Genomic DNA, 72,089 nt, shown 5'->3' with positions numbered 1-72,089 from the left:
AGCCTGCCCGAACAAGGATGGGAGGCAGCCTCGGCGGAAATTGTGACAAAGGTTCACACAGTCAAAGAGGAGACTGAAGAATTCTTTGTTGATTCTGTGGAAATATGCAATGCAGTAAAATCTGAATGGATTGTGCCATTGACTGTGAATGAAACTATAATACCATTCAAGCTCGATACTGGAGCTCAGGTAAACCTGTTGTCGCTGGATAACTACAAAACACTGAAAGTGAAGAACAAAATACACCCTGTGAAATCAAGGTTACTGGTTATACTGGGGAGAACGTACTTGATAGACTATAATGATTTAAAACAACAACATTTTGTTTAAATGGTGAGCCCTTTATGTCCCTACCAGCCTATTTTGTCGCACTCGCAAATGCTTCACAATGTATTTCTTTGTAGGCTATAGCCTTGAAATAATTGAAATAATATAGCCTAAATAATTCATTTTTGTTCCTTCTTCGGCTCCCTGTCTGGTTTCTGACCTATTTAGAGTGTTTATATGCTGTTTAATATGACATGTAACCTATTTGAAATTATGTTCGCTTCTTACATTCACCTTTTCTTGTTTATTCAAATGTTTTTCATTCAAATCCATATGGTTTGGTTTCAATACTTAAAAACCAATTGGTAGGTCCAGGTAGTCACAAAAATAGATGGGTGTTGGTTAAATTGTGATTTTAACGAATGGAGCTTTCTTTCCTGTGAGCGGGATTTCCAACCGCTCAACTCCGCTCAAATGCTCTGATCAGCACCCATAGTCTCTGTCCTGACCCAGTTCCTACCCTCTACATACCAACAGTCCTTGTGACCAATGCTGTAATCCCTGTTTTCCCTACTGCCTTCATGTGAGTCCTCTGCATGTGTTTGTGCCTGACAGCCAAGTCTCCTTCTACAGACTGGCTGGGAATGGCAGTGGAGCCTCTGGCCCTTGAGATCAGTCTGACCCGCATCTACGTGGTATTTTGGATGTTGCAGGGGCTAAATGACTCCCTGGGGAAGTCTCCTCCTGGTAGCTCTGACATCCTGCCTGCCTGCCTCCGTATCTGAGAAGAGACAGCACACATCCCAGGGGGATTCAGAGTCAGACACACAGCAAGAAACACGATACAAGGGGAAGCCGGCATTGATTTCTCAGCCCTTGACTGGCTGGTTGGAGCCTGACCTGGCTGCTGTCGAAGGGAACCTGTGTGTCGACAAGTAAGGTAATCACGTGTTGATAGCACAGAGCACAATGCAACACAAACAGAACAGGTTGACCTGACCCCACACCCTGACCTACACTGTACTCCGCCCTCTCTGTCTTGCTCCAAGGCAAACAATCTACAGAATAGATCGTCATTGTGAGAAGTAGAATAGACACTGCAGAAAGTCTTCACTACAGATAGTGGGCTAGTAAGAGGTGCTTACTGTAATAGGATTGACATGGGTTACACTTGAGTAAAGTTATCTGTGATTAGAGAGATTGAACTGTACATGCTTGCTGCTAATTGGTTAGAGATGTTCCAGACAGTTCCACCTCAACCTGGTTCTTGAGAAGCTAAGGACCCTTATTGTCGGCTGTCAGAGCATGAACTTTGTGACGAGTACTGAGGATACGAAGAGGCAGGATGCAGACAAAGGAATCAACAAGGTAAAGGTTTACTTAACAATGAGAAAGAGAATAACAAAGAGCGAGTAAATGACACGACACTTATAATTACACACAACAATGACCAAACAGTCCATGGCTATATAGTGGTGGTGATGAGATGATGAGGTGCAGGTGCGCTGGATGTGATTAGGGTGCGTTGGGTTTCCATTCCTGTGTTGCCGAGGTGGTGCGCTCAGACCGGTGGCTTAGTAGACCGGCAAATCAGAGCACCGGAGGGGAGCAAAGGGAGGAGACGTGACAAACTTGATTCAATCATACCAGAGCCTGCTACTGCACTATGAGTAGCTAGTACTGAATATATCCATCCCCTTGAAATTATTGCAACCATAGAGCCTGTGACTGCACTCTTAGTCTCTGAGTAGATAGTACTGTACTTTCTAGTAGTGCCTTCAGAAAGCATTCACATCCCTTGACTTTTTCCACATTTTGTTTTGTTACAGACTGAATTTAAAATGGATTCAATTGATATTTTTGGTCACTGGCTTACACACAATACCTCATAATGTCACGCCCTGGCTCTGGGGACTCTTTAATGTTGAGCCAGGGTGTTAGTTCCTATGTTTAGTTGTTCCTTGTTTTCTGTCTAGATCATTTAGATCTATGTTGGCCAGTGTGGTTCCCGATCAGAGGCAGCTGTTGCTCGTTGTCTCTGACTGGGAACCATACTTAGGCAGCCTGTTTTGCACAGTTGATTGTGGGATCTTGTTCCGGAAGGTTTGTGTTCAACCCAGGACTTCACGTATCGTTTGTTTTGTTGTTTTGGTTCGTGTTGTACATTTAATAAAGAATGTACGCATATCACGCTGCGCCTTGGTCCGCTGTTTATAACGATCGTGACAGAAGATCCCACCAGAATAGGACCAAGTAGCGTGTGCAGGAGCAAACGCCGGGTATGGAACAGGAGGTTACTCTGGTAGATGTCCTCCTCGGTTGGGGGAGAATCACGGAGGAGGAGGCCGTCCGCTACCGGAGGGCGATGAGGGAGGATGCCCAGGCAGGAGAGGAGAAGCGGCGCCAACCGGGCCGTCGTCGGACAGGCGAGAGGCAACCCCAAGTAATTTATTTGGGGGGGGGCACACGGCATGGACGACGGGGCTGCTGGAGGCAGCTACAGGGCGAGATTGTGGACTAGGAGAGGAGGCCACCAGGTTACGGGGGCCATTACTCATGAGGGGGAAGGAGAGTGTAGAGGCACGGCGAGAGGTACTGGGGTGTGTTACCAGTCCGGTCCGGCCCGTTCCTGATCCCCGCACAAGGCCAGTGGTGTGTGTTCCCAGTACGGTCCGGCCTGTTCCTGTCCCTTGCACCAAGCCTGTGGTGCGCGTCGCCAGCCCAGCCCGGCCTGTGCCTGCTCCCCGCACAAAGCCTGTGGTGCGTGTCGCCAGCCCTGTCCGGCTTGTTCCTGCCCCTCGCACCAAGCCTGTGGTGCGCGTCGCCAGCCCGGCCCGGCCTGTTCCTGCTCCCCGCACCAAGCCTGTGGTGCGCGTAGCCAGCCCGGCCCGGCCTGTTCCTGCTCCCCACACAAAGCCTGTGGTGCATGTCGCCAGCCCGGTCCGGCCTGTTCCTGCCCCTCGCACCAAGCCTGTGGTGCGCGTCGCCAGCCCGGCCCGGCCCATTCCTGCTCCCCGCACCAAGCCAGTGGTGCGCGTCGTCAGCCCGGTCCGGCCCGTTCCTGCTCCCCGCACCAAGCCTGTGGTGCGCGTCGCCAGCCCGGTCCGGCCTGTTCCTGCTCCCCGCACCAAGCCAGTGGTGCGCTTTGCCAGCCCGGTTCGGCCTGTTCCTGCTCCCCGCACCAAGCCAGTGGTGCGCGTCGTCAGCCCGGTCCGGCCCGTTCCTGCTACCCGCACCAAGCCAGGGGTGCGCGTCGTCAGCCCGGTCCGGCCCGTTCCCGCTCCCCGCACCAAGCCAGTGGTGCGCGTCGTCAGCCTGGTCCGGCCCGTTCCTGCTCCCCGCACCAAGCCAGGGGTGCGCGTCGTCAGCCCGGTCCGGCCCGTTCCCGCTCCCCGCACCAAGCCAGTGGTGCGCGTTGTCAGTCCGGCACGGTCCGTGCCTGTTCCACCTGTGCCTGGTCCGGCACCGGTCAGCTGCTCCACGCCGGAGCCAGAGCAATCCGTTCAGTCCAGATCCGGCCAGCAGGGCCAGACCACGAGGGCGAGAGAGAGAGTGGTGGTCACGCCCGGAGCCGGATCCGCCTCCGAGGCGGAATGCCCACCCGGCCCCTCCCCTGTGGTGTTTGGTTGGCGTGGTCGCAGTCCGCGCCTTTGGGGGGGGAAACTGTCACGCCCTGGCTCTGGGGACTCTTTAAGGTTGAGCCAGGGTGTTAGTTCCTATGTTTAGTTGTTCCTTGTTTTCTGTCTAGATCGTTTAGATCTATGTTGGCCAGGGTGGTTCCCGATCAGAGGCAGCTGTTGCTCGTTGTCTCTGATTGGGAACCATACTTAGGCAGCCTGTTTTGCACAGTTGATTGTGGGATCTTGTTCTGTATAGGTTTGTGTTGGTGAACCTTTAGACTTCACGTATCGTTTTGTTGTTGGTGTAAAGTACTCATTAAAAGATGTACGCCTATCACGTATGCGCCTTGGTCTGCCTCTTACAATGAGCGTGACACATAATGTCAAAGTGGAATTCTGTTTTTCAAAATTTTTACAAATAAATTACAAATGAAAAGCTGAAATGTCTTGAGTAAATAAGTATTCAACCCCTTTGATATGGCAAGCCGAAATAAGTTCAGGATAAAAATTTGCTAAACAAGTCACATAACAAGATGTCTCTTGTGAGACAATTCCTGCCCTATATGTGTAAATAATTTTGTGTCTACAGCTGTGCTTGCTACGGGGCGATAGTCAGGGCTCAATTAAAAGTCACCCAGTAAAATACTACTTGAGTAAAGGTCTAAAAGTATTTGGTTTTAAATATACTATCAAAGTAAATGTAATTGCTAAAATACCAAGAATACAGTGAATATGTCAGAGTGGCCAAGTTACAGTTTTGACTTAAATCTGCTTGAAAATCTATGGCAAGACCTAATGATAAAAAATCAATTTGACAGAGCTTGAAGAATTTTTAAAGAATAGTAGACAAATGCTGAACAATCCAGGTGTGGAAAGCTCTTAAAGACTTACCCAGAAAGACTCACAGATGTAATCTCTGCCAAATGTGATTCTAACATGTATATACTCAGGGGGTTGAATACTCATCTAAAGAAGATATATGAGTGTTTTATTTTTCATAAATGTTTTACCAATGTTAGAATTCTTCTTCCACTTTGACATTACAGAGTATTATGTGTAGATCGTTGACAAGAAATGTCAATTGAATCCATTTGAATCCCACTTTGTAACACAACAAAATGTGGTACAAGTCAAGGGGTGTGAATACTTTCTGAAGGCACTGTATACATCTCCTGAGTATATCCTATCACCATAGATAGGCCTTACCATTGTTTCAAAATGGATCACCAACTGCTTTCATTAATAATTTGAGAAACAATTAAGATTGACATGCATTTGTATTTGTAGGCAGCAGCTTCTCTTCCTGGGGTCCTGCAACATTAAGGCAGTTATATACAATTTAAAATATTACATGACATTATATTTCATAACACTTTACACAATACATTTAGTGTGTTCCCTCAGGCCACTACTCCACTATCACATATTTACAATACAACATCCATGTGTACGTGTGTGTAGAGTGAGTGTCGATATGTACAGTGGGGAGAACAAGTATTTGATACACTGCCGATTTTGCAGGTTTTCCTACTTACAAAGCATGTAGAGGTCTGCAATTTTTTATCATAGGTACACTTCAACTGTGAGAGACGGAATCTAAAACAAAAATCCAGAAAATCACATTGTATGATTTCTAAGTAATTAATTTGCATTATATTGCATGACATACGTATTTGATACATCAGAAAAGCAGAACTTAATATTTGGTACAGAAACCTTTGTTTGCAATTACAGAGATCATACGTTTCCTGTAGGTCTTGACCAGGTTTGCACACACTGCAGCAGGGATTTTGGCCCTCTCCTCCATACAGACCTTCTCCAGATCCTTCAGGTTTCGGGGCTGTCGCTGGGCAATACGGACTTTCAGCTCCCTCCAAAGATTTTCTATTGGGTTCAGGTCTGGAGACTGGCTAGGCCACTCCAGGACCTTGAGATGCTTCTTACGGAGCCACTCCTTAGTTGCCCTGGCTGTGTGTTTTGGGTCGTTGTCATGCTGGAAGACTCAGCCACGACCCATCTTCAATGCTCTTACTGAGGGAAGGAGGTTGTTGGCCAAGATCTCGCGATACATGGCCCCATCCATCCTCCCCTTAATACGGTGCAGTCGTCCTGTCCCCTTTGCAGAAAAGCATCCCCAAAGAATGATGTTTCCACCTCCACGGTTGGGATGGTGTTCTTGGGGTTGCACTCATCCTTCTTCTTCCTCCAAACATGGCGAGTGGAGTTTAGACCAAAAAGCTCTATTTTTGTCTCATCAGACCACATGACCTTCTCCCATTCCTCCTTTGGATCATCCAGATGGTCATTGGAAAACTTCAGATGGGCCTGGACATGCGTTGGCTTGAGCAGGGGAACCTTGCGTGCGCTGCAGGATTTTAATCATGACGGTGTAGTGTGTTACTAATGGTTTTCTTTGAGACTGTGGTCCCATCTCTCTTCAGGTCATTGACCAGGTCCTGCCGTGTAGTTCTGGGCTGATCCCTCACCTTCCTCATGATCATTGATGCCCCACGAGGTGAGATCTTGCATGGAGCCCCAGACCGAGGGTGATTGACCGTCATCTTGAACTTCTTCCATTTTCTAATAATTGCGCCAACAGTTGTTGCCTTCTCACCAAGCTGCTTGCCTATTGTCCTGTAGCCCATCCCAGCCTTGTGCAGGTCTACAATTTTATCTCTGATGTCCTTACACAGCTCTCTGGTCTTGGCCATTGTGGAGAGGTTGGAGTCTTTTTGATTGAGTGTGTGGACAGGTGTCTTTTATACAGGTAATGAGTGGAGAACAGGAGGGCTTCTTAAAGAAAAACTAACAGGTCTGTGAGAGCCGGAATTCTTACTGGTGATCAAATACTTATGTCATGCAATAAAATGCAAATTAAAAATTTGATTTTCTGGATTTTTGTTTTAGATTCCGTCTCTCACAGTTGAAGTGTACCTATGATAAAAATTACAGACCTCTACATGCTTGGTTAGTAGGAAAACCTGCAAAATCAGCAGTGTATCAAATACTTGTTCTCCCCACTGTACGTGTGTATGTGCCTGTGTGTGTGTCTCTTCACAGTCCCCGCTGTTCCACAAGGTGTATTTTAACCTCTGTCGTAGCCGGCCGCGACCGGGAGACCCATGGGGCGGCGCACAATTGGCCCAGCGTCGTCCAGGGTAGGGGAGGGAATGGCCGGCAGGGATGTAGCTCAGTTGGTAGAGTATGGCGTTTGCAACGCCAGGGTTGTGGGTTCAATTCCCAAGGGGGGCCAGTAAGAAAAATAAACTAACTGTAAGTCGCTCTGGATAAGAGCGTCTGCTAAATGACTAAAATGTAAATGTCAAAATGAATAGAGTTCCATGTAGTCTTGGCTCTATGTAGTACTGTGCCCCTCCCATAGTCCGTTCTAGACTTGGGGACTGTGAAGAGACCTCTGGTGGCATATCTTGTGGGGTATGCATGGATGTCCGAGCTGTGTGCCAGTATTCCAAACAGCTCGGTACATTCAGCTCGTCGACACCTTTCACAAAAACAAGCAGTGATAAAGTCAATCTCTCTTCCACTCTGAGCCAGGAGAGACTGACATGCAAGTCATCAATGTTAGCTCTCCGTGTACTTTTAAGGGCCAGCGGTGCTGCCCTGTTCTGAGCCAACTGCAATTTTCCCAAGTCCCTCTTTGTGGCACATGCCCACACTACTGAACAGTAGTCTAGGTGCGACAAAACTAGGGCCTGTAGGACCTGCCTTGTTTATAGTGTTGTTAAGAAGGCATAGCAGCGCTTAATTATGGACATACTTCTCCCCATCTTAGCTACTGTTGTATCAATATGCTTTGACCATGACAGTCTACAATCGAGGGTTACTCCAAGCAGTTTAGTCACCTCAACTTGCTCAATTTCCACATTATTCATTACGAGATGTAGTTGAGGTTTAGGGTTTAGTGAATGATTTGACCCAAATACAATGCTTTTAGTTTTGGAAATATTCAGGACTAACTTATTCCTCTTTGTTAATTGTTGCAGTTATTTCAGTTGCTGTAGTATCTGACGTGTAAAGTGTTGAGTCATCCGCATACATAGACACACTGGCTTTACTCAAAGCCAGTGGCATGTCGTTAGTAAAGATGGAAAAAAAGCAAGCATTCACCTGTTTCTAGGCGGATTGGATCCCAGTGGTTGGAATATTTTACCCATGGCAGCGTGAGTCACTGTGGAGAGGTACAGTACATATGGTTGTGGAACATAAAGACAGTTTTGTATTACATGGGGTTCTTTACAGTACAACTGCAGGTATAGGTAGGGATTAGGGTGCTGCATGTCTACTGCCTGCTGCCTGGAGGCTGTATGAGAATATTTCTAGAGCTACATTACCAGTGTGTCTAATGCACAATGTCAAATCCCTTTAATGATATCATATGAATCTGAATATTCATGTTTTGGCCATGTTTTGGCCTTTGGATTTAAACTGTATTGACTGTTTGGGCATGATCTCACAATACGCATTATAACATGCTGACCACACCGCTCGCGTTGCGTGCGCAAGCGTTGCAAAATAAATGTGCACATACATGTTATTCAGTAATTTCATCTAAACTGCTCGCGCGCGTCAACTAGTGTCTGCGTAGCCAGGTGCTAAAATAGAACTTGGTTCTATTATTCTATTAGAACTTGGTTCGCTTAACACGCTGCAAGTCCCGCCTCTCCCATCTCATTGGTTTTAAGGAGCATATACCCACGTAGGTGATTGAAAGATGAACTGAGGTCCACACTCCAGTCTAGCTGGTGGTGATAATGCACCTTAAAGTTGGTTGCCAACCGACATATAAAGTCCACAGAAGAAGAAGAAAACTACTACTACTACTACTACTACTACTACTACTACTGAAGGAGGAGTGATTACTAGAACCTTTTATTTTCCCCTTTTATCTGTGGATTAAATGTTGGAGTAGAGAACACACGATTTTGTGTGACTCAAAATGGGTCATAACTCTACAAAGATACAGAAAAAAAGGACCTTGTGCATTTAGTCAACAACCCAATGTTTATATCCCACGAGAAATGAGCTAGCAACAGCAAGCTAGCTAGCTAAATGGCCATGAATGTTTCATGTGTTTCGATCTGTCCCCAAATTAATAGAGTTGGTTCAGAGTTTGTTTTGATATTTCAACCTGCGTGTCTGGATCGTGTCTGGTGTGGATGTACAAAATCAACATGCGTGCCCAGTCTAGACAGCATGTTATGGTCAACAGGATGTTGGCTATGGTGTTGTGGCCATGGGGGCTCTGGCAAGTGGACTGGGCTGTGCCTCTGGGCGTCTTGGCCTTTCACCAAGATTCTGCTTGGAATCCAATGTCTAACTGAGCATGATGCACTTCAGCTCCCCACAGCAGTGGTCTGGTGCCAAACACCAATGGAGATTATGTTTATCATACACTTCCCTTGGCCATGTACAGTATGCATGATTATGACATGTCTACTCTAAACTTTCCTTTAGTCAAAGAGCCCCAAAGTTTCCAAACTAAAGCTTTGCGTGGGTGGAATAGCATGGCAATTTTAATACTTATGACATTTGGCACAAAATTATGATTTATATTAACATAATAGCTTTCGGACCAAATTTGTAATTCATTTCCAGGTCATTATTAATGATGTATTTCCTCCAGTGACAAACAATGAGGTAACCCCTCGTTCCTGGTTAATGAGACGGCTGTTGCGTGTGAGACAATTCCTGCCCTATATGTGTAAATAATTTCTAGAGACATTGTCAAAGTAATTAACCACACACAACTCCCATGCTCTTCATTTACATAACAAAAGCTAAATTAAATTACATTTTTATTGGTAAATGTTATTAGATGAAAACGTGTACAGGAGTACCAGGGGCAATTACAATATATCATCGTCACGCTATTGCAAAGTTTTGCCTCATGGAAAATAATGTATCTTTACAACGCATCTCTCTCAAAGCAAGTAGTGCCTTTGCCAATGTTGATATGACTTAGAGAAGTAACATTATGTGCACTGCATTTTTATCATTGTGCTGCTAAAGAGTGTATTTAAAGAGAACATGCTAAAGGAATTGTGTAATTATGTTAATTCAAAGGGATCATATTAACCATATCATATTGACCATTACCAGATATGAGGAGAAGCCTTTAGCCATTCTTCTATATAAGGTCTATTATATATTGTACAAGCATCTAAAGATATGGTTTCACAGGCTGTTAGCGACGGTATTTTTATGCTACTTACTTTTTATGAACACAAAAAACTCTACAACCCTTTTTTTCCAGGGAAGGTGAGTGGACCCAAAGGAAATGTAAAACATCAGAATCACAGTGTGAAATACTGCGTTCATTCTGTGAGACAAATATTTAATAAAACCCACAAGGGCACAAATAGTTCTCTCAAGTTGAAAATCATTTCTTTATTTTTTGGTCCAATCAATATTTAATGAGAGGTCTTTAATGCATATATTTCTCTTTCTACAAGATGAGAAAACGACACCGGCATCAAATCTCAACCTTTTAAAAAATATCCTAACAAATTATGCCAAGTATGGGCCCTTCAAAACACTATACTCTCCTTGGCACTTATTTTTTTCTCTTTTTTGTGATGATCCCCAATATGTTTATGTAAAACCGAATTTCACTGAATGACTAATCAAAAACATCTCAAGCTTACAAGCAAGCCAAGGTAGTGTGTATATTGGCAAGTGATAGTACACCTTCTGTAGTAGCACTGCTCTGACTCTGGTAGCATGTAACAGAATGTGGCTGGCTTCTCTCCTTCAACTGAGATAATGATAAGTGGGTGAAGTAGGCTGTAACACGTTTGATTAATAACTTAACACACCTCTTTTCATTTACCCTCACGCTCTATTTTCTGTTCTGTCTACCTTCCCTCCCTTTTACAATCTGTAGACCTCTCTCTCTCTCTCTCTCTCTCTCTCTCTCTCTCTCTCTCTCTCTCTCTCTCTCTCTCTCTCTCTCTCTCTCTCTCTCTCTCTCTCTCTCTCTCTCTCTCTCTCTCTCTCTCTCTCTCTCTCTCTCTCTCTCTCTCTCTCTCTCTCTCTCTCTCTCTCTCTCTCTCTCTCTCTCTCTCTCTCTCTCTCTCCCCCTTTCTCTCTTTCTCTCTCATTGTGGCTTGGCACAGTGTTTATTGGTTTACATGACTAAAGGCCTGCTCCTCTTTCATGTTGCACTCAGCATTGCACAGAGCTAGTGAGACTCTAAATCCCCTTTTCCACAGTGGGAGAGGCCCAGGCAGCCACCCCACTCACTGGACATGGTGCATGTTCCTCTGTGTGGAAAACCATGGCGTGTGGGTACGACCCTCTCCGGGTGCATTAGCAATGTCTTTGAAGGAATTGTGCAACGTCTTTGAAGGAATTGTGCTAGAGTTTATCGCTACAAGGAAGTGTGATGCATTGACAGAGCTCTCTGGCTCTGAGTTGACCTCCTCCCGCAGCAGGTAGGCTGAACAGCGCCCACACTCTCTCTCTCTCTCAGTAAGGGAGGGAGGGCGGGTGAGAGGGAGAGAGGGAGAGAGAGCCTCTCTACACGTGCTCTACTGAATACACCATTTCACTAGCCTGATACTGTAGTCTACTACAAGGCCAAATAGTTAATCATTTAAAAGGAGAAGCATGGTCCTATGTGAAAGGTGAGCACTACTGTATAAAGAAGTAGACACATGCATGAAATACAGTAATACTTTATTCATCCATGTGTAAACACACTTGAACATTTAGTCCAACTGGCATGTATGTGGACAATCACAAGTTGGGGCTGTTTCAGTGCTGTAGCATGATTCATTTCCTGTGATTTGAACATGGTGTCATCCTACCATCTGTGCTTCCTAACATTCTGTTCCACTAATGCATGTCCACAGTACAGTTGGCAAGTATTCTTTTATTCAACGCTAATGACATGATTAAAAGGACATGCGTTTATGTTATTTCCAGAAGAGTAGCTGTATCTCTGCCCTCCTTAAACAGTCTCTAAAAGTGATAGTAAACATGCTGCATAATTTAGTCCATAGCTCATTATGGACATGCGCACTGAGCCTGCTGACCTCTTGGGGGAGGGGTTTAATGCCTGACTGGGCCTGACAGAGCAGAGATAGAACCACAGAGCCTGCAGTCTCTCCCCCTCCCCCTCCCTCATCCTCCCATCATCCCCCTGGGTACCCAGAGCAAGGTCACTCTCAGAGGTGTGCTCCTCTCCTCTCTGCACTCACAGTTTACCTGGGGCTCAGAGGGCTTTGACCGCTAGGACCTGCTGCCTCCCGGGTTCACTTTGTGGCCGGGCAGGGATTAGTGTTTATGTCTACCCTGCACTCTGACGGAGCCCTCCCACCCATACCCCAGAGAGACAGGACACTAAGGTCAGTGTGGTGTATGAGCGGCAGAGCCATCCTAGTCCAAACACCTCATTATCCACCCAAACATATTAACTAATTGCCGCACCAAATTACTTCCATTTCTTTACTGAGCACAGAATTTTGTTTGTCCCTATTTAATTTATCATACCACTTTATGGTGATGCATCCACTAGAGAAGTTTAATTCCGGGAGCTATTTGGTCACAGGCCAGCCTAACCGCTAGACCTTGGCCACATGCTAATGACCATGGTGTTGAAAATGTCACAGTGCCTGTCCGTTCTATTGCAGTAGAAGGAAACAAGTCTCAAAATAGCAGATGAGAGAAAATGTTTATTCAACAATCTTTTTAAATTTAGAACAGAATGGATACAGTGGGGGAAAAAATGTATTTAGTCAGCCACCAATTGTGCAAGTTCTCCCACTTAAAAAGATGAGAGGGGCCTGTAATTTTCATCATAGGTACACGTCAACTATGACAGACAAATTGAGAAGAAAAAAATCCAGAAAATCACATTGTAGGATTTTTTATGAATTTATTTGCAATTATGGTGGAAAATAAGTATTTGGTCACCTACAAATAAGCAAGATTTCTGGCTAGCAAGATTTCTGGCTCTCACATACCTGTAACTTCTTCTTTAAGAGTCTCCTCTGTCCTCCACTCGTTACCTGTATTAATGGCACCTGTTTCAACTTGTTATCAGTATAAAAGACACCTGTCCACAACCTCAAACAGTCACACTCCAAACTCCACTATGGCCAAGACCAAAGAGCTGTCAAAGGACACCAGAAACAACATTGTAGACCTGCACCAGGCTGGGAAGACTGAATCTACAATAGGTAAGCAGCTTGGTTTGAAGAAATCAACTGTGGGAGCAATTATTAGGAAATGGAAGACATACAAGACCACTGATAATCTCCCTCAATCTGGGGCTCCACGCAAGATCTCACCCCGTGGGGTCAAAATGATCACAAGAACGGTGAGCAAAAATCCCAGAACCACACAGGGGGACCTAGTGAATGACCTGCAGAGAGCTGGGACCAAAGTAACAAAGCCTACCATCAGTAACACAATACGCCGCCAGGGACTCAAATCCTGCAGTGCCAGACGTGTCCCCCTGCTTAAGCCAGTACATGTCCAGGCCCGTCTGAAGTTTGCTAGAGTGCATTTGGATGATCCAGAAGAGGATTGGGAGAATGTCATATGGTCAGATGAAACCAAAATATAACTTTTTGGTAAAAACTCAACTCGTCGTGTTTGGAGGACAAAGAATGCTGAGTTGCATCCAAAGAACACCATACCTACTGTGAATCATGGGGGTGGAAACATCATGCTTTGGGGCTGTTTTTCTGCAAAGGGACCAGGACGACTGATCCATGTAAAGGAAAGAATGAATGGGGCCATGTATCGTGAGATTTTGAGTGAAAACCTCCTTCCATCAGCAAGGGCATTGAAGATGAAACGTGGCTGGGTCTTTCAGCATGACAATGATCCCAAACACACCGCCCGGGTAACAAAGGAGTGGCTTCGTAAGAAGCATTTCAAGGTCCTGGAGTGGCCTAGCCAGTCTCCAGATCTCAACCCCATAGAAAATCTTTGGAGGGAGTTGAAAGTCTGTGTTGCCCAGCGACAGCCCCAAAACATCACTGCTCTAGAGATCTGCATAGAGGAATGGGCCAAAATACCAGCAACAGTGTGTGAAAACCTTGTGAAGACTTACAGAAAACGTTTGACCTGTGTCATTGCCAATAAAGGGTATATAACAAAGTATTGAGAAACTTTTGTTATTGACCAAATACTTATTTTCCACCATAATTTGCAAATAAATTCATTAAAAATCCTACAATGTGATTTTCTGGATTTTTTTTCTCAATTTGTCTGTCATAGTTGACGTGTACCTATGATGAAAATTACAGGCCTCTCTCATCTTTTTAAGTGGGAGAACTTGCACAATTGGTGGCTGACTAAATACTGTTTTCCCCCACTGTATGTAAATTGAGCTTTCTAATCAAATGTGGGCCTATATAATACCAAAGACGGCTCGTGGCTTTTTAATTAAAAAAATCTCTCTTGTCACTTCCAGTTGTGGTAACATTATGTAGGCCTACTTACATAATAAATCATTATTAGCAATAACCTATTACTTATACAAGTTTTAACATGCTCCACCAGTCATGCCCCTCTCAATCCTTTATCGAGCAATGATGTCAGGTCAGGCTGGATCTTACGTCAATGCAGCTCTTCAGGCATTTAGGAGTGGGAGGTCAATTTGTGTGTGTGTGTGATATTTCATATTTCCATAAGCCTCCACAAACTTTATAAAGAAAGAAAGAAAATGATACGCTTTTAAAAATGCCTACAAAAAAGTTTGTATCTCAGGGTTCTTGTTGATGAAAATCGCTACAGTAAAAAGAAGTATACATTATTAAAATGCTAATTAGCTTGCGTGGTCCTTTAAACGGCAAAACTTTTGTTTACCACTAAATGGCAAATGTCTTGTGTTTTTATGTTCAAATCACCACCCACTGCTGCTTTGCAATTGCCTTTAAGGATCAAGAGTGCTACAATAACTGTTGTTATCTCTTGAATAATAGAAAATGTGAATTGTACAATTTGAGAGCAAGTTGAATGCACAAAGATGTCCTTTTTTTATTTTTCACTTTTGAAGTGAGCAGAGGTTCTCATCTGTATTGTTCAGTATACTGTACTTTAAGTTGAAAAAAATCGATCAAAGGCCTAAAAACACAGGAAGTCAGTTGGCATGGTTCCCATAAAATCATAACATTTTCTCCATTCTTTAACCCCTCAACCATATAATCAAAGGACTAAGGTGTTTAACGTACTCCTGTACCTCTCTCACTTTCGCTCTCTCTCTTGTTCTCTCTCTCTCGTTCTCTCGTTCTCTCTCTCTCTCGCTCTCTCTCTCTCTCTCTCTCTCTCTCTCTCTCTCTCTCTCTCTCTCTCTCTCTCTCTCTCTCTCTCGTTCTTTCTCTCTCTATTATACTTATTATTTATATTTGATATAAAATTATATAAACGGTAACCTCTGAAACTCACCAAATAGTTTAATTAAAGCATTCATGGACCAAATGTACAGTGCCTTCATAAAGTATTCATACCCCTTGACTTATTCCACATTTTGTTGTGTTACAGCCTGAATTCAAAATGGATTTAAAAAATAAAAAGATCTCACCAATATACACACAATACCCCATAATGACAAAGTGAAAACATATGTTTAGAAGTTATTGCAAATTTCTTGAAAATGAAATACATAAACATCTCATATACAGTGGGGAGAACAAGTATTTGATACACTGCCAATTTTGCAGGTTTTCCTACTTACAAAGCATGTAGAGGTCTGTAATTTTTTTATCATAGGTACACTTCAACTGTGAGAGACGGAATCTAAAACAAAAAAACAGAAAATCATATTGTATGATTTTAAAGTAATTAATTTGCATTTTATTGCATGACATAAGTATTTGATCACCTACCAACCAGTAAGAATTCCGGCTCTCACATACCTGTTAGTTTTTCTTTAAGAAGCCCTCCTGTTCTCCACTCATTATCTGTATTAACTGCACCTGTTTGAACTCGTTACCTGTATAAAAGACACCTGTCCACACACTAAATCAAACAGACTCCAACCTCTCCACAATGGCCAAGACAAGAGAGCTGTGTAAGGACATCAGGGATACAATTGTAGACCTGCACAAGGCTGGGATGGGCTACAGGACAATAGGCAAGCAGCTTGGTGAGAAGGCAACAACTGTTGGCGCAATTATTAGAAAATGGAAGAAGTTCAAGATGACGGTCAATCACCCTCGGTCTGGGGCTCCATAAAAGATCTCACCTCATGGGGCATCAATGATCATGAGGAAGGTGAGGGATCAGCCCAGAACTACACGGCAGGACCTGGTCAATGACCTGAAGAGAGCTGGGACCACAGTCTCAAAGTAAACCATTAGTAACACACTACGCCGTCATGGATTAAACTCCTGCAGCGCACGCAAGGTTCCCCTGCTCAAGCCAGCGCATGTCCCGTCTGAAGTTTGCCAATGACCATCTGGATGATCCAGAGGAGGAATGGGAGAAGGTAATGTGGTCTGATGAGACAAAAATAGAGGTTTTTGGTCTAAACTCCACTCGCCGTGTTTGGAGGAAGAAGAAGAATGAGGACAACCCCAAGAACACCATCCCAACCGTGAAGCATGGAGGTGGAAACATCATTCTTTGGGGATGCTTTTCTGCAAAGGGGACAGAACGACTGCACCGTATTGAGGGGAGGATGGATGGGGCCATGTATCGCGAGATCTTGGCCAACAACCTCCTTCCCTCAGTAAGAGCATTGAAGATGGGTCGTGGCTGGGTCTTCCAGCATGACAACGACCCAAAACACACAGCCAGGGCAACTAAGGAGTGGCTCCGTAAGAAGCATCTCAAGGTCCTGGAGTGGCCAAGCCAGTCTCCAGACCTGAACCCAATTGAAAATATTTGGAGGGAGCTGAAAGTCCGTATTGCCCAGCGACAGCCCCGAAACCTGAAGGATCTGGAGAAGGTCTGTATGGAGGAGTGGGCCAAAATCCCTGCTGCAGTGTGTGCAAACCTGGTCAAGACCTACAGGAAACGTATGATCTCTGTAATTGCAAACAAAGGTTTCTGTACCAAATATTAAGTTCTGCTTTTCTGATGTATCAAATACTTATGTCATGCAATAAAATGCAAATTAATTACTTAAAAATCATACAATGTGATTTTCTGGATGTTTGTTTTAGATTCCGTCTCTCACAGTTGAAGTGTACCTATGATAAAAATTACAGACCTCTACATGCTTTGTAAGTAGGAAAACATGCAAAATCGGCAGTGTATAAAATACTTCTTCTCCCCACTGTACATAAGTATTCAAACCCCTGAGTCAATACTTTGTAGATGCACCTTTGGCAGCGATTACAGCTGTGAGTCTTTCTGGGTACGTTTCTAAGCGCTTTCCACACCTGGATTGTGCAACATTTGCCCATTATTCTTTTCAAAATTCTTCAAGCTCTGTCAATTTGGTTGTTGATCATTGCTAGACTTTTTCAAGTAGATTTAAGTCAAAACTGTAACTCGGTCACTCAGAAACATTCACTGTCTTCCTGGTAAGAAACTCCAGTGTAGATTTGGCCTTGGGGTTTTAGGTATTGTCCTGCTGAAAGGTAAATTCATCTCCCAGTGTCTGGTAGAAAGCGGACTGAACAAGGTTTTCCTCTAGGATTTAGCCTTTTCTTAGCTCCATTCTTTTTCTTTTTTATCCTGAAAAACTCCCTAGTCCTTAACGATTACAAGCATAACCATAACATGATACAGCCACCACTATGCTTGAAAATATGGAGAGTGGTACTTCGTAATGTGTTATATTGGATTTGCTTGAAACATAACCATTTGCATTCAGGACAAAACGTGAATTGCTTTTCCAAATTTTTTGCAGTATTACTTTAGTGCCTTGTTGCAAACAGGGTGCATGTTTTGGAATATTTATATTCTGTACAGGCTTCCTTCTTTTCACTCTGTCAATTAGGTTAGTATTGTGGAGTACTATGTTGTTGATCCATCCTCAGTTTTCACCTATCACGGTCATTAAACTCTGTAACTGTTTTAAAGTCACCATTAGCATCATGGTGAAATCCCAGAGCTGTTTCCTTCCTCTTCGGCAACTGAGTTAGGAAGGATGCCTGTATCTTTGTTGTGACTGGGTGTATTGATACACCATCCAAAGTCTAATTAATAACTTCACCATGCTCAAAGAGATATTCAATGTCTGCTTCTTTTTTACATTGGAAAACCTCCCTGGTCTTTGTGATTGAATCTGTGTTAAGCTAATTTTTACTCCTGAACTTATTTAGGCTTGCCATAACAAATGAGTTGAATTCTTATTAACTCAAGCCATTTCAGCTTTTCATTTATAATTAATTTGTAAACATTTCAGAAAACATAATTTCACTTTGACATTATGGGGTATTTTGTGTAGGCCAGTGACCCAAAGAATATATTTAATCCATTTAAAATTCAGCCTGTAACACTGTCACTGATGCCGCCGAGGCTGCTCCTCCTCCTTGCTCGGGCAGGCTTCGGCGTTCGTCGTCCCCGGAGTACTAGCTACTGCCGATTTGATGTTTCAGTGTGTGTCTTGTGTTGTCTAGTTTGTACACCTGTTTCTTATTTTGTATTGATTATGTAACATATAAGTTCCCTTGTTTAATGTTTGCCTTTGTGTGTTATTGTCCTTTTGTCCTGTCGTATGTTTGGCATTGCTAGCTCGTTATTTTACGCACTCCGCGTGTTACTCCTCTAGTGTTGGAGACTTTTGTTTTTGTGCGTATTACTGGAAGTAAAGTAGTCATTCCTGATCCTCTGTGTCCTGCGCCTGACTTCACTGCCGCATACACATCACCCCAGTCTGACACACACAACAAAATGTGGAAAAGGTCAAAGGGTGTGAATACTTTCTGAAGGCATTGTACTTACAAGGCTTAATTGAGTAAGCGTTCTATGTCATAGTAATTTTGTTTGTAATTTACATAGAGCTTGCAATTATGTGTTGAATGCCACATTCACTCAGAGCGGCCTAAACTGCAATAAGGTTGTTAAAGCCTGTGATCTTTTTTCGTAGTGTATGTTATTAGCCACTTTCCTGTGTAGCCTGTGTGTGTAAGCTCTGGACCATTTGTTTACCCAAGATCACAATAATTCTGTTCTATCAATTACTGCGCTAGTCAGAGGTAACATGACACACATCTTATAAAGTGCGACTTTAAAATGTTTCATTGTGAAAGCTGTCCTACCTAATGTGTATGGTTTGAAGGGAGATCATCCATTGACTGCAATCAAACATTACTCCCTTAAAACGTAAACTCAGAGTGATGTATCAACAGTGTTCATGCTGCAACCATTTCGTCTCATTTAGCATAGCAAAATAAATCCAGTGTGTTAATTACTGCAAACATTATTCAGAATGTAAGTTGATGGTCTGTGTACAGGTGGATGGATGATATTCTGTAGGAGCAAGGACTGGATGGAGACTGATAACTATTTAGCGTCTTTAATGGTGAAACCACATTGAACACCATCAGCCACAACTCAAGACTGTCTGTCACTTCCTGTTTCAGTAAAGCTATTGCAACTTCATTCATGCATTGGCCAATCAGAAAATAGATAAAAAGTTACCAGGTAAATGACAAATAACAAATTCCACACATTTCAGAAATGCATAAAAGTTCCATATAAAATAACTGAGTTAGTTTAACAAAAGAATACACTTATAAAATAATCTTACAAGAACATTAATTCTCATCTAATGGGTAAAGATATTGTATAGAATAAAACATGCTTGATATCTTTATTACCAATCATCAGTACAGCTAAGAAGCTCTCAGCCATTTTCTGACAGCTTCATCTAATAAAATAGAGGCAAATCATTTCTCCTTGCTCATCATATCTGTTTGATAATGAAGGACAGCTTTGCATGGATTCCAACATGTAAATTTGGGATGAGAATGACATGAAAAGAGAGCAGAACATTTCATCCTGCTGTGTCTAAAAATAGGGGTGCCGCTGTAATCACACAGCACAGTGAGAAAGCTCATAAAGATGTGAATCAGGGAGACGGTAGGTAATGAGACAGAGGGGTAGGCCTGCCAGTCACATTGCTACAGCAACACTTCAACCTGTGAAACACCACAGTAAACAACACTACCATGGTTACTAGTGCCCATAGAGATGCTAATCGTGCCATAGCTCAGTTGAGCATGGCACTTGCAACGCCAGGGTTGTGGGTTCGTTTCCCACGGGGGGCCAGTATGAAAATGTATGCACTCACTAACTGTAAGTCGCTCTGGATAAGAGCGTCTGCTAAATGACTAAAATGTAAATAACCATTGTAACAGTTATCTACCATCATATCGGTGTGTTAGAGAACTCTTGAGAATCGAATTAAATGATTCAATGTTAACTTGGTAAAGCCACCCAACCAGGCACGCTAATACATGGTGATAGAACAAGGCCTACTGCATTAGTTACATGGTTTTGAAAGTAGTTCATCTACCACCAAGTTACTGGAGTTATATGTTGTGAAGTTACATGTACTGCAGCCTGAAATGAGTGCGTTGCATCACCAGGCAGACTTTCTGAAACTCCGATCTCTTGGTGTCTATATTGTGTGCGCTTACTCGTTTTAATTACAGAAATGTCAACAACAATGCATCTGATTGGATCACAGCTGCAGTCATTTATTGAATAAGGAAATCGCCCAATCTCCGCTTTGTACTCATTATTGAAATACTTTTCCAAGAATATTCACACATTCAGATATGCAGCGAGGCCAGAATGTAAGGCTTGAAAACAATAGAAGATTTGACTACAGAACATAAAGTATTGGGAGAACCTACCACAATGTGACGACAACAATAAAACTCTGCATAAACATGAATGTTCACTATGTGAATCCACAGGGACTGCCATACTCTCTTCTGCTTACGCATTTCGTATTTTTTTATGACTACACAATAGTGATGGAGGTGGTTTAGCGAGAACCTGTTGCCTGTGTTTTCATTCTCTCCTCAGCTAGCAGAGAGTGAGCTTGCTTTATGGGCAGTGTTCAGTATCCTCCACCGCACCCGTTCCATCTCTTCAGCTCAGCGCCCACAGACTGCTGTGGTGGTGGTTTCTATAGTGCAGGGCATGTGGGAGGAGGTGTGTGTGTGCATGCCTTTATATCACATCTCCCTCATTGCAGATCCATTGTGGAGCCAGAGCTGTGGCTGGGGTGGCGAACAGAGAGAGAGAGAGAGCCGCTGACAGGCAATGTGTTGGTGCTGTTGGTTTTCTCTCCGCTTTATTTTTGGCTGTTGCTGTGCGACTCCATCCAGGAGCTGCAGAATGAAGGATTGGCTTCCCCATCTTTTTCTGTTGTTCTGTGACAGAAACATACAGAGGAGAGGACAGACAATTACATTCTGCCTTGGGTGTAATGAGAACAGATAGCGTAGCGGACGTTCCTTGGTGATAATGGCCAGGTCTGCAATCCCTTATGTCTGTTGTTTGGGTTGATACCTCAGACCTTTAATTTTGAATAGGTTAATGTTGTTTAAAATACGCCTGCATTCTGAGTATGACAAAGCCTGTCATAATATAGGCCTCTTCTGATTACACAGATACATCACACATAGTCATAGCGGCAACCAGATACTGTATAGCAATCCAATAGATACATGAAGAATTAAATCATATAACATAGTTTATCAGTCAATTACATCTCAACAATCACCTATTTCCTCACTGTATGTATTTTTACCTGTATAGATCCATTCAGTACCACTGAGTGATGTGTTTATCATGGTGTCTTCATCTCTTCAGACAGAATATATTGAAGCTGTTGACAAGCTGCATAAAGGCAGGGTGAGCTCTCTGATTATCCGTCTGATCTGAATCCAGCATCAACTTTTCAGTCGGCACACCAGACTTTTGAATTTGTATTTATTATGGATCCCCATTAGCTGCTGCCAAGGCAGCAGCTACTCTTCCTGGGGTCCGGCAAAATTAAGGCAGTTATACAATTTTTAAAACATTATAATACATTCAAAACAGGTTTCCCAACACACTAAGTGTGTGCCCTCAGGCCCCTACTCCACTACCACATATCTACAACACAATATCCATGTGTACGTGTGTATAGTGTATGTTATCATGTGTGTGTATGCATGTGTCTGCGCCTATGTTTGTGTTGCTTCACAGTCCCCGCTGTTCCATACTAAAATGTCTACAAGCCTTGTTTACTTGTTAAAAATAAGTATAATTCTGTATTTGTATTGATTTACGTTATATTCTTGAGTCATCATCAGTAAGTGCTCAGCGCAATCAATGTTGAGGAACATACATATACTGAACAAAAATATAAACACAATATGCAACAATTTGTTGTTACAGTTCATATGATGAAATCAGTCAACTGAAATAAATTCATTAGGCCCTAATCTATGGATTTCACATGACTGGGAATACAGATATGCATCTGTTGGTCACAGCTACCTTAAAAAAATGGGCCTCACAATGGGCCTCAGGAGCTCGTCACAGTATTGGCAACAGCTCTGGTGGACATTCCTGCAGCCAGCATGCCAATTACACTCTCCCTCAAAACTTGAGACATCTGTGGCATTGTATTGTGTGACAAAACGGCACATTTTAGAGTGGCCTTTTATTGTCCCCAGCACAAGGTGGACCTGTGTAATGATCAAGCTTTTTGTGCGTATGGCAAATTTCTGGGATCTTTTATTTCAGCTCATGAAACATGGGACCAACACTTTACATGTTGCGTTTATATTTGTGTTAATTGTTCCTTCCTCCACTCCCACTAAAACTAATCCCATGCTCTGGAAAGTCAATTAAGACAACATCTAGCCACCCACACCAAGAAGAGCCCCAGTAGGCCAATCACTCTCAGATGTAACTCCTCAGGCCTGATATAACACTGTGCTGATATAATAATGCTAAACTCAGATTTAGTCTGTTTAGGCTATAAACATATTCAATTTTATTTTATCTACTTCAATTATGGCACTGTAGCATATATCCCACAAATTGGCCACCTTTTATTGGCCATCAATACAAGTTTGTTATTTTGTGAGCAATTATAATTAAATATGTTTATAGACCTAAACTGACTAAATTAAAAAGAGACATGAGGTGTGAAGCCAATTATATGAAATGCTGGAAGTCATCTCTACAAAAACTAAGCTGAAACTGAATTGCCATTTTAAATATGTTTTAGCAGTTTTGATTTAGTACATATAGTGTAGCAGGTAATACAGTGAATCTGGCCTAACACATGTGGGGTGTACTGAGCAAATAATGTATACTGAAGTTCTAAGCCATAAATCAAAGGACTATGCTATCAGGAGAGACAAAGGTAGAGCCATAAAATAGAGGACTTAATTATTCTTTAGGTACCCGATCTATAGCACTGTGTACATGTATGTCAATGGCACAGCAAATTGATCATCAAGTATACTTTTGGATGAATAAAGTAGACTTGTCTGCATGGCAAATCAAATCAGATCAAATGTTATTGGTCACATACACGTGTTTAGCAGATGTTATTGCGGGTGTAGCGAAATGCTTGTGATTCTAGCTCTGACAGTGCAGTAATATCTAATAATTTCACAACATATACCCAACACACACAAATCTAAGTAAGGAATGAATTAAGAATATATACACTACCAGTCAAAAGTTTGGACACACCTACTCATTCAAGGGATTTTCTTTATGTTTTGCAATTTTTTATATTGTAGAATAATAGTGAAGACATCAAAACTATGAAATTACACATATGGAATCATGTAGTAACCAAAAAAGTGTAAAACAAATCAAAATATATTATATATATTTTAGATTCTTCAAATAGCCACCCTTTACCTTGATGACAGCCTTGCACACGCTTGGCATTCTCTCAACCAGCTTCATGAGGTAGTCACCTGGAATGCATTTCAATTAACAGGTGTGCCTTGTTAAAAGTTAATTTGTGGAATTTCTATCCTTCTTAATGCGTTTGAGCCAATCAGTTGTGTTGTGACAAGGTAGGGGTGGTATACAGAAGATAGCCCTATTTGGTAAAAGACCAAGTCCATATTATGGCAAGAACAGCTCAAATAAGCAAAGAGAAACCACAGTCCATCATTACTTTAAGATATGAAGGTCAGTCAATACGGAACATTTCAAGAACTTTGAAAGTTTCAGAGGGGACTGTGTGAATCAGGCTTTCATGGTTGAATTGCTGCAAAGAAACCACTACTAAAGGACACCAATAATAAGAAGAGACTTGCTTGGGCCAAGAAACACGAGCAATGGACATTAGTCCGGTTTAAATTTGTCCTTTGGTCTGGAGTCCAAATTGCAGATTTTTGGTTCCAACCGCCGTGTCTTTGTTAGATGCAGTGTGGGTAAACGGATGATCTCCGCATGTGTAGTTCCCACCGTAAAGCATGGAGGAGGAGGTGTTATGGTGTGGGGTGCTTTGCTGGTGGCACTGTCTGTGATTTATTTAGAATTCAAGGCACACTTAACCAGCATGGCTACCACAGCATTCTGCAGCGATACGCCATCCCATCTGTTTTGGGCTTAGTTGGACTATCATTTGTTTTTCAACAGGACAATGACCCAACCTACCTCCAGGCTGTGTAAGGGCTATTTTACCAAGAAGGAGAGTGATGGAGTGCTGCTTCAGATGACCTGGCCTCCACAATCTCCCGACCTCAAACCAATTGAGATGGTTTGGGATGAGTCGGACGGCAGAGTTAAGGAAAAGCAGCTAACAAGTGCTCAGCATATGTGGGAACTCCTTCAAGACTGTTGGAAAAGCATTCCAGGTGAAGCTGGTTGAGAGAATGCCAAGAGTGTGCAAAGCTGTCATCAAAGCAAAGGGTGGCAATTTGAAGAATCTCAAATATAAAATATATTTTGATTTGTTTAACACTTTTTTGGTTACTACATGATTCCATATGTGTTATTTCATAGTTTTGATGTCTTCACTATTATTCTACAATGTAAAAATTAGTAAAAATAAAGAAAAACCCTTGAATGAGTAGGTGTGTCCAAACTTTTGACTGGCATATATGGACGAGCGATGTCAGAGTGGCATGGACTAAGATACAGTAGAATATTATAGAATACAGTATATACATATGATATGAGTAATGCAATATATGTAAAAATTATTAAAGTGACTAAGATACCGTATAATAGTATAGAATACAGTATATATGTCACGGTTTCGGCCGAGGCTGCCTCTCTCCCTTGTTCGGGCAGGTTTCGGCGTTCGTCGTCTCCGGAATTCTAGCTGCCACCGCTGTATGTTTCATGTTCGTTTGCTTTTGTCTGTTTGTTCCCACACCTGTTTCTGTTTTGGCGTAATTAGTGTCCTATACGTTTCTCGTTGTGTTTGTCTAGTGTTGTGTGTAATTATTTTCCGTCAGTTGTGTGTATTGCTCGGTTGAGCTTCTCTCCACTGCGCTGGAGTATTTTCGCACCTGTTTGTGCGCAGTTACCATTTGTCGCACCTGTTTGTGCGCTGTTACTTTTCGCCTTCGTGCGTATTTTTTGCCTTCGGGCAAAGTTGTCCTTTTGCCTTAGTTTGGGCAGTAATACAAGCCTTTGGAATATCGTTCTGAGTCCTGCGTTTGATTCCACCATTGCACCTACAGCACGCCCTGACAGAATTACACACCATCAATGGAATCAGCAGGAGCCGAAGCAGCCCAGACGAGACTGGAGGCCCAGGTTCGGGACCAACAAGATCAGATCCTGCAGATGGGGACCGCCCTGCAGGAGGTGATTTCCACCCTCCGAGGCTGGGGTACGCCTCCACCGCCTCCCTCCCTGCCAGCACCATCGGCCAGCCCGCCCATTCCAGCGCCGGAACCTCGAGGAGTCCGACTATCTCTCCCGAGGGCCTACGACGGAACCGCGGCTGGGTGTCAGGGATTCCTACTCCAGGTGGAGCTATACCTGGCCACAGTGCACCCGGCACCTTCGGGGCATGAGAGCGTGTCCGCCCTGATCTCCTGCCTGGCCGGAAAAGCGTTGGAGTGGGCCAACGCGGAGTGGAGGAAGATCGACGCCACGACGATTACCTACGACGAGTTCTCCCGCCGCTTCAGGGCGGTGTTTGACCATCCCCCAGAGGGGAAAGCGGCGGGGGAGCGTCTGGTCTTCCTCCGGCAGGGGAGGAGGAGTGCCCAGGAATTCGCTCTCGAATTCCGTACTCTAGCGGCAGATGCAGGGTGGAATGATCGGGCCCTCATCGATCTATACAGATGTAGCCTACGAGAGGACGTCCGTCGGGAGCTGGCTTGTAGGGACACCAGCCTCTCTTTCGACCAGCTGGTCGACATGTCCATCAGGCTGGATAACCTACTGGCTACCCGCGGACGTCCTGCGGAGGGTCCGTCCATTTCACCCTCCAGCGCCTCCGAGCCGTGTCCTATGGAGCTCGGGGGCGCTGGCGCTAGAGAGAGGAGGAGTCGGCAGGCTAGGGGGTCCATCCACTGCACCAACTGTGGTCGGGGAGGACACACCGCGGCTAGGTGCTGGGGATGGCCTCCTAGGGGAGATGACGACAGGTCCCGCACTGGGGATTCCCTCCAGGTGAGTAGGCGCCCCACTCACCCAGAGCTCACTGTTGCCCATTTTTGTATGCCTGTAAGTTTTCCACAGGTAGCACCTCATTCCCAGCATAAGGCGCTGGTAGATTCAGGCGCGGCTGGGAATTGTATTGATAAAAAGTTTTGTTTAGCGTTAGGGATTCCCCTTATTCCTGTTGATGTTCCTTTCCCCGTTCATGCCCTAGATAGTCGTCCGTTGGGTACGGGCTTAATCAGGGAAGTCACGGCGCCACTTAGGATGTGTGGGCAGGGGGATCATCAGGAGATGATTCAGCTGTTCCTGATTGACTCTCCTGCGTATCCGGTGGTGCTGGGCATGCCCTGGTTGAGTACCCATAACCCAGCTATTTCGTGGCAGGAGAGGGCTCTGATGGAGTGGTCTGCTCAGTGTGTGGGTAGATGTTTGGGCGTTTCCGTAGGGGCTACCTCGGTGGAGAGTCCAAACCAGGTGCCCGCATTGCACGTTCCACCTGAGTATGGGGATTTGGCTATTGCGTTTAGTAAGGCGAGGGCGACGCGGTTGCCACCCCATAGGCAGGGGGATTGTGCGATAGACCTCCAGGCAGGAGCTGCGCTCCCACGGAGCCATGTGTATCCTCTGTCTCAGGAGGAGAAGAAAGCTATGGAGATTTACATAGACGAATCTCTGAGACAAGGATACATACGGCCTTCCACTTCCCCTGCGTCCTCGAGTTTCTTTTTTGTGAAGAAAAAGGATGGTGGTTTGCGCCCGTGCATCGATTACCGTGGTCTCAATCAGATTACGGTGAAGTATAGTTATCCACTCCCGCTGATTGCGACCATGACTGAGTCGTTGCATGGGGCGCGTTTCTTCACGAAATTAGATCTCAGGAGCGCGTACAACTTGGTGCGCATCAGGGAGGGTGATGAATGGAAAACAGCCTTTAGTACCACCTCGGGCCATTACGAGTATCTGGTCATGCCATACGGGTTGATGAACGCTCCGTCAGTTTTCCAATCATTCGTGGATGAGATCTTCAGGGACATGCAGGGGCAGGGGGTGGTGGTGTACATTGATGACATTCTCATGTACTCGCCTACCCGTGTCGAGCATGTGGCCCTGGTGCGTAGAGTGTTGCGGAGGCTGGTGGAGCACGACCTGTATGTGAAGGCAGAGAAGTGTCTGTTTTTCCAGGAGTCGGTCTCCTTTTTGGGTTATCAGTTGTCTGCGTCAGGGGTGAAGATGGAGGTAGACCGGGTGTCGGCCGTGCGTAATTGGCAAACACCAACCACTGTGAAGGAGGTGCAGCAGTTTTTGGGGTTTGCAAATTACTACAGGAGGTTTATCCGGGGTTTTGGACAGGTGGCAGCTCCCATCACGTCTCTGTTGAAGGGGGGTCCGGTGCGTCTGCAGTGGTCGGCCGAGGCGGACAGGGCGTTTGGGAGGCTGAAGGACCTGTTTACCTCGGCCCCGGTGCTGGCACATCCGGATCCCTCTTTGCCGTTCCAGGTAGAGGTGGACGCGTCGGAGGCCGGTTTAGGAGCCGTGCTTTCACAACGGTCTGGCGCGCCACCTAAACTCCGCCCCTGTGCTTTTTATTCTAAGAAGCTCAGTCCGGCGGAGCGGAACTATGACGTAGGGGACAGGGAGCTGTTAGCCGTGGTACAGGCTCTAAAGGTGTTGAGGCACTGGCTTGAGGGGGCTCAACACCCTTTCCTCATTTTGACGGACCACCGTAACCTGGAGTACATCCGGGCGGCGAGGAGGCTGAACCCTCGCCAGGCAAGATGGAGTATGTTCTTGACCAGGTTTACTTTTAAGATCACGTACATCCCTGGGTCACAGAATGGCAAGGCAGATGCGCTGTCTCGGCGGTATGACACGGAGGAGAGGTCCGTGGAGCCCACTCCCATACTGCCTGAGTCGTGTCTGGTGGCACCGGTAGTGTGGGAGGTCGATGCTGAACTCGAGCGGGCGTTACGCACCGACCCTAGTCCACCACAGTGCCCGGAGGGTCGGAAGTACGTTCCGCTCGAGGTTCGGGATCGATTGATCTATTGGGCTCACACGTCACCCTCCTCTGGACATCCGGGTATCGGCCGGACAGTGCACTGTCTTAGTGCCAAGTACTGGTGGCCCACGTTGGCAAGGGATGTGAGGGTTTATGTTTCCTCCTGCTCGGTGTGCGCCCAGTGTAAGGCGCCTAGACATCTACCTAGGGGTAAGTTGCTACCCCTGCCCGTTCCACAACGACCATGGTCCCACCTCTCTGTGGACTTTATAACAGACCTTCCCCTCTCCCAAGGGAATACTACCATCCTGGTCGTTGTGGACCGGTTCTCTAAGGCCTGTCGTTTGCTCCCCATGCCGGGTCTTCCTACTGCCCTACAAACTGCCGAGGCACTGTTTACCCATGTGTTCCGGCACTACGGGGTACCCGAGGACATTGTGGCTGATCGGGGTCCCCAATTCACCTCCAGAGTCTGGAGAGCGTTTATGGAGCGGTTGGGGGTCTCGGTGAGCCTCACCTCGGGTTACCACCCGGAGAGTAATGGGCAGGTGGAACGCGTAAACCAGGATGTGGGTAGGTTTCTCAGAACATACTGCCAGGACCGGCCGGAGGAGTGGTCAAGGTACGTTCCCTGGGCCGAGATGGCCCAGAATTCCCTACGCCATTCCTCCACTAACCTAACTCCATTTCAATGTGTGTTGGGTTACCAGCCGGTTCTGGCACCCTGGCAGCAGAGCCAGATCGAGGCTCCTGCGGTGGATGAGTGGGCGCGGCGCTCGGAGGAGACGTGGAACGCTGCACACGTCCACCTGCAGCGGGCCCTCCGACGTCAGAAGGCGAGCGCTGATCTCCACCGCAGTGAGGGACCGGTGTACGCACCTGGTGATCGAGTCTGGCTCTCTACCAGAAACCTGCCCCTCCGCCTGCCCTGTCGGAAACTGGGTCGGCGGTTTGTGGGGCCGTTTAAAGTCCTGAGAAGGTTGAACGAGGTATGTTATAGATTACAGCTACCTGTGGAATATAAGTGTATTAACCCCTCGTTCCATGTGTCCCTTCTCAGGCCGGTGGTAGCGGGCCCACTCCAAGAAAATGAGATCTTGGAGACTCCTCCGCCCCCATTGGACATCGAGGGGGTACCGGCGTACTCCGTGAGGTCCATTTTGGATTCGAGACGTCGGATGGGGGGTCTCCAGTATCTAGTGGAGTGGGAGGGGTACGGTCCGGAGGAGCGGTGCTGGGTGCCGAGGAGAGACATTTTGGACCCGTCGCTCCTGACGGAATTCCATCGGGGGCATCCGACGCGCCCTGCTCCGCGTCCTCCTGGTCGTCCCCGAGGCGGGAGTCGGCGCACGTCTGGAGCCGCGCGTCAAGGGGGGGGTACTGTCACGGTTTCGGCCGAGGCTGCCTCTCTCCCTTGTTCGGGCAGGTTTCGGCGTTCGTCGTCTCCGGAATTCTAGCTGCCACCGCTGTATGTTTCATGTTCGTTTGCTTTTGTCTGTTTGTTCCCACACCTGTTTCTGTTTTGGCGTAATTAGTGTCCTATAAGTTTCTCGTTGTGTTTGTCTAGTGTTGTGTGTAATTATTTTCCGTCAGTTGTGTGTATTGCTCGGTTGAGCTTCTCTCCACTGCGCTGGAGTATTTTCGCACCTGTTTGTGCGCAGTTACCATTTGTCGCACCTGTTTGTGCGCTGTTACTTTTCGCCTTTGTGCGTATTTTTTGCCTTCGGGCAAAGTTGTCCTTTTGCCTTAGTTTGGGCAGTAATACAAGCCTTTGGAATATCGTTCTGAGTCCTGCGTTTGATTCCACCATTGCACCTACAGCACGCCCTGACAATATACATATAAGATGAGTAATGCAAGATGTGTAAACATTATTAAAGTCGCTAGTGATTTCTAGTTCTAGTCTATTGTGCTAGTGATGGCTGTTTAACAGTCTGATTGCCTTGAGATAGAAGCTGTTTTTCAGTCTCTTGGTCCCAACTTTGATGCACCTGTACTGACCTCGCCTTCTGGATGAACAGGCAGTGGCTCGGGTGGTTGATGTCCTTGATTATCTTTTTGGCCTTCCTGTGACATCGGGTGCTGTAGGTGTCCTCGAGGGTGGGTAGTTTGCCCCCTGTAATGCGTTGGGCAGACCACACCACCCTCTGGAGAGCCTTGCGGTTGTGGGCGGTGCAGTTGCTGTACCAGGCGGTGATACAGCCCGACAGGATGCTCTCAATTGTGCATGTGTAAAAGTTTGTGAGGGATTTAGGTGCCAAGCCAAATTTCTTTAGCCTCCTGAGGTTGAAGAGGCTCTGTTGCGCCTTCTTCACCACACATTATGTGTAGGTGGTCCATTTCAGTTTGTCAGTGATGTGTACGCCAAGGAACTTGAAGCTTTCCACCTTCTCCACTGTGGTCCCGTCGATGTGAATAGGGGGGTGGACCCTCTGCTGTTTCCTGAAGTCCATGATCATCTCCTTTGTTTTGTTGCCGTTGAGTGAGAGGTTATTTTGCTGGCACCACACTCCCAGAGCCCTCACCTCCTCCCTGCAGGCTGTCTCGTCACTGATGGTAATCAAGCCTACTACTGTTGTGTCGTCTGCAAACTTGATGATTGAGTTGGAAGCGTGCTTGGCCACGCATGTAATCCCAATGTCCATCAGGCTGCGAGTGTTTCCTGGCCACATGGAAATCTGTTGTCTATAAATATCCCCTAGAGTTGTTCCTGGTCATGTCAGGTTATAGGGAAAAACTCCTGGTCATGCACTACTAGGGCTGTTGCGGAGACCGTATTACTGCCACACCGGCGGTCACGAGTCATGAAGGCAGTCAAATTCTAGGTGACCGTTTAGTCACAGTAATTAGGCTTCTCCAATCTCGGATGCTGCTGATGGTCATTAGTAGCTTACGAAACTTGCTAACTGCCTGGTACTCAGCACTCTATTGTCCTTCTAATCACAACATTTCTATAGGCTATGCAATTGCTAAAAAAAACAGAGTGATGGCCTCTATTAAAAAGAGGAGGATCCCATCAGCTTTCTATAGGCTAGGCCTACTAAACTCAGCAAAAAAAGAAACATCCTCTCACTGTCAACTGCGTTTATTTTCAGCAAACTTAACATGTGTAAATATTTGTATGAGCATAACAAGACTCAACAACTGAGACATAAACTGAACAAGTTCCACAGACATGTGACTAACAGAAATTTAATAATGTGTTCCTGAATCAAAAGTTACAGTCAGTATCTGGTGTGGCCACCAGCTGCATTAAGTACTGCAGTGCATCTCCTCCTCATGGACTGCACCAGATTTGCCAGTTCTTGCTGTGAGATGTTACCCCACTCTTCCACCAAGGTACCTGCAAGTTCCCGGACATTTCTGGGGGGATGGCCCTAGCCCTCACCCTCCGATCCAATAGGTCCCAGATGTGCTAAATGGGATCGAGATCCGGGCTCTTCGCTGGCCATGGCAGAACACTGACATTCCTGTCTTGCAGGAAATCATGCACAGAACAAGCAGTTTGGCTGGTGGCATTGTCATGCTGGAGGTCATGTTAGGATAAGCCTGCAGGAAGGGTACCACATGAGGGAGGAAGAAGTCTTCCCGGTAACGCACAGCGTTGAGATTGCTTGCAATGACAACAAGCTCAGTCCGATGATGCTGTGACACACCGCCCCAGACCACGACGGACCCTCCACCTCCAAATCAATCCCGCTCCAGAGTACAGGCCTCGGTGTAACGCTCATTCCTTCGACAATAAACGCTCATTCGACCATCACCCCTGGTGAGACAAAACCGGGACTCGTCAGTGAAGAGCACTTTTTGCCAGTCCTGCCTGGTCCAGCGACGGTGGGTTTGTGCCCATAGGCGACGTTGTTGCTGGTGATGTCTGGTGAGGACCTGCCTTACAACAGGCCTACAAGCCCTCAGTCCAGCCTCTCTCAGCCTATTGCGGACAGTCTGAGCACTGATGGAGGGATTGTGCGTTCCTGGTGTAACTCAGGCAGTTGTTGTTGCCATCCTGTACCTGTCCCGCAGGTCTTATGTTCGGATGTACCGATCCTGTGCAGGTGTTGTTACACGTGGTCTGCCACTGCGAGGACGATCAGCTGTCCGTCCTGTCTCCCTGTAGCGCTGTCTTAGGCGTCTCACAGTACGGACATTGCAATTTATTACCCTGGCCACATCTGCAGTCCTCATGCCTCCATGCAGCATGCCTAAGGCACGTTCACGCACATGAGCAGGGATCCTGGGCATCTTTCTTTTGGTGTTTTTCAGAGTCAGTAGAAAGGCCTCTTTAGTGACCTAAGTTTTCATAACTGTGACCTTAATTGCCTACCGTCTGTAAACTGTTAGTGAAGATCTGTGAAGTTATTTGGATTTGTACGAATTATCTTTGAAAGACAGGGTCCTGAAAAAGGGATGTTTCTTTTTTTGCTGAGTTTATATTTATTTCTCTACTTTCCTAATATTAAGCACATTGCTTATCTTCACAGCTGTAGTATAGCCTACCTGTCTGGCATGAAAATGAACCTCGGGAAACGCGTCCTCCATTCACTATTTAAGTGCATAGATGACATGTATTTTTTCACCCTGCCCCTTTTTCGAGACATGTGCACTCCACACTGCCCTTTCCCACCTGGACAAAAGGAACACCTACGTGAGAATGCAATTCATTGACTACAGCTCAGCGTTCAACACCATAGTGCCCTCAAAGCTCATCACTAAGCTAAGGACCCTGGGACTAAACACCTCCCTCTACAACTGGATCCTGGTCTTCCTGACGGGCCGCCCCCAGGTGGTAAGGATAGGTAACAACACATCTGCCACGCTGATCCTCAACACGGGGGCCCCTCAGGGGTGCGTGCTCAGTCCCCTCCTGTACTCCCTGTTCACCCATGACTGCATGGCCAGACACGACTCCAACACCATCATTAAGTTTGCCGACGACACAACAGTGGTAGGCCTGATCACCGACAACGATGAGACAGCCTATAGGGAGGAGGTCAGAGACCTAGCCATGTAGTGCCAGGATAACAACCTCTCCCTCAACGTGATCAAGACAAAGGAGATGATTGTGGACTACAGGAAAAAGAGGACAAAGCACGCCCCCATTCTCATCGACAGGGCTGTAGTGGAGCAGGCTGAGAGCTTCATGTTCCTTGGTGTCCACATCACCAACAAACTATCATGGTCCAAACACACCAAGACAGTCATGAAGAGGGCATGACAAAGCCTATTCCCCCTCAGGAGACTGAAAAGATTTGGCATTGGTCCTCAGATCCTCAAAAAGTTATACAGCTGCACCATCGACTGACTGCCTGCATCAGTGCCTGTTATGGCAACTGCTCGGCCTCCAACCGCAAGGCACTACAGAGGGTAGTGCGTACGGCACAGTACATCACTGGGGCCAAGCTTCCTGCCATCCATAAAAATGTATCTTTATAATAAAAGCATTACATGCCTAATCGCATTTGCGGTCACTTTTGATAATGGTGTTTTCCCGCTAATGGAACATTCGCGCTTATAGCCTACTGCCGTGTGCGCAATGCTGCGCTTATAATGTGAAGAAATAGCCTAATAGTTTATCAACCGTTTAAGCTAAACGTTCTGATCTGTTGCGTCAGCCAAACTGGGTAAAAAAAATGTTGGGGATGCTAATGGTTGTATTAATTTGGGATCTAGCGCATCCCACAACTGTCCCAGACTATGTTTGGAATATGAATTTCTCGCACAGAATAGAATAGGTAAACTTTTGTACTATGGGGGATAGTAGATTGACATAGGCTAGTGCTTTGCTGTTTGTTAGGCCTACTCATCTTGTTGGCTGATGAAAAGTAAATGTTCTTCCAATATCTTCAATATGCACCTCGGAATTGGATAAGGACACGCACAGTTGCGTCCCCGATGTGTCTGTCTTCATTTGTAGCCTGTGAGAAAGACCCGATCATGTGACTGATCAGGTGATGGAGAGCGGCACTCAGGGAGAAGGGCTAAAACGCAACACTCTGGGCCAAGGGCACAATGGCCACGGGCCGCAAAAGGCATGGATTTTTCTTTGTGCATTACGGCCACACAGGGGATGCCGCCTGGAAATTCGAGGCATAAGCAAGTGCTTGTCAAATTGTGAAAGAGAGACTGATGAAGTGTGTACAGCCTGTGCAAAAAAACAAAGCAGGGCTCATGCCTTTCAAGCAACTTTTTTCAAATCATCATTACATTTACATTTTAGTCATTTAGCAGACGCTCTTATCCAGAGCGACTTACAGTTAGTGAACAAATTTTTTTTTTAATACTGGCCCCCCGTGGGAATCGAACCCACAACCCTGGCGTTGCAAACTCCATGCTCTATCAACTGAGCTACATCCCTGCCGGCCATTCCCTCCCCTACCCTGGACGATGCTGGGCCAATTGTGCGCCGCCCATGAGTCTCCCGGTCGCGGCCGGCGGCGACAGAGCCTGGATACGAACCAGGATCTCTAGTGGCACAGTTAGCACTGCGATGCAGTGCCTTAGACCACTGTGCCACTCATTAGAGTCGCATCATGCAGCCTTACAATGTATTAAAAGTCAAAACTTATGTCATGCAATAAAATGCAAATTAATTACTTAAAAATCATACAATGTGATTTTCTGGATTTTTGTTTTAGATTTCGTAGAACAACTAAAGTTATATTAATAACTCTAAATTAAGCATATATGAGTACCTATTTCTTTGTTAACCGTTCAACACAGAATAGCCGCATGTGCGCACTCCCTCAAATCGTTTGGAGAAAATATCCTTTCTATTTTTATTCAACTTTGATCAATTGTATTCTTCATACTATATAAAAATGCCACAGAATTCTAAGCAAACCTTGTCTGCTAAATGAACTAGTGTAGCCCACAGCCATTTGGCATAGCCAGATCAGGACCTAACATGAGGACAACTCAGAGTATACTATTCTGTTCTTCTGAAATAGACTACATTTTCTTCATATCATGTTTCTTTAGACCTGTCTAAAATAAATAATGGATTTATTGTGAAGGTGTAGGCTATATTACATGGATTTATGAGACTTTTTAAAATGTAGATGTTCCAAAGGTCTGTATCAGTGGCTTGTAGGCTATGTGTGGAAGCCAGGAAATGCTAAATGTGTTTATGTAAATTAACGGTCAATTACCGTGAGACCGACAGTTATTTGCTTGACAATCACTGGCTGACCAAATTACGTGACCGCCACAGCCCTATGCACTACTCTCATGTTGAAGGAAAATACCACTCTGAAAATATATTTTGGTATTTGTTTCATTAGTCCATTGTTGATACAGTCCCAAAATGTTTTGCATGTCAGCAATCACGTTTTAAAGATATAGAACTTGTCACAGTATGATGCGTTTTGATGCATTTTCCTTTAACAAGGAGAGCCGCCTTGTGATTAGAGGTTAAATTGGAAATTAGGAGGTGGGGAGCTCTGTTTGTGGGGGTTAGGGTTAGGGTTTAGTCTGAGTACCAGAATCTTTAGCTAACATTCCACTCCTTGACACTCCTTGTCGAGACTGGCCTTTCGACAATCTCAACGTTCAATATGCGCTGGATTTACAGCGGAGTTGCTCTTTGGTCGTTGGAACTAACATTAATATTTTCCATGACAACATGTGGAGCCTCGAAAATAGAATTAGAATCAGACATTTAGCTGTTGTATTTTGAGGCTTAAAGTCTAAGCTAAGATGTTTTGTGGTTGGAATTGCAGTATGTATTTAGTTTGAAAATTTAGATGTGAGCTAGCAACTTTTGACCGACTGGTTTGTCTCGACAAACAATAAATGGTTGCTTAGCAACAGGATACCAACATGCAGTGTTGCCAACTCCTCAGTAAGGAAAGTAGCTATTGGCTGTCCTAAAAGTCGCTAAATGACGTCATCACCTAATTTGCATAATTTGCCATGTGCATGTAATTGTGATGGACGCTGTAGGAGAGCGGAATAACGTTGTGGGAGAGACAAAAAGTGAGTAAAAAACACCCTACATTTACATCCCGCCCTGAATGTGAGCCAGGGTGGGATCAGCCAGCTCGGCTTCCCGCATGTGCGATTCATTTGCAGTCTGGACGCGGAGGGGTGAACATCTCCTGCTCTGACTGCAGCTGGGGAGACTGCTGCGCGAGGACTGGGCCACCTGTGAGTGCTTTGGGACGGGGGTGGGGCCCAGGTGGGGCCCACGGCAGCACCCGCTGCTCGTTGAGAAGAGTAAGAACGATACGTGCTTTCACGTCAGAGTCTCTAAAAGTCTCCAATAACACCAGAAAAAGTCACTAGATTTGTCGCTAGTCGCTTTTTTGAAAATGTGTCGCTAGAGGGCTCTGAAAACTCGCTAAGTTGGCAACACTGCCAACATGTTCTGTGGAGAAAAAAAGTGTTACAATATTTGCATAATTGTTGTGATTGGAGGATAGCTGTGAGGGATATCAAATCAGGATCAAATCTTCTGTTCTCCTCAAGCTCATGAATGATAGAATGTTAATATTTGAAGACGGCAGAAAGGCCAGTCTCTTTGGCACATTACATGGAGTACAGGGAGTGGATTAGCTGAAGGGACTGGTACCCAGGCTAGTTAAGGTTAGGGTTAGTACTTTTATCCTACTTTCTACCCTGCTCCTCTTTGGAACCTTAGATGCTGTAGCTCAGCTCCGCGTGGCTCTCTCTTTGACCCAAGGTGCAGGATCTCGGCTCAATTTAACCACTGCTTGTGATGTAAGCAATTAAGACACATTTGCATTGAAGCAACTGTATTAATTAAGCAATTGGAAGCAAACCATTTGCTTCTCCAAATAGGATTACAAATAAAAAGTGAGCAGTGGGAACTCTATTTTGCCTGTGGTCAAATTATTCCAATGTACTGTATGCTCTGACTGTTATTTTGTGGGTGTGATTGTGTGAAAGTGATACCTACCACTCCAAATACCTGGTAATTGCAAGTGATGTGAGAGGAAATGACAGTCATTAGGACTTGTCAAGCCAGTGGGCTAAAAATGAATGAATTCCAAAATTCTGAAATGGTTGCGCATTTCGCAATAGAACCTTGGACCACCAATGATGATTTCATATGGGCCAGTAGCCTTCTATATGCACAGCATCAGCTTCCCCAGGGACTAATGACAGTAGTTCACACATGAACTCCTTCTCTGCACTGTCAAGACTAATTTAAAGACCCATTCTATTATGAATAAATAATGCATGGAGAAAAATCAATGCTAATGTTGATACTAAAGTACATTCCAGCTGACCTAAACATGCTTGCCTGTGGAGCAGGTGTGACCATTTTACAGGGATTCTTCAACTAGTGTTGAATTCCAGGTACAATCACCACTGATCACCAGAGACCTATTTATCTCCAGTTGTCTTTGTATAATTGTAGAATAGAATGTCATGTTCTGTAGGCTGGAATGAAAAATAAAGATTGATTTTGTCTCTTCAGAGAAAGCACCCACTGTTTCTACATCTCAAAGCTGCTTGCTTTATAATCCCAGTTACTGCACTGCCTGGCCTCAGAGCAATACGAAGCATACTATACATATTTTTCTGCACCTCGTATGATATATTCTAATGGTGTAGTTACTTTAGACAGAAAGAAAAGTAGGGAGGTTGGTCGGGGAGGATGGGTAGTCGTATACCGCGACTGTCTAGTAGTCCAAAGGTTGCGTGTTCGAGGTGCATCAGGGACAACTTTAGCATTTTAGCTAACTCTTCCCATGAGCCTTTTCCAAATACTAACCCAACGCTCCTAACCTTTTACGTAAATTATCCTAACCTTTGTCGTTAGTTCTACTAACCACCAACATACATTATTTCTGTAATTCTCCTTAGTTGTCACCATGCAACAAGCAACCTGGTCTCAGAAAGACAAATTACATTTACATTTTTATCATTTAGCAGATGCTCTTATCCAGAGTGACTTACATTAGTGCATTAATCTTAAAATAGCTACAGTTGAAGTCGGAAGTTTACATACACATTAGCCAAATACATTTAAACTCAGTTATTCATAATTCCTGACATTTAATCCTAGTAAAAAGTCCCTGTCTTAGGTCAGTTAGGATCACCACTTTATTTTAAGAATGTGAAATGCCAGAATAATACATTTTACATTTTAGTCATTTAGCAGACGCTCTTATCCAGAGCGACTTACAGTTAGTGAGTGCATACATGTTTTTTTTTCTTTTTCATAATAGTACAGAGAATGATTTATTTCAGCTTTTATTTCTTTCATCACATTCCCAGTGGGTCAGAAGTTTACATACACTCAATTAGTATTTGGTATCATTGCCTTTAAATTGTTTAACTTGGGTTAAACATTTCAGCTAGCCTTCCACAAGCTTCTCACAATAAGTTGGGTGAATTTTGGCCCATTCCTCCTGACAGAGCTGGTGTAACTGAGTCAGGTTTGTAGGCCTCCTTGCTCGCACACGCTTTTTCAGTTCTGCCCACAAATGTTCAATAGGGTTGAGGTCAGGGCTTTGTGATGGCCACTACAATACCTTGACTTTGTTGTCTTTAAGCCATTTTGCCACAACTTTGGAAGTATGCTTGGGGTCATTGTCCATTTGGAAGATCAATTTGCGACCAAGCTTTAACTTCCTGACTGATGTCTTGAGATGTTGCTTCAATATATGCATATAATTTTCCTTCCTCATGATGCCATCTATTTTGTGAAGTGCACCAGTCCCTCCTGCAGCAAAGCACCCCAGAGCATGATGCTGCCACCCCCTGTCCTTCACGGTTGGGATGGTGTTCTTTGGCTTGCAAGCATTCCCCTTTTTCCTCCAAACATAACAATGGTCATTATGGCCAAACAGTTATATTTTTGTTTCATTAGACCAGAAGACATTTCTCCAAAAAGTACGATCTTTGTCCCCATGTGCAGTTGCAAACCGTAGTCTGGCTTTTTTATGGTGGTTTTGGAGCAGTGGCTTCTTCCTTGCTGAGCGGCCTTTCAGGTTATGTCGATATAGGACTCGTTTTACTGTGGATATAGATACTTTTGTACCTGTTTCCTCCAGCATCTTCACAAGGTCCTTTGCTGTTGTTCTGGGATTGATTTGCACTTTTCTCACCAAAGTACGTTAATCTCTAGGAGACAGAACACGTCTCCTTCCTGAGCGGTATGAAGGCTGCGTGGTCCCATGGTGTTTATACTTGCGTACTATTGTTTGTACAGATTAACGTGGTACCTTCAGGCTTTTGGAAATTGCTCCCAAGGATGAACAAGACTTGTGGAGGTCTACACATTTTTTTCTGAGGTCTTGGCTGATTTCTTTAGATTTTCCCATGATGTCAAGCAAAGAGGCACTGAGTTTGAAAGTAGGACTTGAAATACATCCACAGGTACACCTCCAATTGACTCAAATTATGTCAATTAGCCTATCAAAAGCTTCTAAAGCCATGACATCATTTTCTGGAATTTTCCAAGCTGTTTAAAGGCACAGTAAACTTAGTGTATGTAAACTTCTGACCCATTGGAATTGTGATACAGTGAATTATAAGTGAAATAATCTGTCTGTAAACAATTGTTGGAAAAATTACTTGTGTCATGTGCAAAGTAGATGTCCTAACTGACTTGCCAAAACTATAGTTTGTTAAAAAGAAATGTGTGGAGTGGTTGAAAAACATCCTAAGTGTATGTAAACTTCCGACTTCAACTGTAGGTGAGAAAACATATTACAATTCGTATGATATTGTACGACCACTATTCCATTCATAATGTAACCTAACATAACGTAATATATCATACTAAATGGTGGGAAGAAATGTTCGTACCAAATCCTACGAATTGCCCTGAGACCAAGTTGCACTGCATGTAGAGCTCGATGTAGAGAGCTATCTCCCAGGGATTCATGTATTTCAAGAGCCAATTAATGGTAGGCACAACTTTAAACTGAGGCAAGCAAATAGCTGAGAGCCAAACAAGTTTATTCTAATCCACACTTTTTATTTTGCCTAATTAAATCACGCTTCCTAACAGAGTACCGAAGGCCAAAGGGGGGGCGGAGAGGAGGTGAATAACAAGGGAGGAGAACAACAAGACTGTATACTTTGAAAATCCTTTATTACTGTATAGTAGACAGAGACACAGGTTTCTATGCATAAATAGCATCCTCCAAAGATGGAAGCGAGGCAAATTAAAGGAGAAGTCCTCATCACTACTGAACAGTCATCTTTTAAGCATTTGTAGCGATGCATTTCATGAATATTTTGTTCACACGGACTCCTAAATCCAATTTATCTCCAGACTACATCATGTGAAAGAAGCTGGAGCTGTTAATATTTGTGTACAAATTAGTTAGACACTCTCAGTCAAACTCTCAAAAGCAGACTTGTGTGAGTTTAAAACGCACACGTCACATTGGCTATAGTAAAGAAAAACAACATTTCAACACTGTCTCATCCTCTCACTCTCATTAAACATGGGTAATTACAGTGCCGGATTTAAGAAACACAAGGTGTCACAAACGATTTGTCTATAAGATACTTCATCCTCAAATTAAATTAACATTAACCCAAGCCTGAACTTGTTTTTTCACTACCCGTCTTTGCATAATGCATAACTATTAGTTGTTTTGATACATTGAAAGGGAAGGCAACATGTTGCCGTCTGATGTACAAAATGAAAAAGGACATTCTGTTATATTACCGTGTTGAATGTATCTTGACATAGAGTGCATTCGGAGAGTATTCCGATCCCTTTACTTTTTCCACATTAAGTTACGTTACAGCCTTATTCTAAAATTGATTGAATTGTTTTTTTCGTCATCAATCTACACACAATACCCCATTATTGACAAAGCAAAAACAGGTTTTTAGATTTTTTTGCAAATGTATAATAAAAAAAAAATCACATTTACATAAGTATTCAGACCCTTTACTCAGTACTTTGTTGAAGTGCCTTTGGCAGCGATTACAGCCTCAAATCTTCTTGGTTATGTCGCTACAAGCTTGGCACATCTATATTTGGGGAGTTTCTCCCAATCTTCCCTGCAGATCCTCTCAAGCTCTTTCAGGTTGGATGGGGAGCGTCGCTGCATAGCTATTTTCAGGTCTCTCCAGAGATGTTAGATCGGGTTCAAGTCCGGGCTCTGGCTGGGCCACTCAAGGACATTCAGAGACTTGTCCCGAAGCCACTCCTGCGTTGTCTTGGCTGTGTACTTAGGGTCGTTGTCCTGTTGGAAGGTCTGAGGTCCTGAGCTCTCTGGAGCAGGTTTTCATCAAGGATCTCTCTGTACTTTGCTCCAATCATCTTTCCCTCGATCCTGACTAGTCTTCCAGTACCTGCCGCTGAAAAACATCCCCACAGCATGATGCTGCCACCACCATGCTTCACCATAGGGATGGTATTGGTCAGATGATGAGCGGTGCCTGGTTTCTTCCAGACTTGACGCTTGGCATTCAGGCCAAAGAGTTCAATCTTGGTTTCATCAGACCAGAGAATCTCAGGGTCTGAAAGTCCTTTAGGTGCATTTTGGCAAACTCCATGCTGGTTGTCATGTGCCTTTTACTGAGGAGAGGCTTCCGTCTGGCCACTCCATCATAAAGGTATCCCCCCTCAAGCCGATACCATGACGGCCCTCAAAGAACTTCACTGGACTTTATGCAAACTGGAAACCACATATCCTGAGGGTGCATTTATTGTAGTCGGGGATTTTAACAAAGCAAATTTGAGGACTAGGCTGCCGAAGTTCTATCAACATATCGTTGTTGCTGTTGTACTCGGGCTCCTAAAATCCTCAACCATCGCTATTCGAACTTCCGGGATGGTTATAAGGCCCTCCCCCGCCCTCCTTTAGGCAAATCTGACCACGACTCCATTTTGCACCTCCCTTCCTATAGGCAGAAACTCAAACAGGAAGTACCCGTGCTAAGGACTATTCAACGCTGGTCTGACCAATCGGAATCCACGCTTCAAGATTGTTTTGATCACACGGACTGGGATATGTTCCGGGTAGCTTGCGAAAATAATTTAGACGAATACACTGAAACGGTGACTGAGTTTATCAGGAAGTGTATAGGTGATGTTGTGCCCACTGTGACTATTAAAACATACCCTAACCAGAAACCGTGGATAGATGGCAGCATTCGCGCAAAACTGAAAGCGCGAACCACCTCATTTAACCATGGCAAGGTGACTGGTAATATGGTAGAATACAAACAGTGTAGCTACTCACTCCGCAAGGCAATTAAATTGACAAAACATCAGTATAGAGACAATTGGGTCCTGGACTTCCTGACGGGCCGCCCCCAGGTGGTGAAGGTAGGAAACAACATCTCCACTTCGCTGATCCTCAACACAAGGGTGCATGCTCAGCCCCCTCCTGTACTCCCTGTTCACCCATAACTGCGTGGCCAAGCACGCCTCCAACTCAATCATCAAGTTTGCAGACGACACAACAGTAGTAGGCTTGATTACCAAAAATGATGAGACAGCCTACAGGGAGGAGGTGAGGGCTCTGGGAGTGTGGTGTCAGGAAAATAACCTTTCACTCAACGTCAACAAAACAAAGGAGATGATCGTGGACTTTAGGAAACAGCAGAGGGTGCACCCCTCTATCCACATCGACAGGACCACAATGGAGAAGGTGTAAAGCTTCAAGTTCCTTGGCGTACACATCACTGACAAACTGAAATGGTCCACCCATGCAGACAGTGTGGTGAAGAAAGCCCAACTGAGACTCTTCAACCTCAGGAGGCTGAAGAAATTTGGCTTGGCACCTAAAACCCTCACAAACTTTTACAGATGCACAATTGAGAACATCCTGTCGGACTGTATCACCGCCTGGTACGGCAACTGCACCGCCCACAGCCGCAGGGCTCTCCAGAGGGTGGTGCGGTCTGCCAAACGCATTACCGGGGGCAAACTACCCGCCCTCCAGGACACCTACAGCACCCGATGTCACAGGAAGGCCAAAAAGATCATCAAGGACATCAACCACCCGAGCCACTGCCTGTTCACCCCGCTATCATCCAGAAGGCGAGATCAGTACAGGTGCATCAAAGCTGGGACCGAGAGAATGAAAAACAGCTTCTATCTCAATGCCATCAGACTGTTTAATAGCCATCACAAAGCACATTAGAGGCAGCTGATGCCTATTGAAATCACTGGCCACTTCAAGAAATGGAACACTAGTCACTTTAATAATGTTTACATATCTTGCACTACTCATCTCATATGTATATACTGTATTCTATAATATTCTACTTTATCTTAGTCCATGCCGCTCTGTCATTGCTTGTCCATATATGTATATATTCTTAAATTCCATTGCTTATTTAGATTTGTGTGTATTGGGTATACAGTGGGGAAAAAAAGTATTTAGTCAGCCACCAATTGTGCAAGTTCTCCCACTTAAAAAGATGAGAGAGGCCTGTAATTTTCATCATAGGTACACGTCAACTATGACAGACAAATTGAGAAAGAAAAATCCAGAAAATCACATTGTAGGATTTTTTATGAATTTATTGGCATATGATGGTGGAAAATAAGTATTTGGTCAATAACAAAAGTTTCTCAATACTTTGTTATATACCGTTTGTTGGCAATGACACAGGTCAAACGTTTTCTGTAAGTCTTCACAAGGTTTTCACACACCGTTGCTGGTATTTTGGCCCATTCCTCCATGCAGATCTCCTCTAGAGCAGTGATGTTTTGGGGCTGTCGCTGGGCAACACAGACTTTCAACTCCCTCCAAAGATTTTCTATGGGGTTGAGATCTGGAGACTGGCTAGGCCACTCCAGGACCTTGAAATGCTTCTTACGAAGCCACTCCTTCGTTGCCCGGGCGGTGTGTTTGGGATCATTGTCATGCTGAAAGACCCAGCCACGTTTCATCTTCAATGCCCTTGCTGATGGAAGGAGGGTTTCACTCAAAATCTCACGATACATGGCCCCATTCATTCTTTCCTTTACATGGATCAGTCGTCCTGGTCCCTTTGCAGAAAAACAGCCCCAAAGCATGATGTTTCCAACCCCATGCTTCACAGTAGGTATGGTGTTCTTTGGATGCAACTCAGCATTCTTTGTCCTCCAAACATGACGAGTTGAGTTTTTACCAAAAAGTTATATTTTGGTTTCATCTGACCATATGACATTCTCCCAATCCTCTTCTGGATCATCAAAATGCACTTCAGACGGGCCTGGACATGTACTGGCTTAAGCAGGGGGACACGTCTCGCATTGCAGGATTTGAGTCCCTGGCGGCGTAGTGTGTTACTGATGGTTGGCTTTGTTACTTTGGTCCCAGCTCTCTGCAGGTCATTCACTAGGTCCCCCCGTGTGGTTCTGGGATTTTTGCTCACCGTTCTTGTGATCATTTTGACCCCACGGGGTGAGATCTTGCGTGGAGCCCCAGATCGAGGGAGATTATCAGTGGTCTTGCATGTCTTCCATTTCCTAATAATTGCTCCCACAGTTGATTTCTTCAAACCAAGCTGCTTACCTATTGCAGATTCAGTCTTCCCAGCCTGGTGCAGGTCTACAATTTAGTTTCTGGTGTCCTTTGACAGCTCTTTGGTCTTGGCCATTGTGAAATTTGGAGTGTGACTGTTTGAGGTTGTGGACAGGTGTCTTTTATACTGATAACAAGTTCAAACAGGTGCCATTAATACAGGTAACGAGTGGAGGACAGAGGAGCCTCTTAAAGAAGAAGTTACAGGTCTGTGAGAGCCAGAAATCTTGCTTGTTTGTAGGTGACCAAATACTTATTTTCCACCATAATTTGCAAATAAATTCATTAAAAATCCTACAATGGGATTTTCTGGATTTTTTTTTCTCAATTTGTCTGTCATAGTTGACGTGTACCTATGATGAAAATTACAGGCCTCTCTCATCTTTTTAAGTGGGAGAACTTGCACAATTTGTGGCTGACTAAATACTTTTTTTCCCCACTGTATGTTGTGAAATTGTTAGATATTACTTGTTATATATTACTGCACTGTCTGGGCTAGAAGCACAAGCATTTCGCTACACCCGCAATAACATCTGCTAAACACGTGTATGTGACAAATAACATTTGATTTGATCTGATTTGATTTGATTTGATTTGTTTGTTAGTTCTATCTTTCACTAACGTTAGCTAGCGTAAGCTAACTAACGCTAGCAAATAGGAGTAGCTGAATCTGGTATCCATTTATTCCACTCTTGTCTAGAAATATCTCTTTTACAAAAAATAGAATTGCCTGTATAGGTAAATCACTATCTATTTGTGTGTAGGTAGCAATGATGAATGTGTATAAATCGTCTATGGTTGGTAAGTTGCTGGCTAGCAATCTTGCTGCCAATTTAGTGACACTAGCTAGCTAGCTAATGGCAAGCTGACAATATTGAAATGTCCATGTTAGTTGTGCTAAGCTAGCCAGTCTAAAGAGATCAATATGATTATATATGGCACGTCTCCTGAGTGGCGCAGTGGTCTAAGGCACTGCATCGCAGTGCTAACTGTGCCACTAGAGATCCTGGTTCGAATCCAGGCTCTGTCGCAGCCGGCCGCGACCGGGAGACTCATGGGCGGCGCACAATTGGCCCAGCGTCGTCCAGGGTAGGGGAGGGAATGGCCGGCAGGGATGTACCTCAGTTGATAGAGCATGGCGTTTGCAACGCCAGGGTTGTGGGTTCGATTCTCACGGGGGGCCAATAAAAAAAAAAAATGTATTCACTAACTGTAAGTCGCTCTGGATAAGAGCGTCTGCTAAATGACTAAAATGTAAATGTAAATGTAATGATTAGTGGGGTGTTTTTTTGAAACTTTATTTAACCAAGTAAGCCAGTTGAGAACAAGTTCTCATTTACAACTGCGACCTGGCCAAGATAAAGCAAAGCAGTGCGATAAAAACAACAACACAGAGTTACATATGGGGTAAACAAAACATAAAGTCAAAAATACAACAGAAAATATATATACAGTGTGTGCGAATGTAGTAAGTTATGGAGGTAAGGCAATAAATAGGCCATAGTGCAAAATAGTTACAATTTCGTATTAACACTGGAATGATAGATGTGCAAAAGATGATGTGCAAATAGAGATACTGGGGTGCAAATTAGCAAAATAAATAAGAATATGGGGATGAGGTAGTTGGATGGGCTAATTTCAGAATGGCTGTGTACAGGTGCAGTGATCGGTAAGCTGCTCTAGCTCTGCACAAGATGAAGGTAAGTTGGCAAAAATATTCACAAGCTGACGGCTAGGATCACTCAATTTGCGGTAAGCATGGCATAAACATGAATGTGACCAAAATTATTTTCCAATCGTTTAGTTCTGAACAGAACAATTAATTGTTTTGTTCCGTTCCACTGTTCCGACCAGCAAAATAAAGTTCTGAACCGGTTCGAACCCAAAAAAAGTTATGGTTTATATGATTTATTTCTGTTCCTTTTTAAACCTCTGAAATAATTTAGATTTTTTTATTTAGCTCAACATTACTTCACCAATCAGTGTGGGTAGAGCAGCTTGATATTGAGTGGGCAAGCTATAATTGTTGTTTACATGCATTGGACAGACAAGTGTAGGGCGCGAGATGCAACTGAAATTTTGCGGGTGGAGAGAGAGCGAGAGCGGGTGGAGGAGGAGGCTTGGCTTGAAGCGCTGGGCATCTTGTTATGATGACATGCATTTTCTGAATTAGGCCCACATAATTATACCTACGGAGGAGCGGCTACTATGAAGGAACTTTGAATGTCTTTGAACTTCAGAGAGTTGGCTTAACGTTAGACCAGAGCTAGCTAGCTCTAATTTCTGAATCACGCTTGTAACGTCAGTAGGCTAGTAGTCTATGATTTTGAGGGGGAGGAGCAGGTAGCCTACACATGCACTCACACTGGCAAATATTTTCAGTTGGCAAGCAGACACTGGAATGCATTTCTGAGTGACAGAGTGAGGGCTTTGCATAGGCGCTTTGTTGTGTTTTTTGTGGGACTGGAAAAAAATGTGCACAGGCACAGAGATTACAGTTAGAACAATATCTAGCCTAATAGAAAGAAATATGGCATAACCCTCAACTTTTGCACAATGATCAGACTGTACAAATGTATCTAGGTAGGCAGACAGTACTTGCTACAGCCATGTCTATCAGGCATGCCTAGGCAAATATTTTTCTAGTAAAACCAACTCATCAGTTTAAGAGATTTGTAACAGTAAATTGTTGTATTATTGTTTCTCCTTAGCTAGCTAGCTTGCTGGATAGCCAATAATTGTTATTTACATCTGTATGGAATCCTATCTTGCGTTGTGCCTAGAATTTTGTGAGATTGAAATGCATGCAATGTCATAACCATAACCAATGTCAACCCTCGTCAATTATGTTACATAGCTGGCTAGTAAAATTATTTACAGTTGCTGATGTTACACATTTGCTAACAAGTTACAAACACAAGGCTTGGCGCATAGCAAGTTAGCAGGCGCCAAGCTGAATAACTAGTCATGTGCTAATGTTTGCTGGTAAACCTAGCTTTAGGTGGCTGGTTGTAACTTCAGTAGCTTGCTGCTTAGTAGCCATATCTACTACAACTAAAAAGAGAAGAGGTTTTACAATCGAGATACAATAGCTATAGCTGTTTAGCTAACCTAGCTAGGTAGCTAGACTAGCTACTTGCTAGCTACCGAAGTTAGCAAAATGAAAAATATTTCGATTTCTCCCCACTGTAACACAGTAATATGTTAGCCATCAATAAACTATATGGGTTTCAGTAGTTAACTAGCTAGGTGGCTTGCATGAAAAATAACTTACTTAGCTACCATTATTTTGTCATCTGCCCTCCTGGTGCTGGCATTGGCTGCACCTGAGCTTCTATCTAAATCCAACTCTTTGTTTCGAATCATCTTCGCTATATTCCGGTTGAAACATGTATGGTTGAATGTCACAATGTAGCTAATAGAACATAAAAAAACTCAAACTCATGTTGATGAAAGGAATCACTTGAAGCCATTGTGGTCTGGTCAGTTCTTTACGTTTATCCCAGAGAATTTTGGGTTGTGTCCGCCTCTCTTCCAAAAAAACCTGCCTTGGGAGAGGGATGGGGCCAAAGCAGGAAGCACTGTCCCACACGAGTTGTAGTCTTTCAGAGACTGGAAAAAATGTGTCACCTTGTATATTTAGCAATTCATCCGCCGATAGGACATCGCTGAAAGACATCCAATGGCTCTATCAAACAAGGACAACCATATCTAGACATAAAAATGTATATTGCGATCGGTATGACATAGCGGCTTCGCGAAATGCCACAAAGCAGGAATACATTTATTTTCCGATCTCGCATCCACCCTCAATACACCGGAAGTCGTCATAGAGTGTATCGTTCGGCTCTCTCGGACATGATAAAAACAAACCCAGGATCTCCTAGGGTGAAATTCGCCTTTGGGGAATTATTTTTTCAACTAATAGCAGGAACAGCACCATCTAGTGGTCCACCTGGTAATATCAGGTTGTATGATGGTACATAAACCTAACAACTTAACCCCCTAGAGTTGATGTCTGCGCCCCCACGGAAATCTGATTAGCATAATAAAAGAATCCCCATAACTATCTGTCAGTTTAAACTAGAGATCTGTTTTTTTTGTCTCAATCCATCGCATCCATTGATGTGCCACTTCCGTATCTGCAGTGAAAGGTGACAGAGCGTTTGTCAGACCATGAGACATCCCAAAAATCGGTTCTCTCACAAAATTGTCTGTAGCGTCTGACCTATTATTAACCCTTCTATAGAAAGATGAGACTCTCACGATCACGATGGTGTTCTCCGTTCTGCTCTACGACCCCCAAAAGTGTGTTGGGACTCGTCTGAAGTCGGTATAGCCGATCTGCCAACTTCTGTCTGTAGCGTCCGAACAGTTTGGGCTACACACAAATATGACCCCTCTGTGGAAAGGTGACACTCTCATGAACACGTACATGTTTTGCTCTAGGACGCCCACAGGTCTCACAACAATCGTCTGAAGGTCCCTCGGTACCAGTTGAAAAAATGTATGGAAATACTGTATATATGGAGACTGTTTAGTACCAAAAATAAGGGATTAAATACAAAAAAAGAGTTCATGTTTCCTGATTCTTATATCTCTCAGATATAGGATAGACACTTCAGAACAAACTTCCTTTTGATATTTTTTTTGGGGGGGACTATCTATTGTTCCATGTAGTGAATTTGTTAATCAATGCATTTGTATGGGCTAATAGCAGTAATGCCAAATAAAAATGTTAATCAAATATTTTTTCTATATATTTTTCTGGAAACTTCAAGGGGTCTTAAAATTCCAAATCAAAGAGCAAAACCATCCTTGGTATGACCTCTTAAAACAATTACATATAGCTTAGTAGAACCCTCCCCCAGCTGAGACAGGGCTTGGACTGTTTAGTGCCAAAAATAAGGGCTTAAATACATGTATTTTTTAGATGATTTTTTTAAAGAAGTGATTTACCAGTTATCACACAGTCTTGGCAGCTCTGTGTATGAAGATGAAAGATAGGGATGTCTCAGAAAAGGACAGGAAGACGAGTGGTAACCTGGGCAACAAAGCGTCAATGACAATGTGGTATAGTAGACCTCTGCTCTATAGAGTGCCAAAGTACAACCATCACTTTTGATGTCAATAGACCTACATCTTGTGGATGTGGGATTCATGTTTATGACAAATGTTGTTCTGCTTATTTTTGTGCATCTTGGAGCAATTTGTTCTAGACGTAAAAGTACTATCATAAGTCAAGATGAGCTTTGAGCACTGTATGGAAACCAGGCCAACAGAGCTAACATTGGTTAGGTCAAGAGCCTCTCAACTAGTTGTCCCAGGAAACTCAGAAGGCTATTAGAACCAGATGTGTAAAGTACTTAAGTAAAAATACTTTAAAGTACTACTTAAGTAGTTAATTTTTGCATCTGTACTTTACTTTACTATTTAGATTTTTGCCTACTTTTACTTCACTACATTGCTAAAGAAAATAATGTACTTTTAACTCCATACATTTTCCCTGACACCCAGAGGTACTCGTGACATTTGGACAGGAAAATTGTCCAATTCACACACTTATCAAGAGAACATCCTTGGTCATCCCTAATGCCTCTGATCTGGCAGACTCACTAATCACAAATGCTTTGTTTGTAAATTATGTCTGTGTGTTGGAGTGTGCCGCTGGCTATCCGTAAAAAAATAAAAAAATAACTACAACATTGTGCCATCTGGTTTGCTTAATGTAAGGAATTTTAAATGATTTATAATTTTACTTTTACTTTTGATACTTAAGTATATTTTAAACCAAATACTTTTAGACTTTTACTCAAGTAGTATTTTACTGGAAGACGTTACTTGTACTCAAGTATGACAGTTGAGTACTTTTTCCACCACTGATTAGAACTGGAGTGGCACTCATACATAAATAGATAATGATGGCTGCTGTGGTCTATTATGTATAATGTCCTATGTGCAGCCAAGGACATTCTGTTTCACAATGAATATATTAAGAGCAGGTTTTAACCCTGTGCCATTCTCACATGGACTTGGATAAAATGTAACTGCATCAGGTATTCAACATGGATTTCTGTCTAAGAGCATGAGCTGGTTTCAGCTGAGGATGATAGTGGTAGTGGATATATTGGCCTCTGATGATTCGCCTCCCAAGAAGGGTTATAATTACTTCACCGCCTAAAGGCTATTAAGTGATTAATTTTAGATTTAGTATACCCCAGGGGCTTATAAAAATAGTTAAACCAAGCAAATAATCTGAATATCATTCCTCCTCTCTACATACGTACAAACCAGTTTGCCCCTGTTACACATACTTTCAGACAGTGACTGCTGTATAGTGTATATTGTGTACTTTCCACTCTGTTTGCTCTAGAAAACACTTGTTGTCAATGGAACATGAGCATTAACCTTCTCTGTGTACGCAAACATTTCAACTTCAAGATCAACGCATTGTACACCGTATACTGTATCACCTGTCAAACCCTGTTGTAGGTCTATTGACACGTTTCTATCAGTGGAGGCTGCTGAGGGGAGGACGGCTCATAATAATGGCTGGAACGGAGTCAATGGAATGGCATCAAACACATGGAAACCATGTGTTTGATGTATTTAATAGCATTGCACTATTTCCACTCCAGCCGTTGCCACGAGCCCATCCTCCCAATTAAGGTGCCACCAACCTCCTGTGGTTGCTATGATATCCATTGAACACATTGTGGAGCATTCAAGAATACAAGTGTACTGGAGTCGCCATTTCTAAAGATGTACCATCCGGACAAAACAAATTAATATTTCTCATGAAAACCCATTCTATAGTTTCTATTGACTCTGCCTTTTTCAAGACAATTCTTTTTTCCAGGCAGCAGAGCTCTTCTCTCTGTCCTTGTACAGTACAGTAAGTGCTGTGATTTGGTAATAAAGAAAGAAATGCCATCTGCCGCAGGCTTCTTGTCAACCTGAGAGAAAATAATCACCTTCCACTTGATGGATTTGGGAGATAGAGACCCTCTAAGCAGTTGGAAAACAATGACAGTGAAGGGAGAAAAAAGGAGGGGATGTACTGTAGATCGCTGAAAAGCAGAGGGGAAAAGTTTAATCAATCACATTACCACTTATTATTAGGCAATGTGAAGCAAGTCACCTTTTCTCGCTCAACTTTTTTCATTATTATGACTAGCTTCAATGAGACAATAAAACTGTGGATGTCTGACTTTTCTTTTAATTATCTATACGTTTTAAAGAAAATTAAGATTTTTGGGACTCGTTAGTAGAGCATTTAATAATAATAATAATATGCATTTAGCAGACGCTTTTATCCAAAGCGACTTACAGTCATGCGTGCATACATTTTTGTGTATGGGTGGTCCCGGGGATCGAACCCACTACCTTGGCGTTACAAGCGCCGTGCTCTACCAGCTGAGCTACAGAGGACCACATTTTTTCTACAGAGGACCACAACATTTCAATATGATATTACTTGACAGCTCTTGACAAACTTATTGCTGATGACATAGAAATTGTAGTTTATCATTATACTTTTGCAAATACCGGTTGTATCTAGTTTACATGATTCAGTATGCAACGTGTAAAAATTGCAGTCTCATTACAGACAGAACACATATGTGACCTTTCTAATCAGAAGAACTTGTTGAGCCAACATACAGCTAAAACTATTTTCTGAGTTGACATTAGGTCCTCACAATATACACTCAGTGGCCAGTTCATGAAAATGGTTCGCTCCTACTGACAGTGAGTCACGTGGCCGTGGCTTGCTATATAAAGCAGGCGGACAGGCACTGAGGCATTCAGTTACTTTTCGATTGAATGTTAGAATGGGTAAAATGACTGACCTAAGCGACTTTGAGCGTGGTATGATGGTCAGTGGAAGGCGCGCCAGTTCCAGTAGCTGAGAAACGGCCGGTCTCCTGGGATTTTTACGCATGACAGTGTCTAGGGTTTTAAAAGAATGGTGCGACAAACAAAAAACATCCAGTCAGCGGCAGTCCTGTGGGTGAAAACAGCTCGTTGATGAGAGAGGTCGAAGGAGAGAATCACACGAAGCTAACAGGCGGGCCACAAACAGGCAAATAACATCTTCACATTTACATTTTAGTCATTTAGCAGACGCTCTTATCCAGAGCAAGTGCATACGTTCTTTTTTTTTTTTTTTGTGGGAATCGAACCCACAACCCTGTCGTTGCAAACGCCATACTCTACCAAGTGAGGTACATCCCTGCCGACCATTCCCTCCCCTACCCTGGGCCAATTGTGCGCCGCCCAATGGGTCTCCCGGTCGCGGCCGGCTACGACAGAGCCTGGATTCGAATCAGGATCTCTAGTGGCACAGCTAGCACTGCGATGCAGTGCCTTAGACCACTGCGCCACTCGGGACTCAATAATGGTGCAGTACAACTGTGGTGTGCAGAACGGCATCTCGGAACGCACAACTCGTTGGTCCTTGTCACAAATGGGCTATCGTAGCAGATGACCACACCGGGTTCAACTCCTATCAGCTACTCGCTAATGTTCAGTCTTTGGATAACAAAGTTGATGAGCTCAGGGCAAGGAATTCTTTCCAGAGAGACATCAGGGCCTGTAACGTATTTTGTTTCATGGAAACATGGTTCTCTCTGAATACTCTGTCGGAATCGGTCCAGCCAGGGGGATTCTCAGTTCATCGCGTAGATAGGAATAAATATCTCTCCAGGAAGCAGAAGGGCAGAGGTGTGTGTTTCATGATTAATGACTTATGGTGTAATTGTAGTAACATATATGAACTCAAGTCCTTTTGTTCACACGACCTAGAATACCTCACAATCAAATGCAGACCGTATTATCTCCCAAGATAATTTTCCTCCGTTATAGCCACGGCTGTTTATATCCCCCCTCAGTCCGATACCACGACGGCCCTCAAAGAACTTCACTGGACTTTATGCAAACTGGAAACCACATATCCTAAAGCTGCATTTATTGGAGCTGGGGATTTTAACAAAGCAGATTTGAGGACTAGGCTGCCGAAGTTCTATCAACATATAGACTGTAGTACTCGCGCTGCTAAAACTCTGGACCACTGTTATTCAAACTTTTGCGAAGCATACAAGGCCCTCCCCCGCCCTCCTTTCGGCAAATCTGACCATGACTCCATTTTGCTTCTCCCTTCCTATAGGCAGAAACTCAAACAGGAAGTACCCATGCTACGGACTATTCAACGCTGTTCTGACCAATCGAAATCCACACTTCAAGATTGTTTTGATCACGCGGACTGGGATTTTTTTCCAGGTAAATTGCGGAAATAATTTAGACGGATACACCGATACCGTAACTGAATATATCAGGAAGTGTATAGGAGATGTCGTATCCACTGTGACTATTAAAACCTACCCTAACCAGAAACCGTGGATAGATGGCAGCATTCGCGCAAAACTGAAAGCGCGAACCACTGCATTTAACCATGGCAAGGTGACTAGGAATATGACAGAATACAAACAGTGTAGTTATTCACTTCATAAGGCAATCAAACAAGCAAAACATCAGTATAGAGACAAAGTGGAGTTGCAAATCAATGGCTCAGACACGAGACGTATGTGGCAGGGTCTACAGACAATCACGGACAACAAAAGGAAAACCAGCCACGTCGCCGAGACCAACGTCTTGCTTCCGGACAAGCTAAACACCTTCTTCACCCGCTTTGAGGATAACACAGCGCCACCGACGCGGCCCTCTACCAAGGACTGTGGGCTCTCCTTCTCCGTGGCTGACATCAGTAAAACGTTTAAACGTGTTAACCCACGCAAGGCTGGCAGCCCAGACGGCATCCCTAGCCGCATCCTCAGAGCATGCGCAGACCAGCTGGCTGGTGTGTTTATGGACATATTCAATCTCTCCCTATCCCAGTCTGCTGTCCCCACATGCTGCAAGATGGCCACCATTGTTCCTGTACCCAAGAAAGCAAAGGTAACTGAATTAAGAAACTATCGCCCGTAGCACTCACCTCGGTCATCATGAAGTGCTTTGAGAGACTAGTCAAGGATCATATCACCTCTACCTTACATGCCACCCTAGACCCATTTCAATTTGCTTACAGACCCAATTTCAAACACTCTGCACACTGCCCTATCCCTTCTGGACAAGAGGAATACCTATGTAAGAATGCTGTTCATTGACTATAGCTCAGCATTCAACACCATAGTACCCTCCAAGTTCATCATTAAGCTCGAGGCCCTGGGTCTGAACCCCACCCTGTGCAATTGGGTCCTGGACTTCCTGACGAGCCGTCCCCAGGTGAAGGTAGGAAACAACATTTACATTTTAGTCATTTAGCAGACGCTCTTATCCAGAGCGACTTACAGTTAGTGAATACATTATTTATTTTTTATACTGGCCCCCCGTGCTCTATCAACTGAGCTACATCCCTGCCGGCCATTCCCTCCCCTACCCTGGACGACGCTGGGCCAATTGTGCGCCGCCCATGAGTCTCCCGGTCGCGGCCGGCTGCGACAGAGCCTGGATTCGAACCAGGATCTCTAGTGGCACAGTTAGCACTGCGATGCAGTGCCTTAGACCACTGCGCCACTCAGGAGACACACCTCCAATTCGCTGATCCTCAACACTGGGGCCACACAACGGTGCGTGCTAAGCCCACTCCTGTACTCCCTGTTCTCCCATGACTGTGTGGCCAAGCACGCTTCCAACTAAATCATCAAGTTTTCAGACGACACAACAGTAGTAGGCTTGATTACCAACAATGACGAGACAGCCTACAGGGAGGAGGTGAGGGCTCTGGGAGTGTGGTGTCAGGAAAATGTGGTCCTCTGTAGCTCAGCTGGTAGAGCACGGCGCTTGTAACGCCAAGGTAGTGGGTTCGATCCCCGGGACCACCCATACACAAAAACAAAAAAAATGTATGCACGCATGACTGTAAGTCGCTTTGGATAAAAGCGTCTGCTAAATGGCATATTATTATTATTAAAATAACCTCTCACTCAACGTAATCAAAACAAAGGAGATGATCGTGGACTTCAGGAAACAGCAGAGGGTGCACCCCCCTATCCACATCGATTGGACCGCAGTGGAGAAGGTGGAAAGCTTCAAGTTCCTTGGCGTACACATCACTGACAAACTGAAATGGACCACCCACACAGACAGTGTGGTGAAGAAGGCGCAACAGAGCCTCTTCAAACTCAGAAGGCTAAAGAAATTTGGCTTGGAACCTAGAACCCTCACAAACTTTTACAGATGCACAATTGAGAGCATCCTGTCAGGCTATATCACCGCCTGGTTTGGCAACTGCACTGCCCGCAACTGCAAGGCTCTCCAGAGGGTGGTGTGGTCAGCACAATGCATTACCGGGGGCAAACTACCCGCCCTCCAGGACACCTACAGCACCCGATGTCACAGGAAGGCTAAAAAGATCATCAAGGACATCAACCATCCAAGCCACTGCCTATTCAACCTGCTATCATCCAGAAGGCGAGGTCAGTACAGGTGCATCAAAGTTGGGACCGAGAGACTGAAAAACAACTTCTATCTCAAGGCCATCAAACTATAAAACAGCCATCACTAGCACATTAGAGGCTGTTGCCTATAGACATAGACTAGAAATCACTGGCCACTTTAAGAAATGGAACACTAGCCACTTTAATAATGTTCACATATCTTGCATTACTCATCTCATATGGATATACTGTATTCTATACTATTCTACGGTATCTTAGTCACTTTAATAATGTTTATACAGTGAGGGAAAAAAGTATTTGATCCCCTGCTGATTTTCTACGTTTGCCCACGGACAAAGAAATGATCAGACTATAATTTTAATGGTAGGTTTATTTGAACAGTGAGAGACAGAATAACAACAAAAATATCCAGAAAAATGCATGTCAAAAATGTTATAAATTGATTTGCATTTTAATGAGGGAAATAAGTATTTGACTCCCTCTCAATCAGAAAGATTTCTGGCTCCCAGGTGTCTTTTATACAGGTAACGTGCTGAGATTAGGAGCACACTCTTAAAGGGAGTGCTCCTAATCTCAGTTTGTTACCTGTATAAAAGACACCTGTCCACAGAAGCAATCAATCAATCAGATTCCAAACTCTCCACCATGGCCAAGACCAAAGAGCTCTCCAAGGATGTCAGGGACAAGATTGTAGACCTACACAAGGCTGGAATGGGCTACAAGACCATCGCCAAGCAGCTTGGTGAGAAGGTGACAACAGTTGGTGCAATTATTCGCAAATGGAAGAAACACAAAAGAACTGTCAATCTTCCTCTGCCTGGGGCTCCATGCAAGATCTCTCCTCGTGGAGTTGCAATGATCATGAGAACGGTGAGGAATCAGCCCAGAACTACACGGGAGGATCTTGTCAATGATCTCAAGGCAGCTGGGACCAGGTCCCCCTGCTCAAGAAAGCACATATACAGGGCCGTCTGAAGTTCGCCAATGAACATCTGAATTATTCAGAGGAGAACTGTGTGAAAGTGTTGTGGTCAGATGAGACCAAAATCGAGCTCTTTGGCATCAACTCAACTCGCCGGGTTTGGAGAAGGAGGAATGCTGCCTATGACCCCAAGAACACCATCCCTACCGTCAAACATGGAGGTGGAAACATTATGCTTTGGGGGTGTTTTTCTGCTAAGGGGACAAGACAACTTCACCGCATCAAAGGGAGGATGGACGGGGCCATGTACCATCAAATCTTGGGTGAGAACCTCCTTCCCTCAGCCAGGGCATTGAAAATGGGTCGTGGATGGGTATTCCAGCATGAAAATGACCCAAAACACACGGCCAAGGCAACAAAGGAGTGGCTCAAGAAGAAGCGCATTAAGGTCCTGGAGTGGCCTAACCAGTCTCCAGACCTTAATCCCATAGAAAATCTGTGGAGGGAGCTGAAGGTTCGAGTTGCCAAACGTCAGCCTCGAAACCTTAATGACTTGGAGAAGATCTGCAAAGAGGAGTGGGACAAAATCCCTCCTGAGATGTGTGCAAACCTGGTGGCCAACTGCAAGAAACGTCTGACCTCTGTGATTGCCAACAAGGGTTTTGCCACCAAGTACTGAGTGATGTTTTGCAGAGGAGTCAAATACTTATTTCCCTCATTAAAATGCAAATCAATTTATAACATTTTTGCCATGCGTTTTTCTGGATTTCTTTGTTGTTATTCTCTCTCTCACTGTTCAAATAAACCTACAATTAAAATTATAGACTGATCATGTCTTTGTCAGTGGGTAAACGTACAAAATCAGCAGGGGATCAAATATTTTTTCCCTCACTATATCTGCATTTCTCATCGCATATGTATATACTGTATTCCATACTATTCTACTGTATCTTAGTCCATGCCACTCTAACATTGCTTGTCCATGTATATATTATTAATTCATTCCTTACTTAGATTTGTGTGTATTGGGTATATGTTGTGAAATTGTTAGATATTACTTGTTAGATATTACTGCACTTTCGGAGCTAGAAGCACAAGCATTTCGCTACACCTGCAATAACATCTGCTAAACACGTGTATGTGACCAATACAATTTGATTTGATTTAAAAACAAGAAGAAGCGGCTCCAGTGGGCATGCAATCACCAACACTGGACAATTGAGGAGTGGAAAAACATTGCCTAGTCTGACGAATCCCGGTTCCTGTTGCGTCATGCTGATGGCAGTGTCAACGGTACAGGCTGGTGGCAGTGGTGTAATGGTGTGGGGAATGTTTTCCTGGTACACGTTAAGTCCGTTTATACCAATTGAGCAACGTTTGAACGCCACACCTTTTAGTATCAATGCCCCGAAGGATTCAGGCTGTGTTGGAGGCAAAGGGGTGCCCGACCCGGTACGAGATGGGTGTACCTAACACACTGGCCACTGAGTGGAGTTTTAATTTTCCTCTCCAAATGCTTGGAAATAATTTATTCACATATGATGATCCATTAAGTGTGTATTTCATTAAAAATATGATAATGTTCAGTGTACACACATTTTGTTGTGACCCTTTTATGAAGCAGACTTAGGCCTGAATTCAATCAGATCAAGCGTTAACCGGCGATGGCGACACCCGCATAGCTGATGTTTTGGCGGTGTCAGAGGTGTAACTGCGTTGGAGCTGTCAAAACGGTTGCAGCATTAGATTTTCAGAACGAGAAAGTGTAGGCTATAAAGAAACAATTACTCTCAAATTGAAAATCATTTAACAAAATAATTATTTCTATCAGCCTAATCGAGGTGTAAATTACATCTTACACTCCAGTGTTCGAACTTGTAAACAAGGCTGCATGAGATTTCTGTTAATGCGACTCCGTGCAGCCAATGGCAATGTCTGCTTTAGGCATAATGCCATGAGCCGCTTGTGGATTTGACAGCTCTAACGCAGTTCCACCTCCAACACCGGCAAAACAACCGCTATGTGGATGTCGGCTAAAGCAGATCTGATTGAATAGAGACCTAAACCTCTGGCAAACTTGTTGACAAGAATCGATCCAGGATCTGTTACCATGGTTTCCACTGTGAAATAACCTGCAATTACAGGGACTGATCCATGAAATAATGTACATAATAATGTGTGTGACTTTCCTTTGCTGGCAGTCACACTGGTAGTACACAGAAAAATAGCCATAACTAATTTGTTGATGCAAACAGGTAAGCACAATTTGCGAACAAAGCCTTGGCCTTTATTTGTGTCATACGATTTGGTTTGGATCCAACATACAGGTATTCATTGAGGACAACCTTCCCCCGGGAGAGCTGCAGGGTATCCAGGCTTTTGGTCCAACCATGCTCTTACACAACACTGGACACCACAACCTTTCTCCAGTTGGATTTCCTTTTGATCAAAGTTTTTGCCTCAGCAGTGTTGTTACTATTTGAGACCCATGCATGTCCAAAACTCCATACCCAATGAATGTTGGGAATTCAAAAATTCCATCAAGATGTCTAAGTGTGTTTTCACACTTGGTCTCTTTCAGCCAATTTTTGTGAACTCACTTAATTTTTTGTGCAGTGTGAACACTCCAAAAGGAACTCAAAAGAGCCACCCAAACTGAACTGAGACCATCTCGAGAGGTGGTCTGAGTTCGGTTCGCTTGACATTATTCCCGCACCACACATTAGACTTTTGTGGTGCCACAAAGAGAGAAGATGAGGATGTGCAGGTTCGTGGAAAGAAAAGTGTGCTGTTTTTGGATATTGATTAGCTATTGTCAAGGATGCACATAAATTCCAAAATATGTGTGAGTTTTGTACTGACACGATGTTCAGATGATTTGTTTGCAATATGTGATCTATAGGCTAAGGATGTTTATTCGATTGTGGATTTTTTAAAAGACAACAACATATTTGGTGAGAATCACAACATAGCGTAGAAAATCAAGGTCCTTGCTATCCAGGATTCCTTGGGACGTCCCAACTCTGACGTTACCCCATTGAAGTTGACATTTAAAATGGTTCAGGTAAGGGTTAAGGTTAGGGTTAGGATTTAGGGTAGGGATGTCACAAGGATCCTGGATTGCACTAACCAAAAAAATCAATGCTAGCTCTTAAAGAGGCAGTAGCCTACATTGAGTGTACAATTTTCAATTACAGCATATTTTAACCTGCAGTATTCTGCTATTTATTCTGTTACCAATCATATTTACATGTTAATATTATCTTCTGATTATAATGATTATGTCTCATCTTTTAACTAAATGCAATCTATTACCTACCAAAATGTAAGTAGGTATCTAGCTGTCCAATAACACGATTTGATGAAATGGCTTGCTAAAAAACACAGAGTGCATTGAATGAATGTTGGAAAAAGATCTTGGTTCCATTATAAACATAGCGAAGTGAATGCAAAGAGGACATGGACCACAAAATAGGTGAAGTGAACTTGCAAAAGAGTTGAGTCCTCATTCAAAGGCAAGGGCAGTGTGAATATAAAGAGAACAGAGGAGGTTCTTACCCAAATTCCTTATATTAAGCAAACCAGACGGCACAATTTTCTTGTCTTTTTAAATTAGGGATAGCCAGGGGCACACTCCAACACTCAGACATAATTTACAAACAAAGCATTTGTGTTTAATGAGTCTGCCAGATCAGAGGCAGTAGGGATGACCAGGGATGTTCTCTTGATAAGTGTGTGAATTGAAGCATTCAAAATGTAACGAGTACTTTTGGGTGTCAGGGAAAATGTATGGAGTAAAAAGTACATTATTTTCTTTAGGAATGTAGTGAAGTAAAAGTTGTCAAAAATATGAATAGTAAAATAAAGTACAGTTACCCAAAAAAACGACTTAAGTAGTACTTTAAAGTATTTTTACTCAAGTACTTTACACCACTGTTTAAGACCCCTACATTTCAGATCACATGTTAATGTTCTCATGATTTAAAGATGAATTCCTGGAATTCCTGACATAGTAGCAAATGTAAGGGATTATTAAGTATTTCTAGAACTAAAACATTTAGAATTCCGGATATGGGGCATATCCAAAAATCCCCCGGAAACAACATTTATAGGCATGTCAAATCTGCCATACATGTGCCACTGTAAAACCAGTAATAGATACGCCTACATACATTATCACTTTCTTATTGCATTTACTGTATTTGAAAGATTTACACTTAAACTTCCGTGGCAATCTCAGACTGATTATTGGGGAGATTAGAGCAGTGATAACAGTGAATATGTGACCAACCAGCTCGATTCGGTTTCATGTAGCGAAATTTGAAATTGTGCTTTTGGATAAAAGTAGAGACTCAGAGCTAGAAACTGGTATATCAGTTGAGGGACAATGGGTAAGTAATTCTGCTTTGAAAGTTGATAAACTTGTACCTCACTTTTGAGAAAATGGCCCTTGAATGTTTTGGTAAACCTACTGTAGAGCCCTTCTTTGTCTACACCCATTCAGCATCGTTCACACCCTCTTATATCGACAGTTGTCGCAGTGACATTAACATTTACATTTATGTAATTTAGCAGACGCTCTTATCCAGAGCGACTTACAAATTGGTGCATTCACCTTATAGCCAGTTGTTGTTTTTTTTGGGGGGGGTAGAAGGATTACTTTATCCCATCCCAGGTATTCCTTAAAAAGGTGGGGTTTCAAATGTCTCCGGAAGGTGGTGAGTGACTCCGCTGTCCTGGCGTCGTGAGGGAGCTTGTTCCACCATTGGGGTGCCAGAGCAGCGAACAGTTTTGACTGGGCTGAGCGGGAACTATGCTTCCGCAGAGGAAGGGGAGCCAGCAGGCCAGAGGTGGATGAACGCAATGCCCTTGTTTGGGTGTAGGGACTGATCAGAGCCTGAAGGTACGGAGGTGCCGTTCCCCTCACAGCTCCATAGGCAAGCACCATGGTCTTGTACCAGATGCGAGCTTCAACTGGAAGCCAGTGGAGAGTGCGGAGGAGCGGGGTGACGTGAGAGAACTTGGGAAGGTTGAACACCAGACGGGCTGCGGCATTCTGGATGAGTTGTAGGGGTTTAATGGCACAGGCAGGGAGCCCAGCCAACAGCGAGTTGCAGTAATCCAGACGGGAGATGACAAGTGCCAGGATTAGGACCTGTGCCGCTTCCTGTGTAAGGCAGGGTCGTACTCTCCGAATGTTGTAGAGCATGAACCTACAGGATCGGGTCACCGCCTTGATGTTACTATTGTTGTCCGACATCAAACTTGTCGTTGTCATTATGAAAAAGTATAAACACAAAAACTACAGGCTGCATGACATCAGCAGCCTGGTGGTCCAAAATAGCATAACTAGTGTATTTTAACCCCAATAAACCCACCCATTTCAAAATTAATTTAGTTATTGTCAATCTAGCAAACCAGGGAAATAAACAATGTTTTGGTTCATTTCTAGCTTGTTAGCTAGCTAGCTAATGTTAGCCAGTTCAAATAATGACCATATCATATAGCTGACAACGTCTTCACTTTAGCTCATTTGTCTTCATTATTACAAGAAAATAAACTCACAACAAGATCATTATTTCCAAGTTAATGGCGAGCCAATTACAGAAAATAGCTTACGGTTGTGAGTGTGACGAAATAAAAAGAGGGCATTCTACCGGAGCATTTTAGATCTTGGACACTGCCTCGTTGGCCTAACGTTATATCCTAATTTGACTTTGGTGCAGGTCATGTTCTGTCTCTGGTAAACACATACTATATCAAATAAAATCAACGTTTACTTGTCACACGCACAGGATACAGAAGGTGTAGTGAAATAGTTACTTGCATAGTGGAGTATTTTGTTTAGACATGTAGCTGTCTATCTAGCTAGCTAGTTAAACAATGAACCATAATCTCAACTCATAACGTTACTACCCTGCATGAATCTGCAGGTAGCTAACCAACCAGGTTAAATGTTAGCTAGTTAGCTAACAAATTTGAAACGTACAGTGAGGGAAAAAAGTATTTGATCCCCTGCTGATTTTGTACGTTTGCCCACTGACAAAGACATGATCAGTCTATAATTTTAATGGTATGTTTATTTGAACAGTGAGAGACAGTATAAAACAAAAAAATCCAGAAAAACGCATGTCAAAAATGTTATAAATTTATTTGCATTTTAATGAGGGAAATAAGTATTTGACCCCTCTGCAAATCATGACTTAGTACTTGGAGGCAAAACCCTTGTTGGCAATCACAGAGGTCAGACGTTTCTTGTAGTTGGCCACCAGGTTTGCACACATCTCAGGAGGGATTTTGTCCCACTCCTCTTTGCAGATCTTCTCCAAGTCATTAAGGTTTCGAGGCTGACATTTGGCAACTCGAACCTTCAGCTCCCTCCACAGATTTTCTATGGGATTAAGGTCTGGAGACTGGCTAGGCCACTCCAGGAACTTAATGTGCTTCTTCTTGAGCCACTCCTTTGTTGCCTTGGCCGTGTGTTTTGGGTCATTGTCATGCTGGAATACCCATCCATGACCCATTTTCAATGCCCTGGCTGAGGGAAGGAGGTTCTTACCCAAGATTTGACGGTACATGGCCTCGTCCATCGTCCCTTTGATGCGGTGAAGTTGTCCTGTCCCCTTAGCAGAAAAACACCCCGAAAGCATAATGTTTTCACCTCCATGTTTGACGGTGGGGATGGTGTTCTTGGGGTCATAGGCAGCATTCCTCCTCCTCCAAACACGGCGAGTTGAGTTGATGCCAAAGAGCTCCATTTTGGTCTCATCTTACCACAACACTTTCACCCAGTTCTCCTCTGAATCATTCAGATGTTCATTGGCAAACTTCAGATGGCCCTGTATATGTGCTTTCTTGAGCAGGGGGACCTTGCGGGCGCTGCAGGATTTCAGTCCTTCACGGCGTAGTGTTTTACCAATTGTTTTCTTGGTGACTATGGTCCCAGCTGCCTTGAGATCATTGACAAGATCCTCCCGTGTAGTTCTGGGCTGATTCCTCACCGTTCTCATGATCATTGCAACTCCATGAGGTGAGATCTTGCATGGAGCCGAGGGAGATTGACAGTTATTTTGTGTTTCTTCCATTTGCGAATAATCGCACCAACTGTTGTCACCTTCTTACCAAGCTGCTTGGCGATGGTCTTGTAGCCCATTCCAGCCTTGTGTAGGTCTACAATCTTGTCCCTGACATCATTGGAGAGCTCTTTGGTCTTGGCCATGGTGGAGAGTTTGGAATCTGATTGATTGATTGCTTCTGTGGACAGGTGTCTTTTATACAGGTAACAAACTGAGATTAGGAGCACTCCCTTTAAGAGTGTGCTCCTAATCTCAGCTTGTTACCTGTATAAAAGACACCTGGGAGCCAGAAATCTTTCTGATTGAGAGGGGGTCAAATACTTATTTCCCTCATTAAAATGCAGATCAATGTATAACATTTTTGACATGTGTTCTTCTGGATAATTTTTTTGTTATTCTGTCTCTCACTGTTCAAATAAACCTACCATTAAAATTATAGACTAATCATTTCTTTGTCAGTGGGCAAACGTACAAAATCAGCAGGGGATCAAATACTTTTTTCCCTCACTGTAAATATCTGAAAACGTAGCTAGCTGTCACGAATCCCGCCGAGGCTGCTCCTCCTCCTTGTTCGGGCAGGCTTCGGCGTTCGTCGTCCCCGGAGTACTAGCTTCCACCGTTTGATGTTATCTATGTTTGTTTGTTTTTGTCGGTTTAGTGCACCTGTTCCACATCACATCTTAATTATGTCACCTATAAGTTTCCTCTGGTTTTTGTTTGTAGTTGTGTGTCATTGTTCACCTGTCGGGTTGGTTTAGTGTATGAATTTACTATTTGTTAGTGCCGTGTGCACTTTACGCACTGTTTTGCGTATTCGCCTGATGTATTTTGAATTTTGCTCCGCTGACTATTAAAAGTCGGATCAACTAAGCTTCTGTGTCCTGCGCCTGACTCCAACACCGCATCCACATCAGCCTTGTGACAGAACGACACACCTTACATGGAGTCAGCAGGCGACCGAGTCGCTGGAGGATCGGGTCAGCTGCCAGGACGCCATGATCCAGCAACTCGGCACCGCCATGCAGGAGGTTATGGACACTCTGCGCCGATGGGAGAGGGGAGGCCTGCCCACACCCCCTCCTACATTACCACCACCATCGGTCAGCCCCACCAGACCAGCTCCGGAATCCAGCGGGATTCGGCTCTCGCTCCCGAGGGCGCATGACGGCACCGCAGCCGGGTGTCAGGGGTTCCTCCTTCAGGTGGAACTCTACCTGGCCACCATACACCCGGCGCCCTCGGGATACAAGAGCGTTTACGCCCTCATCTCCTGTCTCTCCGGCAAGGCGTTGGAGTGGGCCAACGTCGAATGGAGGGGAATAGACGCCGCCACTATCAGCTACGCGGAGTTCTCCCGCCGCTTCAGGGCAGTTTTCGATCACCCTCCAGAGGGTAAAGCGGCGGGGGAGCGTCTGTTCCACCTCCGACAGGGGATGGGGAGCGCACAGGAGTTCGCCCTGGATTTCCGGACGCTGGCGGCATATGCGGGGTGGAATGAGAGGGCCCTCATCGATCACTATCGGTGTAGCCTGCGTGAGGACGTTCGTCGAGAGCTGGCCTGCAGGGACACCAATCTGTCCTTCGACCAGCTAGTGGACATGTCCATCCGTTTGGATACCCTGCTGGCCACCCGCGGACGTCCTGAGATGGGGCCGTCCATTCCATCCCCCAGCACCTCCGAGCCGAGCCCAATGGAGCTCGGGGGTGCTGGCGCCAGAGAGAGTAGGAGAGAGAACCCGAGGAGGGTCATCCCCTGCACCAGCTGTGGCCGTGGAGGACACACTGCGGCTAGGTGCTAGGGAGGGTCTCAGAGGAATCGAGGCAACAGGTCGCACACTGGGGAGTCATTTCAGGTGAGTAGGCGCTCCACTCACCCAGAGCTCTCTGTTGTTCACTTTTGTATACCTGTGGTATTTCCTTAGGTTGCATCTCATTCCCAGCATAAGTCGCTAGTCGATTCAGGCGCAGCTGGGAATTTTATTGACCGGCAATTTTGTTCTAAGTTAGGGATTCCCCTCCTGCCCGTTGATGCACCCTTTCCTATCCATGCCCTAGATAGCCGCCCGTTGGGATCTGGGTTGATTAGGGAGGTCTCAGCGCCACTAAAGATGAAGACGCAGGGGGGTCATGAGAAGATTATCCAGTTGTACCTCATTGACTCTCCTGCGTATCCCGTGGTGCTGGGGCTTCCTTGGTTAGTCACCCATGACCCCACTATTTCGTGGCAACAGAGGGCTCTCAAGGAATGGTCTGGCCAGTGTGTTGGGCGATGTTTAGGTGTTTCCTTTGGGGCGACCACGGTGGAGAGTCCGAACCAAGTGCCCGCAATGCACATTCCCCCTGAGTATGAGGATTTGGCACTCGTGTTCAGTAAGACGAGGGCGACGCGATTGCCACCTCATAGACAGGGAGATTGTGCGATAAACCTCCAGACAGGTGCGGCACTTCCGCGGAGCCATGTGTATCCTCTATCTCAAGAGGAGACGGCGGCTATGGAAACATACATAGCTGAGTCCCTGAGACAAGGATACATACGGCCTTCCACTTCCCCTGCGTCCTCGAGTTTCTTTTTTGTGAAGAAGAAGGACGGAGGTTTGCGCCCGTGTATTGATTATCGTAGTCTCAATCAGATTACGGTGAAGTACAGTTACCCTCTACCTCTGATTGCGAGTATGACTGAATCATTACGCGGAGCGCGTTTCTTCACAAAACTGGATCTCAGGAGCGCTTATAACTTGGTGCGCATTAGGGAGGGGGATGAATGGAAGACGGCATTTAGTACTACCTCAGGTCATTATGAGTATCTTGTCATGCCATACGGGTTAATGAATCCTCCTTCAGTCTTCCAATCATTTGTGGACGAGATCTTCTGGGACCTGCATGGGCAGGGAGTGGTAGTGTACATTGACAACATCCTAGTGTACTCTGCTACACGAGCCAAGCATGTAGCTCTAGTGTGTCGAGTGTTGGGTAGGCTGTTGGAGCATGACTTGTATGTCAAGGCAGAGAAATGTCTGTTTTTCCAGGAGTCCATCTCCTTTTCGGGTCATCGGTTGTCCGCGTCAGGGGTGAAGATGGAGATTGACCGTGTGTCCGCCGTACGTAACTGGCAAACCCCAACCACTGTGAAAGCGGTGCAGCAGTTTTTGGGTTTTGCCAATTACTACCGGAGGTTTATCCAGGGTTTTGGACAGGTAGCAGCTCCCATTACTTCCCTGCTGAAGGAGGCCCGGTGCGTTTGCAGTGGTCGGCTGAGGCGGACAGGGCGTTTTGTAAACTGAAGGACCTGTTCACCTCGGCTCCGGTGCTGGCGCACCCGGACCCCGCTTTAGCGTTCCACATAGAGGTGGACGCGTCAGAGGCCGGTATTGGGGCAGTACTGTCACAACGCTCAGGCACGCCACCTAAGCTCCGTCCCTGCGCTTTTTACTCTAAGAAGCTCAGCCCGGCGGAGCGTAATTATGACGTAGGGGACAGGGAGCTGTTAGCCGTGGTTCAAGCCCTAAAGGTGTGGAGGCATTGGCTTGAGGGGGCTCAACACCCTTTTCTCATTCTGACCGACCATCGTAACCTGGAGTACATCCGGGCAGCTAGGAGATTGAACCCTCGTCAGGCTAGGTGGAACATGTTCCTGACCCGGTTTGTTTTTAAGATCACGTACATCCCAGGGTCCCAGAACGGTAAGGCAGACGCCCTGTCCCGGCGGTATGACACAGAGGAGAGGTCCATTGAGCCCACTCCCATACTGCCGGAGTCTTGTCTGGTGGCACCGGTGGTATGGGAGGTCGATGCGGAAATTGAGCGGGCGTTACGCACCGACCCTACTCCCCCAGAGTGTCCAGTGGGTCGGACGTACGTGCCGCTCGAGGTCCGTGATCGACTCATTTATTGGGCTCATACGTCACCCTCCTCTGGACATCCAGGTATTGGCCGGACAGTGCACTGCCTTAGTGTTAAATATTGGTGGCCAACATTGGCTAAGGACGTGAGGGTTTATGTCTCCTCCTGCTCAGTGTGCGCCCAGTGTAAGGCGCCTAGACACCTGCCCAGAGGGAAGTTACTTTGTCACGGACCTTCCCCCCTCCCAGGGGAACACCACTATTCTGGTCGTTGTGGATCGGTTCTCTAAGGCCTGTCGTCTCATTCCTATGCCGGGTCTCCCTACTGCCCTACAGACCGCTGAGGCTTTGTTCACTCATGGCTTCCAGCACTACGGGGTTCCCGAGGATATAGTGTCTGATCGGGGTCCCCAGTTCACCTCTAGAGTCTGGAGGGCATTCATGGAATGCTTGGGGGTCTCGGTTAGCCTTACCTCGGGTTACCACCCGGAGAGTAATGGGCAGGTGGAAAGAGTAAACCAGGATGTGGGTAGGTTTCTGAGATCCTATTGCCAGGGCCGGCCGGAGGAGTGGTCGGGGTATATCCCCTGGGCAGAGATGGCTCAGAACTCTCTCCACCACTCCTCTACTAACCTGACCCCTTTTCAGTGTGTGTTAGATTATCAGCCGGTTCTGGCACCATGGCATCAGAGCCAGATCGAGGCTCCTGCGGTGGATGAGTGGTTTCGGCGCTCGGAGGAGACGTGGAACGCTGCCCACGTCCATCCGCAGGCAGAAGGCGAGGGCCGACCTCCACCGCAGTGAGGGCCCAGTCTACGCCCCGGGAGATCGAGTCTGGCTCTCGACTCGAAACCTGCCACTTCGCCTGCCCTGCCGGAAGCTTGGTCTGCGGTTTGTAGGGCCATTTAAAGTCCTGAGGAGATTGAATGAGGTGTGTTACAGGTTGTAACTGCCTAATGACTATCGCATTAACCCCTCATTCCATGTGTCTCTCCTCAGGCCGGTGGTAGCTGGTCCACTCCAGGAGAGTGAGATAAGAGAGACCCCTCCGCCCCCACTGGACATCGAGGGGGCCCCGGCGTACTCAGTCCGGTCAATCATGGATTCGAGACGTCGGATGGGGGGTCTACAATATCTCGTGGAGTGGGAGGGGTACGGTCCGGAGGAACGGTGCTGGGTGCCTAGGAGGGACATTCTAGATCCATCCCTCCTGACGGAGTTCCATCGTAGTCATCCTACGCGCCCTGCTCCACGTTCTCCTGGCCGTCCCCGAGGCCGGGGTCAGCGCACGGCTGGAGCCGCACGTCAAGGGGGGGGTACTGTCACGAATTCCGCCGAGGCTGCTCCTCCTCCTTGTTCGGGCAGGCTTCGGCGTTCGTCGTCCCCGGAGTACTAGCTTCCATCATTTGATGTTATCTATGTTTGTTTGGTTTTGTCTGTTTAGTGCACCTGTTCCACATCACGTCTTAATTATGTCACCTATAAGTTTCCTCTGGTTTTTGTTTGTAGTTGTGTGTCGTTGTTCGCAACGCCAGGGTTGTGGGTTCGATTCCCACAGGGGGCCAGTATGAAAATGTATGCACTCACTTACTGTAAGTCGCTCTGGATAAGAGCGTCTGCTAAAATGTAAATGTAAAATGTGTTTTATATAACAGCCTTCTGTGTATTCTCTTTTCGACTCCCTCTGCATATTTGCAATCAAACGGCAGAATTTTCTCCATCTCCTTAGCTATCATACTCTAATTAAACCAGGAATTCCACAGATTTCAAAACTCGGTCCTCTAGAAAGTGGAGAACAAAATTTTTGCAGTTCTACTTCGTTATATATATATATTTTTAAACCATGTTAGAAAGGATTACCTACACACACTGACCAGCTCATGTTATAGACAGAAGTGTGCGACATGGCAGACCAATCCGAACTCATCTCTCAGCATGTCCAGCCCATCCATTATCTCAGCCAATCATGGCTAGCGGGAAGGTTCCTGTCTTTTTCCTTGGCTAAACCAACTAGGCTCGTAATTTAACAATTTTATTCATATTTACAGATTGCATACAAGTTTGTTATTAAGGCACATAAAAGTTCACGTGTTCCAGAAGGCATTTCTGCCAAAAAACGCATTTACATTCAAATGCCTCTCCTGTGAAGTAGTGACGCGCGACATACACCTAGTTTCTTGAAACAAGTCACAGGTGTTGACATTCTGTCAAAACTGGAGACACCTTGGGAGACACTTACCAATCAATAATGCAAATACCAATCAATAATGATTTGGTTGAGGGAAAAGTCAGAGAAGAAATACAATGCGGCTTACACTTTCCGGTTTCCTTTGCATGGAAACAAGAAAGCAATTGGTCAGAAAACTTCAGGATCCCGTTCCAGTATTGCACTGTTCACCCCTGGCAGGTTTGAGAATCATAGGCTGCGTTTACACAGGCAGCCAAATCTGATATTTTTGCCACAAATTGTTTTTTTGACCAATCACGTCAGCTCTTTTCACATCAGATCTTCTTCAAAATATCAATTAGTATAACAAAGATCAGAATTGGTCTGCCTGTGTAAACACAGCCATAGTATCTCGTATAATAACACGTCCCAGACTTTCAGCTTGATTTTGATGTGCACGAAAGAGCATGCTGAGATACACATCTGGTCTCTCCTGTTGTTTCTCATCATATAGCATGCTTCCACCTACAGATGACATTTCATGACAAAAACAAATATTATACAGTATCTCTTCAGTTCTAGGACTGAAAATGTAAGTCTGGATAGCAGACAAGTGTATGAGTCACCACATGTGTATGAGTCACCACAGCAATTATACCAGAATTCTAAATTTATATTTATCTGTGCTGAGAATAGATTATGTAGCTATATCATAGTTAATACGTTTATGTAATTTGGCTCTGTTTTTTGGGCCTGACTAATCTTTTTCTCTTCCCCTCAGTTTTGGACAAGTAGTAAGTGGTTACTTCCCGACACTTGAATACCCTTTCCAGAATGATGTCTCATCTGACCAGCGTAGAGTGTGACTCAGCGGTGCACTCTCTCTCTGACAGGCCCATTGGTTTACGTAAGGGCTTTCCTCTGCTCTAAGATGGGTTGACTCATTATGATGGCCCAGGGCTCCATGTTTTTACTGAGGGTGTGGGTTGACAAGATGCGTGTCATAATAACCATATATACAGATCTAGAGAAAGAGAGGGGAGATCCTTAAAATGGCCTGCAATTCAAAGGATGATCATGTTAAAGTTTTGTCAAAAAAAGTTTTGTCCTAAATCAAGCACATTTACGCATTATTTCCACACCACTCAGCAATTCTATGTTCAGTAGTGCCATTTAAACACACTACTGTAAGTCGCTCTGGATAAGAGTGTCTGCCAAATTACTAAAATGTAAAATTATAATGAGGTTCACAGATCAAAGTATAGGTATATTGATGTATGTATTGCTTGAACAATTTCCATATCTCTATGGAAGACTATGGCTTTCATGGTTGCATTGTGGGTAAAATTCACAGTAGTGTCCTTGGTTTTTCTATGCTTTAAAAATGCTTTTTAGCTATTTACCTGCAGACTACTGGTATGCTGTTCTTTTACATACAAGACTCATTGAGATTGTATGGGTCAACACTAAATGCTACACACAATGATTTTCATGGTTCAATGATTGCCACCTAGCAACGACACATGATAAGATATGAGATGAGGGTCAGTACACTCCTCACCACCAACTGTCTGCTTTGTTATTTTTTACATTATCATTTTAGTCATTTAGAAGACGCTCTTATCCTTAGCGACTTACAGTTAGTGCATTCTTCTTAAGTAGCTAAGAAAGACAACTGCATTTCCCAGTCATAGTAAGCACATTTTCTCCTCAATAAAGTAGCTATCAGCAGTGAAGTCAGTGCTAGTAA

Source organism: Coregonus lavaretus (assembly GCF_964263955.1).
Source record: "Coregonus lavaretus genome assembly, chromosome: 4".
Lineage (NCBI taxonomy): Eukaryota > Metazoa > Chordata > Actinopteri > Salmoniformes > Salmonidae > Coregonus > Coregonus lavaretus.
This window is presented reverse-complemented; position numbering follows the sequence as displayed.